Source organism: Nicotiana sylvestris, chromosome 8 (assembly GCF_000393655.2).
Source record: "Nicotiana sylvestris chromosome 8, ASM39365v2, whole genome shotgun sequence".
In the NCBI taxonomy this organism is placed as follows: domain Eukaryota; kingdom Viridiplantae; phylum Streptophyta; class Magnoliopsida; order Solanales; family Solanaceae; genus Nicotiana; species Nicotiana sylvestris.
The window spans coordinates 39,490,993-39,563,081 of NC_091064.1; the positions used below are offsets into that span (position 1 = coordinate 39,490,993).

General features: G+C 40.2%; 1 protein-coding gene across 1 annotated transcript; it reads left to right on the forward strand.

Annotated features, from left to right (window-relative positions):
- Nucleotides 1–35,841: 35,841 nt before the first annotated feature.
- Nucleotides 35,842–37,233, forward strand: LOC138874930 (uncharacterized). The gene is made up of 2 exons (XM_070153730.1): nt 35,842–36,361; nt 36,455–37,233. Exons 1-2 carry the CDS (start codon nt 35,842–35,844, stop codon nt 37,231–37,233), a joined length of 1,299 nt encoding a protein of 432 aa, XP_070009831.1.
- The last annotated feature ends 34,856 nt before the right edge of the window (nt 37,234–72,089 follow it).

Sequence of the window (72,089 nt, forward strand, 5' to 3'; positions counted from 1 at the left end):
TTAGATTCATAAGGCATCCCTAGGAGAGGAAGTTTTAAGTACCTTGGGTTATTTATACAAGGAAATGGCGAGATCTACGAATATGTCACACATCGTATTGGGGCGGAATGGATGAAATGGAGACTTTCCTCTAGTGTTTTGTGTGATAATAAGGTGCCAGCAAGGTTAATAAGTTCTACAGAGTGGTGATCGGACTGACTATGTTTTAGGGGGATGAGTGTTGGCCAGTCAAGAGCTCCCATGTCCAGAAGATTAAGGTAGAAGAAATGAGGATGTTGAGATGGGTGTACAGGCACACAAGGTTAATAGTATTAGAAATGAAGTTATTCGAGACAAGGTGGGTCTGGACCCAATTGAGGACAAGATGCAGGAAGCGAGGCTTATATGGTTTGGACATGTGAGGAGGTAGAGCACAGACGCTCCAGTCAATAGGTGTGAGAGGTTGACATTGGAAGGCCTAAGGAGAGGTATAGGTAGACCGAAGAAGAATTGGGTAGAGGTGATTAAGCAAGACATGGCACAGTTTCAGTTGATCGAGGATATGAACCTTGATAGGAAGGTATGGAGGTCGAGGATTAGGGTAGTAAGGTAGTTATTTTTGTCACGACCCAAGTTCGCCCTCCATGAACTGTCGTGATGGTACCTAGTCTCTACTACTAGGTAAGCCTAACAATTTGCGGAAAAAGGAAACGAAAGATAAAAACTAGCCAAAAATTGCGGAATAACCATAAATAAAACATTTGAGATGCCGCTCAGCATATACAATACAAACTCTCAAACTAAAAACAACTCCCAAAACCCGGAATCTCATGAAATCACAAGCAATGGATACTACATAGTACTCTAACTCTAGAATGTCTAAATCAAGAGAAATACAGAAGGCTATAACTACAAGATATAATGGAGAGGGACTCCTCGGTCTGCTGACGCGGCAGATATACCTCGAAGTCTATGAAGATCACCTCGCCTCACTGATGGTATGGCTGACCGAAGAACTTGGATCCGCATATGAAAAACATGCACAGGAAGGGCATGAGTACACCACTGCAGTACTTAGTAAGTGCCAAGCCTAACCTCGGTCGAGTAGTGACGAGGAAAGTCAGGGCCCTACTGATTGTAGATGAAAAACAAGGTAAAACAGTATAGAATACGATGATATAATTAAAGTGCTAACAATCTATAACCAATAAAAACATAGAAAGAATCTAACTAAGTACACAGAAATAGCAACAGGGGATCTCCCGGGATACCGTCCCGTAGTCCCAAACGTAAATATGCAAGGGAAACTCCCGGAATACCAAATTCGTAGTCCCAAAGTAAATATCCAGTAATGGGAATTTATCAGGTGTTGTCCCGTAGTCCCAATCATAAATGTGCAGGGGGATCTAGGGGCATACCGTCCCGTAGTCCCAAAGTAAACACACAGCAGCAACACGAAGAATATTCAATTCAATCCAATTTCATACCAAGGTAAAACAGGTATTTATAACCTAGCATGCTGCACAGAATTCAAATAAAGAAGTTTGAACAAGTAAAGCAATTAAGTCACTTAGACATGCTTCCCCAAACTAACAGTAGGCTTACATTGCAAGTAATGTACAACAAGGAAGAAAAACAGGGTTATAGTTACTTAATGAAAACATGATTTTTCAACAATTAGCACATGTACGCACTCGTCACCTCACGTACAAGGCATTTCCCCACACAAGGTTAGGCAAGCCACTTATCTCGAACTAGCTCAATCAACTCAAAATCACGTTCTTGCCACGAGTACCCGATCCAAATGGACCAAATCTATTCAAATCAATTGCATAATGTAAATATAACTTCAAGTAACTAATTCCACTAATTAATTCGAAGCTAACACGCGAAATTAAGAAAATTGCCCAAAAAGTCCCCCGGGTCCACGTCTCGGAATCGGGTAAAAGTTGCGGATTATGAACCCCCATTCACTCACGAGTTCACTCGTACCAGAATTACTCCAATTTGATACCAGAATCTTGATCAAAACCCTAAAATTAGGCCTAAGAACTTTTCCAAATTCCCCCCCCAATTTCTCACTCCAAATTCGAAATTAGATGATGACTTCATATTTAGATTAATGGGCTTATAAGCAAAAGGGAGTTACGAATCATTACCCTCAAATTCCCTCTGAAAATCCTTCCAAAATTCGTCTCCTACCGAGCTCCCAATTCAATTTTGTGATATGAACTCAAAACACTCGATTTTGAACTTTATGTTCTGCCCAGACGTGACCTTAATCGCGATCGCGGAAGCTCCCACACGATCGCGAAGAGCAACTTTGCTGGCTCACAGATTTACCCTACGCGAACGCGATAATCCCTACGCGAATGCGATGCTTGCACTACTCAGCTCTACGCGACCGCGAAGAAAAACTCCCACTCCACAGCTGCCTCACTTCTTCCTCTTCACGGACGCGGCGTAGCTCACGTTTTCGCGGATCAACTTCCACCAATACTATGCGTTCGTATTCCATTTCCCGTGATCGCGTAGAACAAAATTCGCTCTGCCTCATTTAAGCCTTCGTGATCGCGAGCCTCCTCACGCGATCGCGATGAAGGAAAGCCTGTAACAGAAAACCAGAAAAATTTGATCCTTCTCCAAGTCCAAAAATGGTTCGTTGAGCATTCGAAACACGCCCGAGGCCGCCGAGACCTCAACCAAACACTCCAACCAATCCTAAAATATCATACGAACTTAGTCCAACCCCCAAATCACATCAAACAATGCTAAAACCACGAATCACCCTCCAATCCAAACCTAAAGAACTTGAAATTTCAAGAATCCTACAACCGATGCCGAAACCAACCAAACCAAGTCCGATTGACCCCAAATTTTGTACACGAGTCATATTCAACACTACGGAACTATTTAAACTTCCGGAATTGGATTCCGACCCTAATATCAAAATATTACTATTGATCATGAATTTTCAAAAATTCAAATTTCGGCATTTGAAGCCTAAAAAAGCTACGGACCTCCAAAAAACAATCTGAACACGCCCCTAAGCCTGAAATCACCCAACAGAGCTAATAGAATTGACAAAATTCCACTCCAATGCCGTCTTCACACTGCTCCAACTACAGTCCAAATTCTAAAGCTTAAACTCTCTTTTAGGGACTAAGTGATCAAAACACTCTAAAACTTAAAACAAATTATCCCGACAAATCAAAATAGCAGAAACAAACAGGGGGAAAGCAGTTAATAGGGGATCAGGGTGTAAATTCTTAAAATGACCGGCCGGGTCGTTACATCCTCCACCTCTTAAAACATTCGTTCATCCTCGAACGAGCATAGAGATATACCTGAAGTGGTGAAAAGATGAGGGTGCACATATCCTGCTCGGTCTCCCAGGTCGCCTCCTCGACCGACTGACCCTGCCACTGAACCTTCACTAATTCAATGTTCTTTGACCTCAGCTTCCGAACCTGCCTGTCCAATATTGCCACTGGATCCTCAACATAAGATAGATCCTTGTCCAACTAGACTGAACTGAAATCCAATACGTGTGACGGATTGCAGTGATACTTCCGAAGCATCGAAACATGAAATACCGGATGAACCCCTGCCAAGTTGGGAGGCAAGGCAAGCTCATAAGTAACCTCCCCAACACATCGCAATATCTCAAAAGGACCACTAAACCTCGGACTCAACTTCCCTTTCTTCCCAAATCTCATAAAGCCTTTCATAGGCTAAACCCGAAGCAGGACCTGCTCTCCAACCCTATAGGAAACATCACGAACCTTCCGATCTGCGTAACTCTTCTGTCTGGACTGGGCTGTACGGAGTCTATCCTGAATAACCTTGACCTTCTCCAAAGCATCCTGAACCAAGTCTGTGCCCAATAATCTAGCCTCACCCGGCTCAAACCTACCCACCCGGGATCTACACCACCTACCATACAAGGCCTCATACGGTGCCATCTGAATGCTGGACTGATAGTTGTTGTTGTAGGCAAACTCCGCCAGTGGCAAGAACCGATCCCAAGAACCTCCAAACTCCATAACACACGCACGGAGCATATCCTCAAGAATCTGAATAGTGCGCTCGGTCTGTCCGTCCGTTTGGGGGTGAAATGTTGTGCTCAACTCCACCCAAGTACCTAACTCATGTTGTACGACCCTCCAGAACCGTGATGTGAACTGAGTACCTCTGTCTGAAATGATGGAAACTAGAATACCATGTAGGCGAACAATATCCCGGATATAAATCTCCACCAACCGCTCCGAAGAATAAGTAGTACACACAGGAGTGAAGTACGCAGACTTGGTCAGCTAATCCACAATCACCCAAATGGCATCGAACTTCCTCGAAGTTCGTGGGAGTCCAACTACGAAGTCCATGGTGATCCGCTCCCACTTCCACTCAGGAATCTCTATTTGCTGAAGCAACCCACCCGATCTCTGGTGCTCATACTTTACCTACTGACAATTGAGACACCGAGCTACAAACCAACTATATCCTTCTTTATCCGTCTGCACCACTAGTGATGCCTCAAATCCTGGTACATTTTTGCGGCACCTGGATGAATGGAATACCGCGAACTATGGGCCTCCTCTAGAATCAACTCCCGAAGCCCATCAACATTAGGTATGCATACCCGACCCTACATCCTCAATACCCCGTCATCACCAATAGTCACATCTCTGGCATCACCATGCAGAACCTTATCCTTGAGGATGAGCAAATGAGGATCATCATACTAACGCTCCCTGATACGATCAAATAAGGAAGACCAAGAGACCACGCAAGCTAGAACCCGACTGGGCTCCGAAAGATCCAATCTCACAAACTGGCTGGCTAAGGCCTGAACATCCATTGCCATGGGTCTCTCCGCTGCTGGTAAATAAGCCAAACTCCCCAAACTCTCTGCCCGGCGACTCAAAGCATTGGACACCACATTGGCCTTGCCCCAGGGATACAAGATAGTGATATCATAGTCCTTCAGCAGCTCTAACTACCTCCTATGGCACAAATTAAGATCTTTTTGCTTGAATAGGTGCTGCAAACTTTGGTGATCAGTATATATCTCACAAGGAACACCGTACAAATAATGACACCAGATCTTTAATACGTGGACAATAGCAGCTAACTCGAGATCATGGACATGATAATTCTTCTCATGAACCTTCAACTTTCTGGACGCGTAGGCAATCACCCTATCGTCCTGCATCAATACCGCTCCAAGGAAAATCCTCGAGGCATCACAATAGATAGTATAAGACCCTGAACCTGTAGGTAATATCAAAACTAAGGATATAGTCAAAGTTGTTTTGAGCTTCTGGAAGTTCGCCTCACACTCTTCCGTCCACTGGAACGGAGCACCCTTCTGGGTCAGCCTGGTCATAGGTGCTGCAATAGATGAAAATCCCTCAATAAATCGATGGTAATAACCCGCCAAGCCAAGAAAATTGCAGATCTCTATAGCTGAGGATGGTCTAGTACAACTCCTCACTGCTTCCACTTTCTTCGGATCCACCTGTATACCCTCACTCAATACCATGTGGCCCAAGAATGCCACGAAATCCAACCAAAACTCACATTTTGAGAACTTTGCATATAACTTCTTTTCTCTCAAAGTCTGAAGCACTGTCCTCAGGTGTTGCTTATTATATTCCCGACTCTGGGAGTATACCAAAATATCATCAATAAAGACAATGACGAACGAGTCAAGATATGGCCGGAACACACTGTGCATTAAATGCATGAAGGCTGTTGGGGCATTGGTCAGCCTAAATGACATAACAAGGAACTCGTAATGACCATACCGAGCCCTAAAAGCAGTCTTCGGGATGTCTGTCTCCCGAATCTTCAACTGATGGTAACCTAAACGTAAGTCAATCTTAGAAAACACTTTTGCACCCTGTAGCTGGTCAAAAAATTATCAATACGAGGCAAAGGATACCGGTTCTTCACTGTAACTTTGTTCAACTAGCAATAATCAATGCACATACACATAGAACCATCCTTTTTCTTAACAAACAAGATAGGAGCACCCCAAGGTGATACACTAGGCCGAATAAAATCCTTATCAAGAAATTCCTGTAACTGATCCTTTAACTCCTTCAACTCAGGAGGGGCCATATGATACAGAGGAATAAAAATGGTCTGAGTGCCCGACAACAAATCAATGCCAAAATCAATATCTTTATCGGGTGGCATACCCGGAAGATCAGCTGGAAACACATCAGGGAAGTCCCGTACTACTAGGACTGAATCAACTGTAGGGGTATCAACACTAATATCTCTCACATAGGCCAGATATGCGTCACATCCCTTCTCAACCATTCGCTGAGCTTTGAGGAAAGAAATAACTTTACTGGGAGTGTGATCTAAAGTACCCCTCCACTCTACTTGTGGTACACTTGGCATAGCCAGCATCACGGTTTTGGCGTGACAATCAAGAATAGCATAATGGGGCGACAACCAGTCCATGCCCAAGATAACATTGAAATCTACGATGTTGAGCAACAATTAATCGGCTCTGGTCTCAAAACCACTAAGAGCAACCAAACACGACCGATAAATGTGGTCCACAACAAGGGAATCCCCCACAGGAGTAGAAATATAAACAGGGAAACTCAAAGAATGCCGATATATGCCCAAATGCGGGGAAAAATAAGAAGTACATAAGAATAAGTGGAGCCTGGATCGAATAGAACCGATGTATCTCTATGAAAAACCAGGACAATACATGTGATGACAGAATCAAAGGCGACAGCCTCAATACGGGAAAGAAGGGCATAATATCTAGCTTGTCCTCCCCATCTAGGGTGACCTCTACCTCCCCAACCTCCACCTTTAGCTGGCTGAGTAGGTGGGGTGGCAACTGGTGTTAGAACCATAGCCTGGGAACTTTGTAGGGCCCGTTGTGGCTGAGGAGTCTATGGAGGTGCACCCCTCCTAAGATCCCTCACCATATGGCATGTGTCACCATACTCAAAACAAGTTTTGGGAGGATGTGGTAGCTATGACTAGCTCGGGCCAGGTCTGCTGGACTAACCACTGAAAGCACCCCGTGCAGGAGGTGAACTAGACACTAGAGGTGCATAATAAATCTCTTAAGGTCTAGGAGGAGCTGGAATACCGATGGCTGCTAGAAGAGTTGGATGAACGGGGAGACTCATATAACCCCTACCATGACGAACTGCAACTAGAGCACGGGCACCAGAATAATGGCCTGACTCTCGAGACCTCTTGGCCTCCCTCTCCTCTTTATCCCGAGCAAGCATACCCTCCACTCTCCTAGCAATTCTCACCACCTGCTGAGAAGAAATATCCATCTCCAACTCACGAGCCATGCTAGACCTGATGCTGGGAATGAGCCCCTCAATAAATCGGCGAACCCTCTCACGAACTGTAGCAACCAAGGCTGGTGCATGCCTAGATAAGTTAGTGAAACAGATAGCATACTCCGAAACAATCATAGTGCCCTAGCATAAATGCTCAAACTCTGTGCTCCATGCGTCCCTGAGGCTCTAAGGGACAAACTCTCTCAGGAACATATCTGAAAACTAAGTCCAGGTAAGGGATGCTGCCTCAGCTGGACTGTCCAACTCAAAAGTATGCCACCACTGGTAGGCGGCTCCTCGAAGTTGGAAGGCAGTGAAAGAAACCCCACTCGATCCTGAGATACCCATAGTGCAAAGCATACGATGACACTCCTCCAGAAATCCTAGGGCATCATCTGATGCTAAACCACTGAATACAGAAGGCTTATATTCTTGAACCTCTTACGCCTCTGTTGCTCATCCTCTGAAGTCGCTGCCCTGTCCTCGGGCTGATATGGGACTGCATGCGGTACCGGTATAACATTTGGGATCTGATCAACCTAGACTCGCTGCTCAGCAGTGCGGGCGGCGGGAGTTTGTGCTCCTCCCCCGGCCTAGGATGTGGCTGGAGCAAGGGGAATCAGCCCTGCCTGAGCTAGAGTGGTGTACATGCTCACGAACTGTGCAAAAGTCTCCTGAAGAGCTGGAATAGTAGTAGCACTAGGCATATTAGGTGCTTGGACTCTGGCTGGAGCTGTTGGTGGCTCCTCTGCAGCAGCTCGCACGGGTGCTCTGGCTGCACCACGGGCGCATCCTCGGCCTCTACCCCGGCCCCAACCTCTGATGGCATTAGCAAGGGGCGTGGGTGCCTGGTCATCTCCGGTAGCACATGTCCTCATCATCTGTGAGAGAATAGAAGACAAAAGTTTAGAATTGTGATATCAAAAATCTCACACGACAAGGAAATCAAATGAAGCGAAATTTTCCTAACAGTTACATAGCCTCTCGTAGATAAGTACAGACGTCTTGTACTGATAAGTACAGACGTCTCCATCCTAACAGCTCTGATACCAACTTGTCACGACCTAAGTTCGCCCTCCGTGAACTATCGTGACGGCACCTAGTCTCTACGACTAAGTAAGCTTAACAATTTGCAAAAAAAGGAAATGAAAGATAAAAACTAGCCAAAAACTACGGAATAACCATAAATAAAATATTTAAGATGTCGTTCGGCATATACAATACAAACTCCCAAACTAAAATAACTCCCGAAACCCTGAATCTCATGAAATCACAAGCTATGGATACTACATAGTGCTCTAACTTCAGAATTTCTAAATCAAGAGAAATACAGAAGACTGTAACTACAAGAGAGAATGGAGAGGGACTCTTCGGTCTGTGGACGCAGCAAATATACCTCGAAGTCTCTGAAGATTATCTCGTCTCACTGATGGTATGGCTGAGCCAAAGAACATGGATCTGCACATGAAAAACATGCGCAGGATGGGCATGAGTACACCACAGCGGTACTCAGTAAGTGCCAAGCCTAACCTCGATCGAGTAGTGACGAGGAAAGTCAGGGACCTACTGATTATATATGAAAAATAAGGTAAAACAGTATAGAATACGATAATATAATTAAAGTGCTAACAGTTTATAATGAATAAAAACACCAAAAGAATCTAACTCAGTACACAAAAATAGCAACAGGGGGATCTCCCGGAATACCGTCCCCCAGTCCCAAACGTAAATGTGCAAGGGAAACTCCCGGAATACCAAATCTATAGTTCCAAAGTAAATATCCAGTACGGGGAATATACCGGGTGTTGTCCCGTAGTCCCAATCATAAATGTGCAGGGGGATCTACCAAAACACCGACCCGTAGTCCCAAATTAAACAAGCAGGGGGATCTCCCGAGATATCGTCCCGTAGTCCCAAAGTAAATACACAGCAGCAACACGAAGAATATTCAATTCAATCCAATTTCATACCAAGGTAAAATAGGTATTTCTATCCTAGCATGCTGCACAAAATTAAAATAAATCATTTTGAACAAGTAAAGCAATTAAGTCACTTAGACATGCTTCCCTAAACTAACAGTAGGCTTAAATTGCAAGTAATGTATAACAAGGAAGAAAAACATAGTTATAGTTACTTAATGAAAACAGGATTTTTCAACAATTAGTACATGTACGCACTCGTCACCTCACATACAAGGCATTTCATATATCAACAATACCAAATCCTAAGGGGACTTCCCCCACACAAGGTTAGGAAAGCCACTTACCTCGAACCAGCTCAGTCAACTCGAAATCCCTCTGAAAATCCTTCCAAAATTTGTCTCCTACCGAGCATCCAATTCAATTTTGTGATATGAACTCAAAACCTTCGATTTTGAACTTTATGTTCTGCCCAGTCTCCACCTTAATCGCGATCGCGGAAGCTCCCACGCAATCGCGAAGAGCAACTTCGCTAGCTCCCAGATTTACCCTACGCGAACGCGATAATCCCTGCGCGAACGTGTTGTTTGCACTTCTCAGCTCTACACGATCGCGGTTGACCTCACACGATCGTGAAGTGGAACTCCCACTTCACAGCTGCCTCACTTTTTCCTCTTCGCAGATGCGGCGTAGCCCACGCATTCGTGATTTAACTTCCACCAATGCTACGCATTCGCATTTCTTTTCCCGCGATCGCGTAGAACAAAATTCCCTCTGCCTAATTTAAGCCTTCGCGATCGCGAGCCTCCTCATGCGATCGCGATGAAGAAAAGTCTGCAACAGAAAACTAGAAAAATCTGATCCTTCTCCAAGTCCAAAAGTGGTCCGTTGAGCATCCGAAATACACCCGAGGCCCCCGGGACCTCAGCAAACACACCAACCAATCCTAAAACATTATACGAACTTAGTCCAATCCCCAAATCACATCAAACAATGCTAAAACCATGAATCACCCTCCAACCCAAACCTAAAGAACTTGAAATTTCAAGAATCCTATAACTAATGCCGAAACCAACCAACCAAGTCCGATTGACCCCATATTTTGTACACAAGTCACATTCAACACTACGGAGCTATTCCAACTTCCGAAATCAGATTTCGACCCCGCTATCAAAATCTTACTATTGATCCGAAAACTTAAAAAATTCAACTTTCGGCATTTCAAGCCTAAATAAGCTACGAACCTCCAAAACACAATCCGAACATGCCCAAAATCACCCATCGGAGCTAACGAAATTGATGGAATTCCATTTCGAGGTCGTCTTCATACTACTCCAACTACAGTCCAAATTCTAAAGCTTAAACTCTCTTTTAGGGACTAAGTGTCCCAAAACACTCCGAAACTCAAAACAAATCATCCTGGCAAATCAAAATAGCAGAAACAAATACGGAAAAAGCAGTTAATAGGGGATCGGGGCGTAATTCTTAAAACGACCGGCCTGGTCATTATAATTTTAGTATTCTCTTTTGTCATACCGGTATTATTAGTACGTATTTTAGTATTCTGTTGGCATTAGATTTCTATGACTACATGTCATTTCGTTCATTTCGGCCACTTGAATATCTTGTTATTATTTGTGATGCTTTTACATGGCTTCTCGCTACTGCGCTTCTTGTTTTTCTCTTTATTAACATGGTATTTATTCTTCTCCAAGCCGAGGGTCTATTGGAAATAACCTCTCTATTTTCATAAGGTAGGGGTAAGGTTGCGTACGCCCTCCCCTCCCCAGACTCCACTATGTGGGATTATACTAGGTTTTGTTGTTGTTGTTGTTGTTGTTGTTGTTGTAACTATTTTTAAAACTAACAAAACATTAAGTTTTTTTCTTGGGTCTTGGGTTCATGGAAATGGCTACAACTTACCAAATAATTAGTATCCGACGTCCAAACTTTTATACCTATTCTACTACTCATATCGAAACTAAATGAGTTTCAACATCTTGAGTAGCAATCCACTAGGTATTCCAGCGATCTTCAATAGCAAGCCACAAGGTATTAGATATCTTTCCTCCCATAATTTAGATTTCTCTTATTGGATGCTAATCTTCTATAAACTCTATTCTTCTATCCCAATTTGATTAATATCTTTCCGCTCGTATGATTTTTATTTCTCTTATCTTTGTTTAGTTCTTTTTATGCTGCTATAGAATAGTGAGATGAATCTCTATTCCGGACATCTTTCATGTTCCTTTGATCATCACTTCTAAAATAGTAAAAATGTCTATAGAGTTTTGCCAAAGTCCTATGCAAGACACATTTATTGTATTCTAACTTTGACTAATGACTCTTGCATGATATTATTTTTTTAAAAAAAATTAAACGAACCGTACCGATATTGAAGAGAAAGCGAGATGATTAGGTCGGTTTCAAAAAGTCTAATTTTGGTTATACAAAATAAAATAATCAAAAAGTTAATATGGTACAAATTTTATAAAATAACCGATCGAACCGAATCACTGACACCCCTACTTTTTAGGATGTATTTAAGGAACCATATGACCAAGAGCTTGATGTCATGATCACTTTGCAAGTTCGTCAAACCACGTAATGGTTGCTAAATTATAGAAATTTATTTCACCTATTTGCTAATTAAGCCTAGTTTTTGGGTTGAAACTCTGTCAGATGAAATCAAATTCTATCGTTGTCAAAGCACCTTGAAAAGAGAGAAGGTTAAAATTAAAATCTCAAACAAGTTTCATCAATAGAGTTCAAGCGGTACTTCATGGGACTTTCAAAATTGACCAATTTATTGAAAATAAAATGTCAAAGGCATAACCGTGAATCAAAGACTGAACTTACCATATTTTCACATGTAAATGTTCACTATTTCAAACGAATCAGAAGAAATAATATTTTTTTCATTGTTGTTAGAGAGAAGTTTAAAAAAACAGAAAGAAAAACAAGAATCAAATAGGACGGTAGCCATATTAACGTAATTATGGGTCCTATAAAGTGTATTATTTTTGTCAATTTAAGGTACTTGAATAATGACTAATTCAAAAGTGTTTTTAATAGAAGGGATTTTTACCTTCCTATATTATATATGAAACTTTATTACCCTCTCTAATCAAGTTTTAACTTAATTAAATGGCCATATACAATTTATCAATTATATACAAATTAGTTTTAAATAACTATCCCTTTAAATTATGAATTGAACAAGGAATCAATTATTTCTCATTCATGTTCTCTCTTTCTCATGCTCTCTCTCTCTCTCTCTCTCTCTCTCCGTCTCTCTCTGTCTCTCTATCTCTCATTATTTGTTCTTTCCCTAATTTTTCTTCCTCTGATATTCTCTACTTTTTATCCTTTCATGTTGTATATATTTTTAATGGAATTCATCAATGGATTGCAATCGTTTTACCATAGAGTTTTAACTTAGCAATTTTCTTTCATGTTGCACAATTAGTGTTCAAATTGAAATTGTCAATCAATAAATTTTGAAGGTGTTTGACTCTCCACCTGTAACGACCCGGCCGTTCGTTTCATGAATTTCAGCCTCGTTTCCCCCATTTCTGCTTCTAATTGTCTTGTTCAGCTGTATTATACGTTATCGGGTCGATTAGTTTGGGTTCGGAGAGGTTTTGGTAAGGTTTGAGACACTTAGTCTCTTTTGAGTAAGCTCAGGTTGAAAAAGTCAACCGGATGTTGACTTATATGAAAAAGGGCTCGGATGTGAATTACAATGGTTCGGATAGCTTCGGGAGGTGATTTGGGACTTATGAGCATGATCGGAATGGGTTTTGGAGGTCCGGAGTAGATTTAGGCTTGAATTGGCAAAATTGGAATTTTGGGGTTTTCGGTTGATGGGTGAGATTTTGATACAATAGTCGGAATGGGATTCTGGAAGTCGTAGTAGGTTCGTTGTGTCAAATGCGACGTGTGTGCAAGATTTCAGATCATTCGGATGAGGTTTGATAGACTTTTTGATCAAAAGCAAAATTCGAAAGATTTTTGGAACCTTAGGCTTGAATCCGATGATATTTGGTTGATTCGATGTTGTTTGAGGTGTTTTGAGGATTGGTATAAGTTTTGATAGTGGTATATGGCTTGTTCGTGCTTTTGGTTGAGGTCCCGGGGGCCTCGGGGTGATTTCGGATGGTTGACGGGAAGTTTGGAGTTGGGAATTTGCAGCTGAAGCTGCTGAGTTTTCTGTCATAACCGCACATACGGCTGGGGGATCGCAGGTGCGAGCCCGCAGAAGCGGAAGTGAAGTCGCAGATGCGGCCAAGAGAGGGAAAGGCTGAAACCGCAGAAGCAGAACTTTTGGCGCACCTGCGATAGCGCAAGTGCGAGAATATGATCGCAGGTGCGGTGGCTAGGCGGATAAGTGAAATCCGCAAATGCGTACCTGGGACTGCAGGTGCAATAATTGGACCGCAGATACGGTTTTGCTGGGTCAGAACATATATATTTCACCCTTCGCAAATTTGAGTCATTTTACATAACATTCCAAATGGGGAGATTCTTTGGAGAGCTAATTGAAGAGAGAATTCAAGAGGGTTTCTTAGAGGTAAGGCCCTTGGTCCCTAAACTCGTTTTTATGATGATTTTTAAAGTTGTAAGCTTGAAATCTATAGGAAAATCAGTAGCAAATTGGGGGTTAGGGCATGAAAAATTAGAGACCAAAAATTAGGGATTTGAGGGGTCATTTCTGGGCGGATTTTGGTACTTTTGATATGAATGAACTTGTGGGGGAATAAGGATTCCATTGATGTAAATTTTGTTCGATTATGAGATATGGGCCTGGTGGTCGGGTTTGGTTAATTTCGGATTTGTGTTGTAATTTGATTATTTTTGAGTGGGCTTTGTTCCCTTAGCATATTTTGATGGTTATATACTGATTTTGGTTAGATTCGGGGTATTTGGAGGCCGAATCGAGAGGAAAAGGCATCGCGGGCTAGAGTTTGGCTTGGATTGAGGTAAGTAATGCTTCCAAACTTGGTTCTGAAGGTTCAAAACCTCGAACTGTGCATTCTATGACTACTATTGAGGTGACGCAATGCCAAGTGACGGGTGTGTGAGCGTGCACCGTGAGAAATGCAGCCTGGATCATTCCATGGCACCGCTTAGTGACTTTTTTATGCTGATATCTGTGTTGTAATTATGTGATTAAGGTAATGAACTACAAATTATGCTAATTATCATGTTAAGGCTTCACGCCAATACTGTTGAGACCCGAGAGGTTGTTTCTTGTTGTCATGTCACTAGCATCATTTATAATATATACTCAATCTTGTTCATGCATATTATATCATGCCGCAGTCTCGATTATTGCTATTTGACATATCATATCATTGTTCGGGCTTGCATCATGACATATTCGCCTATGTGTGTGAGACTGGAGAGTATTGACTGAGTGAGGCCGAGAGCTGATATTGATTGATAGTATGGGATCACGCTGCATGCCGTAGGGTGATATTGATCATGCCTTCTCTGGCATTGATATAGCGCTTGGGATAATGAGAGAAGCCCATCTGGAGTCTTTACACCCCCAGTGAGTACGGATGATGATATTGAGGGATGGATCCTCCCTGGACATAGATCTTGTCCAAAGTATTGGTATGGAGATGGATCTTCTCCATGAGGTTGGATTGGCCTGTTCCTCGGTACCGGAGACTGATAGTCTGTGATGTATAGATATATATTCTGGGATGGATCTTCCCTAGTCCTTGTGAGTCATATACGGTACCGAGTAGTTGTGAGTTGTAATTATTATTACTAGGAGATGGATCTTCTCTGTAGGCTGGATTGGCCTTCCTCAGTACTGAGTGACTGCTGTCAAAGACGTATATATACATACGGGATGGATCTTCCCTAGGTCATACGATCCATATATAGTACTGTGTGGATGATCATCGAGGTATTGGGCACATGAGGTACTTGGCATAGTGCATTTCATTCAGTATGTGTATTGGCATGTAGATGTGGCAGAGCTTATACTCCTTTATCATGTTTATACTTGCTCTATTTCCCTGTTATGAGCTGTTTAATTAACTGAAAGCATGCCTACGTTTCCGTACGATATTCCTATTTATCTTATGAAGAGGTTGAGTTCGTCACTACCTCTCAGTCCATAGTTTGGGCTTGTTACTTACTGAGTTGGTGTACTCATGACACCTCATGTACCTCATGTATAGATTCAGGCACTTCGGATCCAGTGGCGAATATTTAATCGAGGATTCTGACTTAGAAGATTATTGAAGTACCTGTACGGCGTTCGCAGGGCTTGGCTCTCCTTCTCATTTCCAGTTGTACTTTTCTGTTGGCTCTTGGACAATTTGATAGATTATGCATTTACCTTAGCCACTCATGATCTCAGTGACACCGTGGTTTTAGGACGAATGCATTGTAATATGAATCTTTCTCTTATGTCTTAAACGATTTATTTTAAAAATGATGTATGTTTTTCACAAATGATTTTTAATATCTACATTGTTGTATTGGATCGCATTGGTTTGAGGCTGACCTAGTTCCATGATAAGCGCCATTACGACAGGTTGGGTTTTGGGTCGTGAAATGTTGGTATTAGAGTCTAGGTTAGATAGGTCTCACGAGTTATGAGCAGGTTTAGTAGAGTCTCGCGGATCGGTATAGTGGCGTCTGTACTTATCTTCGGGAGGCTACAGAACCTTTAGGAAAACATCACATTCTTGAATTCTTATTGTGCGCCCTTGATTCAGCTTGGAATGTAACTCTTTGAATTCCTTCCACGCGTTCGTATGCGCGCGTGAGCGCTCGGTATCGGTTGTACGTCGACGACTTATGATTCCCTGATCAAGGGGCGAGATTTTATCTCTGTGTGTTGATGTTGGGCTAGTCTGGAGGACTTGAGGTCGGGCCTTGCCTGTAGCTTGAGCCCTGAGTTGTTGATTGCGTGAGCTCGTATTTTCTGGAGTTATACGTTCAATAGTGTCCCTATTAAGGGAATTGATGACTGGATAGTTACGTGATAAGTGTGAGGTGACTGCGAGATATGTTCATATAAATTGAATGGGAGACGAGAAGGGTCTTCTTGGGGGTAGCAACAACTATCTGGTGCTTGATTTCCATCGTGATTTGATGTATAGCCCCGAGTTGTGGGAGTGTTGAAGGATCCTATCATGTTGCCTAGTTTGGAAGTGAAGTATATTTCACATTGTGATATGAGTTCAGACTCAGGAAGATTAAGTGACTATGTAATGTTTATGACGGTGGAAGGGCATAAGAAGATGTTAGTTTGAGGCGAAGCAGGTGGGGTATCTCATGCTGAGTGTTCTGAAGTTTGTGTGATCCTTATGTTGTTTGTTGGAAGATATCTTTTACCAGTGAAATAAATGTGTTGCAATTTGAGTTTGGGTCGCTTAAGAGAGTGGGCTTGACTGTTATGAGGGTGAATGCGAGATTTGCAGAAGATTCGAAGTACTAGATGGTCTGTGTTGCACGAGCTTATGAAGGATTGAGTCTAATCTCACTATGGTATTATGGCAGTAATAGAGTATATGCATTATGAGTTATTGCGTGTTTTGATCCATGGCTTTGAGCCAAGTGGGGGAATCTGGTATTAATTAGTTTATTGCATGATTATGTGCTATGTTGGTTCCAGTTTGAGGCGTGCTGGTGAATCAGTTATGTCTTACGGAGGATGAGATCGAGGATGGCTCGAGTAAAGGAAATTTCAATAAAGGTTATGTTATGCTTTAGGGGTGTATGAGAATCACAGAATGACTTGAGTTGTACTGGTTAAGGATGTACGGTGCATAGAACATGAAGTTGCTTGGTTGAATTAAGGTGAGGTTACATTCTGCGGTGTCGGAGTGCTAATGGAGCATGGGTCGTCCGGTCCGTATGATTGATCTAATTGCAGTTTGAGTAGAGTGGATGACTCTCGAGAATGGTTCTAATGGGTTCCAGGTTTTACATGTAATAATTGAAGATTTTCAGGTTGTATATTTGGATAGAAATTGAGGTTTGCATTAGAGGGTGTCGAGACTCGTGGTATTTCTATATCATTATGGATTCTAAACATCAATATCATGAAGGTGAGGGAAACGACTTTAGATTCGCAGGAAGTCTCTTCATAGTGAGCATTTTGAAAGTGGTACTTTTGGGAACATTTAAGAGAGTACTCAGCGGCTTATGAGCCTTAGATGGTGCGATTTCATATTGGAATCTCGTGTGGTGAGTCTGGGTTGAGTATTGCGGTATTATGACAATGGGAAATATCAATTTGAAGGAAATTTAGAGTAAGTTGGATGAATTGGACAGCTTGGTAGTAGGCCGGAGCGGCATGATAAGGGATATGATTAGTTCTTTAGATGCTTATGAGGTAATGAGTTTCTACAAGTGTTTCGTGGCAATGCTCTTGGGTTTTGGTGACTCGCGTAGCTTGGTTGAGTTAGAAGGATTCAGTCCTGACAGTTTGGTTTTGTGCAAATGGAATTTAGAAAGTTCGCGATGGTTTCTACCACGGTTAGGGATGTATAATTTCTACTGGCGTGAGGAGCATGTGATGTATAGTGTTCTAGATATGATCAAATGGAAAGTTCTTGACTAGTGATGTGCGTAGTTGCTTGTGGCTTCAGAAGGGGTTATGAAGTTCTTATATTTATCATAGGATGTCATGGTATATGCGGTATGTTGTGTGGGGTTGAAAATTGCATGTGAAAGGTCACAATTTAGTCATGAAAGGAAGGTCATAAATTCTTAGGTAGCACGGGCAGCTTCAAATGATTAGGTAAATGAGATCACTGATTGGTGTGGCTTGATGAGGGTATATATTTTAGAAAGGGTGATGTGTTTGAGTTGAGGGTGCTTCATTAGTATTGTGGCACTCTCTTGTTAGATCGACTACTAATATTCGAGTTTTCTTGGTGGCACAAAAGAATTATAGGAGTACCTCTCGTGGGATGATTGGGTATTAAAGGTGTGTTGTATATTCGGACAGTGGAGTTGGGATCGGATATGGTGATTCGTGTTCTATATAGATTTGGAGATTGGGATTTCTCATAAATATGTTAGGTCATTGTTGTGGACCGCGTATATCGGTCTTGTGTGGTAACCATTGGAGGTTTGGAGACTTGAGTGGATCCTTGTTGCTTAGTATGCTACATTTTGGTGTGATATTGGGTATGGATTGGTTATCTCCGTGTCGTGTTATTCTGGGTTGTTGCGCTAGGACGGCGATGTTGGCTATGCCGGGAGTGCCACGGATTGAGTGGCGAGGTTCGACGTATTATGTTTCCAGTAGGGTGGTTTCATTTTTGAAGACCCAACGGATGGCTGGGAAGGGTTGTCTTTCTTATTTGGCCTTCGTGATGGATGTTAGTGCAGAGACTCCTACCATTGATTCACTTACCCCTATGAGTTACCTTTCCGTGTTGCGAGGCATTAGGATTTGTTGGTTATAGGCACATGTGGTGCAATTTTATTGGGGTCTCTCAGTGGAATTCGAGCGGGAAGAGTACTGGGTATTGCTCGGTGGATAGCGTATCGGTTGTGTCCTTTCGGGTTTGTATAATGTTATGTCAATTGCTTTGCCGTGGTTATGATGATTTTCTTTGGTTCTAGACATCAAATTGTGCGTGGTTGTCAATTTTGAGCATAGTGACTTGAGGTGTTTCATGGGGACCAGTGTTTGGATGGGGTCGCGTATTGCAGCGAAGTTATGTGGAGGTATGACCCTTCGGGTTAGATCCTTGTGTTCTGTTTCTACGATGTGTGACGGGTTCTCATCATTGTGTATGGTGGTACTGGTGAGCTTGTGGTACAACTCTCTCCTTTGAGTCATTTTTTTTCATGATTTGAGTACGTTTAGATTATTGCTTATTGGTGCGCGGATTACACGAGCTATGGCTTTAAATTTGATATGGTCCTTTCCAAAGGAGAAGTGGCTTCACGAATGCTTGACCTGAGGAATGGTTATGACTTTCTACGTGTTTCATTTGTCATTGGCAGTATACGAAAGTGTGAGAATGAGGTTTTATTTGATAAGAGTTTTATTATCAATATTCACTATTCTGAGCAACTGCTGTGATCAGAAGTTATCGCTACGGGTGTTTGAGTTATGTGGTATATCATGTAATTACATCTTGGGTACGGATATGGCGGATACAGCTTGTTCGGACTTATTCAGAGTATAGATGTGAGGTTTTGACCTTATAGATGATTTCGGAAGTGGGAATTTGGTTCTAAGGTTATGGGCTAGGTTGGATTGTGAAATTTCAGTTACATTATGTTATCTGACCTATATGAGATAGGGTGACGTGGGATCACCCCCGGGTATGTCCATGGTAAGGTTATACAACGATTTGATGATTTTCGGAATAACTCTGGGCACGTTCGAGGATGAACGTATGTTTAAGTGGGGGAGGATGCAACGACCCGACTGGTCGTTTTATGAATTTCCGCCCCGTTTCCCTCATTTCTGCTTCTTATTATCTTGTTCAGCTGTATTATATATTATCGGGTTGATTAGTTCGGGTTCGGAGAGGTTTTGGTAAGCTTTGAGATACTTAGTCTCTTTTGAGTAAGCTTAGGTTGGAAAATTCAACCGGATATTGACTTATGTGAAAAAGGGCTCAGATGTGAATTACGATGATTTGGATAGCTTTGGAAGGTGATTTGGAACTTAGAAGCGTGATCGGAATGGGTTTTGGAGGTCCGAAGTAGATTTAGGCTTGAATTGACAAAATTGGAATTTTGGCGTTTTCTGTTGATGGGTGAGATTTTGATATAGGGGTCGGAATGGAATTTCGGAAGTCGTAGTAGGTTCGTTGTGTCAAATGCGACGTATGTACAAAATTTTAGGTCATTCGGACGAGGTTTGATAGACTTTTTGATCAAAAGCAAAATTCGAAAGATTTTTGGAACATTAGGCTTGAATCCGATGATATTTTGTTGATTCGATGTTGTTTGAAGTATTTTGAGGATTGGTATAAGTTTGGATAGTGGTATATGACTTGTTCGTGCTTTTGGTTGAGGTACTGGGGACCTCGGGGTGATTTCGGAAGGTTGACAGGAAGTTTGGAGTTGGGAATTTGCAGCTGAAGCTGTTGAGTTTTCTGTCATAACCGCACCTGCGGTTTGGGGACCGCAGGTGCGAGCCCGCAGAAGCGGAAGTGAAGTCGCAGATGTTGCCAAGAGAGGGAAAGGCTGGAACCGCAGAAGCGGTACTTTTGGCACCTGCAATGGCGCATGTGCGAGAATATGATCACAGGTGCGGTGGCTAGGCGGATAGGTGAAATCCGCAAATGCGTACCTGGGACCACAGGTACGATAATTGGACCGCAGATGCGGTTTTGCTGGGTCAGAACATATATATTTCACCCTTCGCAAATTTGAGTTATTTTGCATAACATTCCAAATGGGAAGAAGCTTTGGAGAGCTAATTGAAGGGAGAATTCAAGAGGGTGTATTAGAGGTAAGGACTTTGGTCTCCAAACTCGTTTTTATGATGATTTTTAAGGTTGTAAGCTTGAAATTTATGGGAAAATCAGTAGCAAATTGGGGGTTAGGGCTTGGAAAATTAGAGACCAAAAATTAGGGATTTGAGGGGTCATTTGTAGGCGGATTTTGGTACTTTTGATATGAATAAACTCATGGGGGAATAAGGATTCCATTGATGTAAATTTTGTCGGATTTCGAGACGTGGGCCGCGAGTCAGGTTTGGTCAATTTCGGGATTTGTGTTGTAATTTGATTATTTTCGAGTGGGCTTTGTTCCCTTAGCATATTTTGATGGTTATATACTGATTTTGGTTAAATTCGGTGCATTTGGAGACCGAATTGAGAGGAAATGGCGTCGTGGGCTAGAGTTTGGCTTGGCTTGTGGTAAGTAACGCTTCCAAACATGGTTCCAAGGGTTCAAAACCCCGAACTGTGTGTTCTATTACTACTATTGAGGTGACACAATACCAAGTGATGGGCGTGCAGGCGTGCACCGTGAGAAATGCGGCCTGGATCATTCCATGGCACCACTTAGTGACTCTTTTATGTTGATATATGTGTTGTAATTATGTGATTAAAGTAATGAACTTCAAATCATGCTAATTATCATGTTAAGTCTTCACGCCAACACTGTTGAGACCCAATAGGTCGTTTCTTGCTGTCATGTCACTAGCATCATTTATAATCTATACTCAGTCATGTTCATGCATATTATATCATGCCTCAGTCTCGATTATTGCTATTTGACATATCGTATCATTGTTCGGGCTTGTATCATGACATCTTCGCCCTTGTGTGAGACTGGAGAGTATTGACTAAGTGAAGCCGAGAGCCTAACATTGATTGACAGTATGGGATTGGGCTGCATGCCGCAGCGAGATATTGATCATGCCTTCGCTTGCATTGATATAGCGCTTGGGTTAATGAGAGAACCCCCTCCGGAGTCTTTACACCCCCAGTGAGCGCGGATGATGATATTGAGGGATGGATCCTCCCTGGACATGGATCTTGTATGAAGTATTGGTATGGAGATGGATCTTCTCTATGAGGCTGGATTGGCCTGTTCATAGGAACCGAAGCCTGATAGTCTGTAATGTATGTATATATTCCGGGATGGATCTTCTTTGGGCCTTGTGAGCCATATACGGTACCGAGTGGTTGTGAGTTATTATTATTACCAAGAGATGGATCTTCTCCGTAGGCTGGATTGGCCTTCCTTAGTACTGAGTGACTGCTGTAAGAGAAATATATATACACGGGATGGATCTTCCCTAGGCCGTACGAGCCATATACAATACTGAGTGGACAGACATCGAGTTATTGGGCACACGAGGTACTTGACATAGTACATTTTATTCAGTATGTGCATTGGCATGTAGATGTAGCGGAGCTTATACTCCTTTATCATGTTTATACTTGCTATATTTCCCTGTTATGAGCTGTTTAATTAACTGAAAGCATGCCTACATTTCCGTACGATATTCCTGTTTATCTTATGAAGGGGTTGAGTTCGTCAATACCTCTCAGTCCATAGTTTGGGCTTGTTACTTACTGAGTTGGTGTACTCATGACACCTCTGGTACCTCGTGTACAGATTCAGGCACTTCGGATCCAGTGGTGTATGTTTAATCGAGGATTCTGACTTAGAAGATTATTGAAGTACCTGCACGGTGTTCGCAGGGCTTGGCCTCTTTCTCATTTCCAGTTGTACTTTTCTATTGGCTGTTGGACACTTTGATAGATTATGTATTTACCTTAGACGCTCATGATCTCAGTGACATCGTGGTTTTGGGACAAATGTATTGTAATATGAATCTTTCTCTTATGTCTTAAATGATTTGTTTTAAAAATGATGCACGTTTTTCGCAAATGTTTTTTAATATCTACATTGTGGTATTGGATCGCGTTGGTTTGAGGCTGACCTAGTTTCATGATAGGCGTCATCACGACAGGTTGGGTTTTGGGTCGTGACACCACCATTGGCAGCCATTGAAAAGCTTTGAAACTTTGAAGTCGAATGTGCGTTTCAAAAATCATTATTTGTTTGGATTGGGTGTTGTTGTAAATAATTGGGAATATTGTTTAGAGTTTATATCTCAATTTTGAGTGTGCTTGGTGAAGATTAGACTTGATTTTGGCTGAATTTCAGATTGAAAGAAGAAGAAGAAGGAGGAGGAGGAGGAGGAGAAGGAGGAGGAGGAGGAGGAGGAGGAGGAGGAGGAGAAGAAGAAGAAGAAGAAGAAGAAGAAGAAGAAGAAGAAGAAGAAGAAGATGATGATGATGATGATGATGATGATATGACATACAATGTAATTACAAAATTGTAGTAAAGTTGTATTATAATTGTATGTAAACTGTATTCTGTTATATATATATATATTTGAATATTGTATGAAATTTATATATATATATATATATTTGAATATTGTATGAAAGAAGATTAGACTTGATTTTGGCTGAATTTCAAATTGGAAGAAGAAGAAGAAGAAGAAGAAGAAGAAGAAAAAGAAGAAGAAGATGATGATGATGATATGACATACAATGTAATTACAAAATTGTAGTAAAGTTGTATTATAATTGTATGTAAACTGTATTCTGTTATATATATATATATTTGAATATTGTATGAAATTTAAAAAATAGTTGTTTTGAAGCTTTAAAATCAAATTTGGGTTTTCAAAAATAGTTATTTGTTTGGATTGGGTGTTGTTGTAAATAATTGAGAATATTATTTGGAGTTTATATCTCAATTTTAAGTGTGTTTGGTGAAGATTAGACTTGATTTTGGCTGAATTTCAGATTGAAGAAGAAGAAGAAGAAGAAGAAGAAGAAGAAGAAGAAGAATTGTATGTAAATTGTATTCTGTTGTAGTTATATATTTTTTTTATTTGAATATTGTATAAAAGTTAAATAATAGTTGTATAATGTATGAATTATTGTATGAAATTTGTATGTAAGTTAAAAATAATATCTTTTTACATAAAGTTGTTGATATGTATCAAAATTATTTTAAGAGAGAAAATTTTGAAAGAAGAAGAAGAAGAAGAAGAAGAATACATGACATGCAGTATAATTACAAGATTATAGTAAAGTTGTATTATAATTGTATGTAAATTGTATTCTATTGTAGTTATATATATTTCTTTACTTGAATATTGAATGAAAGTTAAAAAATAGTCGTACAATGTATGAATCATTGTATGAAATTTGTATTTAAGTTAAAAATACTATCTTTTTACATAAAGTTGTTGATGCGTATCAAAATTATTTTAAGAGAGGAAGTTTTGATTGGAATTTCAGAGAGAAAGAAGAACACGCCACTTACAAAATATATACAAATCATATACGAAAAATATACAAAAGGCATATTGTATAAAAATTGTATTTAAGTTGTATGATGTTGTAATTGTATCTAACTGTGTAGAAATAATGTGTGAAAGTTCTAGATAAGTTGTATACTGTATAATTTGTTGTATGAAATTTTGTTTTTACTATGTATGTTGTTATAGATGTTCAAATTTGCATTAAATTTGTATCAGATTTGTTTTTAATCTGTATGTTGATGTACCATACATTGTTCTTTTCTCAATTGATTTATTAAGGAAAGAAAGGTAGAGAATGAATTTTAAATTGACTCATGTACACTAATTCATATTTGTTTGAAGTGAAAAACTTGAATATCGATGGGAACTGAATGATTTAGTGGAGGAATTTCGAGTTTCACATTAAAAGCGCCATCAACGCACTTCGAAAAAATTGAGTTTTATGTGAGATTTGAATTTTATGTGAGAAATTAACTAGGTAGCATAGATTCTTGTTGGAAATACTAATACAAAGTTGAATCTTAAGTTTGGAGGCAATTGAATTTAATTTGACTCATGGAGCTACATCAGCATGCTCAGAAGCATGTATTAACAAGAAAGTATAACTTTGATACCCTATATAGGGGTACTACAAAAATATACCACCTACCCTGTTGAACAAATTAAATCTAATAATTTTAGATTATTGTCGACATCGACACTTACTAGTGGTCCAGTAAATCAAGTACAATAAAAGTAGACAAGTATGAAGCATGATAATTAAAAAAACAAATATAGGTACATATACGATCCTCATCTTAATAGTAAATGTGATGTCTTCGAATATTGGTCATTTCCTCAAATAGAGTATATAATATTGCCTCCACGAGATAGTCATTACATCTCAAGTCAGGAAACTCATAGATACACTGGCTTCTTGCCAAATACTATGTAAGAGTTTGCTGAGGCGAGTGGCCCGAACCCATAGGAGTATATAATGAAGTTGCCGAGGCGAGCGGCTCGATCCTATAAGAGTGTGATACATGATACTGCCGAGGCGAACAGCCCGATCCCATAAGAATATGATATGTGATACTGCCGAGGTGAATGACCAGATCCCCTAAGAGTGCGTAACAATATCTTGCCGAGGCGAATGGCCCGATTTCATAAGAGTGTGTTACAATATCCTGCCGAGATGAACGGCCCGATCCCATAAGAGTGTGTTACAATATCTTGGCGAGGAGAATGGTCCTATCCCATAAGAGTGTGTTACAATATCCTGCCAATGCAAACAAATCGATCCCATAAGAATAAGAGTCTTTAACGAGTCCTTGACCCCACTTACAAATATATGTGTGAGTATGAAATTAAGGAAACTTTGTGATGAATAGTGCAGAAGAAATTCATAAGGGAGGTACAATTTCTACAGCTAATCAAGTAGCTCGTCAAGTATCTAAGATAGCGAGTCCATTACTCTACGCGACTCTTGTCTCAGGTCATAATACAAATCAAATCAATTTAACAGGCAAGGATAACTCAAGTAGTACAAAAAAAGCATGGGGTTACTCAAAGTCCACCCGGACATAGTCAGGAATTCTATCATACACACGGATACTCATCACCTCATACATGTGTAGCTCCCATAACATGTAGCACATAACAAGTATAACACCTACGAGGTAATTTTCCCCTCACAAGGTTAGATAGAAGACTTACCTTACTCCAAAATTCCATAACCGACTCCAACGCCTCTCTAACACTTAAAGTCGATGCCCATTGATCCGAAACTAGTCAAACAATGTGCAAACCAATAAAAATATACTCTAATACCCATAATTTAATAACTTATAACAATTCCCAACTCCGTTCGAAAAGCCAACAAAGTTAATCCTCGGGCCCACGTTCCTGGATTACGAAATATTTTGAAGATAACATTACCCATAACAACACGAACTCAAATATATAGTTTATTCCTAATTCCATGCCCAATTTCGTGGTAAAAATAAAAAAATACTAAATTCTAGGTTTTCTTCCAAATCCCACAATTTCTACGAATTTTCATGCTAATATCTGTATTCAACTCATGTATATAGCTTACAACAAGTGGGAATAAATTACCTTATGATAGATGATGAAAATCTCCTCTTCAAGAGCTCCAAAAATCGCCCAACCAAATGAAAAATGAAAGAAAATGAGCCAAATCCCGTATTAAATCAAATCTGCCCAGGTCCACTCTTCTTCACGATCGTGGAAAAAGCCTCACGATTGCGAATTCCAACTCTTCCTAGATGCCTAGATACTCTATGCGTTCGCTATGCCCAGCTGACCCTGCCATTCGAGTTCACACTCCACCCCTCTCATTTGCGAAGGCCTTCTACCTCACAGCCACCCCTTCCAGCCTCCTTCGCGTTCGGGATTAAGCCTTCGCATTCGTGGATTAGGACCAGGTCTTTCTCCGCATTCGGGTGAGCCTCCTCGCATTCACAAAGGCAAAAATAGGGGTCCTTCATTAGCCTTCTTCGCGATCGCAGGACAAGCTTCACAATCGCAAAGCACACCAACAAGATCAAAACGTCTAAACTTGGTCCGAAACCACCCCGAATCACACCCGAGAACCCCGGGACCCCATCCAATCACACCATTTCACTCCTTGAACTCATGGAGTGCGAATGACACTCAACCGAGATAACCCAGACGAGCAAGCCTGGTAGATTTCTTTCTACCTAACCTCATCCATGAATAAAGAGAGAATATATCTCATTAAGTAAACACTGAGGGGATTTCATTAACAACCCCAATTTCCATTTCCATAATTAACTCCATTTTTAAGTCTTAATATACAAGTGATTCAAATACATCATGACAATTGACTTTCCCAACACCAATACACAACCCATACTATGTCTACGGAACCTGTAATAGTTATATAAGAATACTATGATAGTACCGCCAACAAGGCCCCGGCTATACCTAAAACGCAATAACTAAGGAACAAAAGATACGTGACCCCAAATGAAGTGGGCTCACCAAATTAACTAGGAAGAGAGTGTACCACAATCACTGATCAATGCCACCTATTGTGGAACTACCTGCATATATTAAAGATGCAAAACCCCCAACAAAAAGGACATTAGTACAGTCGAATGGTACTAGTATATATGACAAAGCACCCTCTCAAAAGAACGAGCAATAATGCAGGAAATGAGAACCATAATTCAGTTAAAGCCTCAAATAATTACCTAATATCAAATTATGAATAAGATAAATTTTCAAGTAAATTTCAATATTTAAGTTGGGAAATATTTTAGTACCGATATACCAGTGTTCACAAATTTGATTATAATTTATTATACAGTCACCACCATGTGTGCGCCATGGCATACAATCACGATCTGATCGGTTTGGCCATATCATTCGAGACATCGCCCTTTTCTATCAATAATCCCATTTCATACTTATTTCACACCTTTTCATTCCATTGGCACTAGTGGTCACAATCGTAATATCAACTTTTTATTTGGCATGCTGGCCTTATTTTGTATTCATATTTCACGGTCACATTTTTCACTTTCAACATCATCATGGATATCCAACAACATGGCATGTCTATTCAACATATCAAGTACACATATAAAAAAAATACAATTTTAAACACATTGAGATTTCTTATACAATTCGGCATATTAACCTTCATTTGAACTCGACTTTATGTCGTAACATTTTTAATACACATCCCATTCTTCCAACAAATTTTCAAATGATAACAAAACATGACAAGATCATTCAAAATACATATTGAACATATATGTCTTTAGACACAAAGTTTATTCGGATTAATCGATTCATAATGAGGAACTCAGAACGTACCATGACATTATAGGGTTTAATTCTAAGAGAAGAGTTCAGCTAACATATGTCACTTGAGCTTCCTTAAACTCTAAAATGTTCCGGATATCTTAGCAACTTTGATCTATTTTGGAAATATAACAAATTGAGCCAACAATTAGGAAGATGATTATGGTTCAAGCCCATTTGAGCATTTTATCAAACACTAGGTGTGCATTAAGGTTTCAAGATCCTCCTATGGTGGATTCTATCATCCCACAACCCATTATCTACCATTTTTGCTCAAAAATCTTCCAATACCCTTTGATAACACATGCATGCAAGATGAACAACTCCCACACCCAAGAATTGCCTTACTAATTACCCGTTTTTAGTTATATTTCAAAATTATGAACTACGGTATGAAACCTTACCTATTAGATGAAGACCTTGTGAAATATTCAAGCCTTGAGCAAGAATTGATGAACAAAATGGATAGGTCTTTTCTTTCTCTCTCTCTCTCTCTAAGATACCCTTACCTCTCTGTAAAAATATCACATAAACCCTTAAAAATGACCCCCAAAGCCTTTTTATAAAAATGAGATTGGGTAAAATTTTCAAAACTTAAACTTGTCGAACTCGGGTTTGCGGTCGTAGAACGTACTACATAATCCATATGCGGCCCGCCAATTGGGCCTCGAAAATGATGCCCAATAACTGGACTTATCTGAACTAGTATGCACAATTCTACGGTCCGCGGACCTGTTCTGCGGCCGTAGACTATATCGCAGAATCACCATCCAGATTTCCTCATGCCAAGTTGGTGACAGAAATGCGGTTCGCGAGGTGCATATGCGGTCACATAAAGGACTGTAGAAACAACCTTCAAAAATGTAAATATTTTTTGCTCAGCTATGCGATGGATATGCAACCCACAACTTGACCGCAGAATCGCCCTCTCTTGCAAATCTTTTCATCAACTCCTCGACGTACTGTAAACTCAAAAAGTCTGTACCAAAATCTTGGCTCCACAAAATCTCGGGGAATTTCCATCAACTCCCCGAAGGATTTCTACAATCCTCAAACATATTAGCCTACCTTGGTGCCACGAAATCTTGGGTTTTAGGTAAAAGAAATTACGGCATCTTATAGTCTCACCCACTTAGGACCATTCAACCTCGAATGAGGGTAAGAATCCGCCTTTAGCATCCAATATGACTCTACTTTTTACTTCACACACCAGTCATACCAAATTTTTACTAACTCCCAAAATTTGCAAAAATTTCTCCATTATCCCCTGTAATCGGGCCTATCAACCTGTTAGAGAATCTCAAAAACCAATCCTAACAACATATACATAAACCATCAACGCAACATAACATGAAAACAATAACAATCGTGGTCTCATAAGCAATATATTACTAGAAAGGAACACCCTTAACATAGACTGTATCAGTGTTACATATTTCATAGAGGGTAAGCTCTTAACATTTTCATTGAACACAATTTAATAAATACATTGCCATTCAACTAATGGAGTTACTTTTATTCATCTCTTCCTCGGCCTCCCACGTGGCTTCTTCAAACTGCTGGTTCCGCCATAGCACTTTCACGGAGGTAATCTCTTTATTTCTCAACTTTCGAACCTTCCTATCAATAATGGAAATTGGAATTTCTTCCTAAGTCAATTATTCATTAACCTCAATAGCTCAACCGAAATAATGAGTGCGAGGCCTCCAACTACCTCTTTTAACATAGACACATGAAACAGAAGCACTAGGTGCACTAATGAGATTTCAAGTGGTAGTTCAATTTTTTTGTAAGCCACCTGAACAACTTTCTGAATAATTTTGTACGGTCTGTTATACCTCAGACTCGATTTCCCTTTCTTACTAATTCACATTTTACCCTTCATGGTTGATACCTTCAAGAATACCCAATCATCTTTTTTGAACTCCAAATCCCTATGTCAAACATCCTATTAGGACTGTTGATGGCTCTAAGCAGTTTTCAACCGCTCTTTAATAGTCTTAACCTTCTCCACAGCCTAATGCACGGGGTCTGGTCCTACCAATTCTGCTTCTCCAATCCCTAACCACCCAATGGAAAATCTATATCTCCTACAATGGAGTTCCATGCAACCTCACTATTTTGTTGATATGCGACTGACCATAATTGTTGGCCCAGGAACAGGTAAAGTTTTGAAGAATGACAAATGAACTCAGTCATGGACCAGGTCCATCATATGAAGCACATTCATGATTAACCTATACATGTGAGATGCACGTGAAGGAGATAAGTCCCATTGATCAAGCAGCAGTATCTCCTGATCTGATCGAAAAGGTTGCATGCTAGATAAGGGGAGAAAGTCTCCTTATATGAAGAGAACACAATCCGGATAAAGAGAGTGTTAGAGTTTGATATCATCAAGGACTCAACTACGATAGAAGATCAGAAATTTAATCCCAATCAAACTCTGATTTCTAACCTATTAAATAATAGCAATTGTTCTCTTTTACAGGGTGGCACAAACGCAGAAGTTAAACTAAATTGAAAGCAAAAAAGCAAGGCGATTTTGCAAGCAATTTATGTAAGATTTGAGTGTGCACTCTTGAAGCTACTTGAACTAGATAGAAGAACCAGTTCCATTGTATTTTTTCTTATTCTAGTTCAATTGTAGTAGGTGGTTCAAAGTTGCACCTTTTCAGCTTTCATAGAAGCAATCGCATTAGGTACTTTGAGAGTTCAAGTTATCTGCTAACTTGAAGTTGTCGCAATAGTTGAGGCTGTGTGCTACAACGAGATTAGAGTTAATCCTTAGGTTTACAAAGAATTTTGTAAATGCTGTTTTGGTTCAGTGATTTTAGTGGAAGTTTTGGAAAATCCTACTGAGTAGTAGGTCGTGGTTTTTTCACTTTTTGAGCCAGGTGTTTTCCACGTAAAATCTCCGTGTTCTTCATTATGTACTTTTAATTCTGCAAACACTAGAAGTTAGAACACCTAGAAGAACCTAGTTCTTCTAGATCGAAAATTAGGTACTACACAAATCACCCCCTCTTGTATGGTATTGATGCTTAAAGCAACAATTGGTATCAGAATGGGTTATCCTTGAAGGGGCTAACACCTTAGCAAGAGATCAACATAAGTGCACCACTTGGGAACTGGGAAGGGTAATCCACTGCCAGGCCTTCACTTTTCAATAGTCAGTACTATTCTTGGTGGAAGAACAGGATGAGGGATCACATCATAGGAGAAGACTACGAACTCGTGGACATAGTCACTGATGGTCCTCTAGCAACTACAAAGAAGAATGCTGAAAGAGTGGATGTGTCAAAGACAAGGGCTAACTACACTGCTGAAGACTTCAAGAAGTGGGAGAAAAATGCCAAGGCCAACAAATGGCTTGTGTGTTGACTAGGTCCAGATGAGTATAGTAGAATTCAAAGTTGTACTACTGCTAAGGAAATCTGGGACACCTTGCAAGTGGCTCATGAGGGAACACCTCAAGTGAAGAGGTCCAGAGGAACACTGTTGTACTCCCAGTATGAGAACTTCACCATGAAGGTAGGAGAAACCATCCAAGAGATGTATACAAGGTTCACCGCACAAACAAATGAACTTAAATCTCTTGGAAGGATTATTTTTGAAGAAGACAAAGTTGAGAAGATTTTGACAAGGGTTTTGATAGTCTCTTGGGAAAGCAAAATCACTTCTATTCAGGAATCAAAGAACATTGCTACCCTCAAGCTGGATGAACTAATTGGTAACCTCACTGCCTATGAACTAAGAAGGCAAACCATGAAAATGGATGTACCGAAGAAGGAAATAAGTTTGGCTCTCAAAATTGATGATGGTTCAAATCTTGAGGATGATGAAATGGATATGATCACGAGAAATTTAAAAAAGTACCTGATGAGAGGAAAGGGTTCTTCAAAAAGTACAACCTTCAACAAACCAAGGATTCCTGAGAAACAGACCAATGAGGGCTGCTACAAGTGTGGTAAGACGGATCACATGATCAAGAACTTCCCTCAATGGGAAATTGAGTGGAAGAAGTAAAGGGCTGAACGAAGGAGCAGAAAGAAGGAACAAGTTCAACCAAAAAGGAACAAAGGATCAACAAAGGCTATGGTTGCTGCCTAGGGAGAAACATCAGATGAGGACTCAGAAGATGAAGTTGGAGGTGAACAAGCTCTTATGCCCATTGGAGAATTAGATGATGAACAAGATGTCCAAGTGAAGGGAAGCAGCCAAATATGGACAATGGCTGCTCAAAACATATGACTGGAAGCAAGAACCAATTCCTTACACTTGAGGACTTAAAGGGAGGCAATGTCTCCTTTGGAAATAGGAAGAAAGGTGAGATCATTGGGATTGGAAATGTAGGTAAGATATACTCTCACTCTATTGAGAATGTCTACTTGATAGATGACTTGAAATATAGCCTGATCAGTGTGTCACAATTGTGTGACAGAGGTAACTTGTAGCATTCACCTCCACAAAATGCTTTGGGATTAACCTTACCACTAATAAGATTGTTTTGTAGGGAAAGAGAGTTAACAATATTTACATTGTAGATTTGTCCACTCTCTCAGAAAATGAACTAACTTGTCTAAGTGTGCTGGATAATGATCCCCTCCTATGGCACAAAAGACTTGGTCATGCCAATATGAATCAACTAAAGAAATTAGTCTCCAAGGACTTGGTGATAGGGTTACCTAACATCAAGTTCAAGGAATACAAGGTTTGTGAGGCCTGTGCAAGGGGGAAGAAGGTAAGATCATCCTTCAAAAGTAAGAAAATGGTAAGCACAACCAAGTTGTTGGAACTGGTCCATATGGATCTCTGTGGTCCAATGAGAACCATGGGCAGATGTGGAAAGAAATATGTAATGGTGCTTGTTGATGATTATTCTAGATTTACCTGGGTTCTATATCTAACTTCTAAAGATGAAGCATTTGACATGTTTACTGCATTTGTTAGAAAAACTTAGAAACAATTAGGAAATCAACTTGCATCCATTAGGTTTGATTATGGAACTGAATTTGAAAATGCTATGTTTGCTGAATTCTGTGATGAAAATGGTATAGATCATAATTTCCTTGCCCCTAGGACTCGTCAACAAAATGGAGTAGTCGAAAGAAAGAATAGGACTTTTGAAGACATGGCTAGGACTATGCTTCTTTCTAGTAAGTTGCCCCATAGCTTTTGGGCAGAGGCTGTAAACACTGCATGTTACATTATCAATAGATGCATGACTGGACCTCTTATAGAGAAGACTGCCTATGAGTTACTTAAAGGGAGAAAACCAAATATATCCCATCTTAGGGAATTTGGATGTAAGTGCTTTGTGCACAATAGTGGAAAGGACTCCCTAGGTAAGTTTGATCCCAACAGTGATGAGGGAGTATTCTTGGGAAATTCTTCACATAGAAAAGCATATAAAGTGTTCAATAAAAGAACTTTCTGTGTAGAAGAAAGTGTACATATAGTATTTGATGAAAGTAACATTCTTTCTGAGACATTAACATGAAGATAAAGCCATTGGGTTGGTAAAGGACTTGACTGAAGCCTCAACACAAGTCAAAGTGGCACCAAAAGAAAGAACAAGTGATGGAACCGGTTCTTCCATCCAGTGCAACCTGACAGGGGGAACTAACAAGGAGGAATTGAAATAAATCCCCTAAAAAAACATGGTCATGACCCTGTTCCTCAACAACAGATTATAGGAGAAACATCTAGCAGAAACTACTTGGTTGTGAAACCTCACAAGTATCAAAGTTCTCATCCAATTGATAACATTATAACTAATCCAACATCTGGAGTCAAAACTATATCACAATTAAAGAATTTGTGTGCTTTTGATGCCTTTTTATCTCTTATTGAGCCTAGAAATGTTGTTGAGACTTTGCAGGATGCAGATTGGTTGAATGAAATTCAAGATGAACTCAATCAGTTCGAGAGAAGTTAAGTTTCCAAGACCCAAGGACAGATCAGTTATTGGCACAAAATGGGTCTTCAGAAACAAATTTGATGAAGATGGAACTGTTACAAGAAACAAGGCATGACTAGTGGTCCAAGGTTATAGCCAAGAGGAAGGCATTAATTATGATGAGACTTTTTCTCCAGTCCAAGACTAGATGCAATAAGACTTCTCATAGCTTTTGTAGTACACATGGAATTCACTCTTCATCAGATGGATGTCAAAAGTGCCTTCCTAAATGGTTACCTAAAAGAAAAAGTGTTTGTAAAACAACCTCCAAGGTTTGAGAGCAAAGAATGTCCTGATCATGTGTACAAGTTAGACAAAGCTCTCTATGGACTCAAGCAGGACCTAAGAGCATGGTATGAATGACTGTTCAAATTCCTACTAGAGCATGGTTACAAAAGAGGTAAAATTGACAGTACCTTATTCTTAAGGGAAAAAGGTAAGGATCTCCTTGTGGTACAAATATATGTTGATGACATAATCTTTGGGGCCACCACTGATAAGCTAAGTAAGGACTTTGCAAAATTAACCGGGAGTGAGTTTGAAATGAGTATGATGTATAAGCTTAACTTCTTCTTAGGCTTGCAGATCAAACAAAGTCCTAATGGAACCATGATCCATCAACAGAAGTATGCAAAAGAGCTTATCAAAAAGTTTAAAATGGAAGAATCAAAAGAAATAGACACACCCATTGCAACTGCCACTAAATTAGACATTGATAAACCTGGTTCATCAGTTGATCAAAAGTTATACAGGGGTATGATTGGTTCACTCCTCTATCTTACTACCAGCAGACCTGACATTGTTTTTAGTGTAGGGCTTTGTGCCCGTTTTTAGGAAAATCCAAAGGAGTCTCACTTGAATGTTGTCAAGAGGATACTAACATATCTGAAAGGAACCACTGATCTGTGTCTTTGGTACCCCAAAGGTAGTAATTTCAATCTAGTAGGATATACTGATGCTGATTATGCAGGTTTCCTAGTTGATAGGAAAAGCACCTCAGGTATGGCATACTTCCTTGGTTCATGTCTTGTGGGCTACTAAAAAGCAAAATTCAGTGGCCTTATCCACTACTGAAGCTGAGTATGTTGCTGCTGCCTCTTGTTGTGCTCAATTTTGGCATTGTAGTTAGTTGCATTCTTATATTCTATGATAACACTAGTCCTATAAGTATGACAAAGAACTATGTTCATCATAAGAGGACTAAGCACATAGAGGTTAGGCACCACTTCTTAAGAGATAACTTTGAGAAATGTTTGATCTCCATAGAATTCTGTGCTAATGATAAGCAAATTGCTGACATCTTTACTAAAGCACTAAGTAGAGAAAACTTTGAGAGGAACAGGTTAGAATTAGGGATGATTAAGTCACCTAATAGGTCCAACTTAGATTGCACAATGAATATATATATATATATATATCTATTTGGCTAGGAAAACTAACTGTGTTTAAATATCTAGATTAGTTTTTACTCAGCTTCATACTTTAATTAGTATACTCCTGTGCCATGTGTTTATATGATTCACTAATCTCTTGCAAAATTTTTCTCTATTATGGCATTTGAGGCATGTTCAAGAGAGTTCAAAATGAAGAACCTGGTTCATCAGTATGATTTCATATGAAAGTTTAGGTATGTTTTCTATACTCTGCACAATTAGAAAGACTAATAATTCAATCATGAGCAGAAGTCCTATACTTCTCAAATTCCTAGAAAATTATATCTGTTAAGCATTGAACTAGTTTCGTCCATCTAGAACTCTACACTGTAAATTTTGCCTAATGTCTAGGGAAGCCAAATCTATCATTAAAAGTCTGGAATTTCAGTTTGATTAGACTTCTAATTGACCTATGAAAAAGCTGTCGTTACCTATTTATTATCTAATTCTCTTTTAAATACACATCACTTCTCCATCCTTCATCATAATTCCAAAACCGTCAAAAATACTTCTTCACTTCCAATTGCCCTCCTCTCCAAAATTCCCAAATTCTTTCAAGAAATCAACAACCATGTCTAACCCACAAGATCATCCTGGAACCCCTCCACCACCTTCTCCCTCAAATTCATCCTCATCTACTCCACCTAGTGAATCTCCAAAACCTAGGTTTCGAAAGCAGAAAATGCTTGCACGAAAAGCCGTAGCATCTGAGGCTCTGAGCAAGGTTTTAAACAAAAGGTTGAAAGCTAGCCAAGTGAAAGAAAGCCCAGCTCAAAATTCTGATTCTAGCTCTGAGACTGAATCGTTTCAATCCGCGACTAAGGGAGATGGACATGGGTCTTTTGACTTTGAGAAGACTCAAGAATTCCCTACTGAGGTAAGTTCATCTATTATTGAAAACATAGAAACTAGGTTTGTTCTGGTTGGACCCAGTAGGGATGTTAAGCTAGCTGAGACGAGTAGGAGTGGAGGTAAAAAGAAGTCTGCAAAAGAAAAAGAGAGAGAGGGTGCATATGGTGAAGAAAGGGGAAATGAGAAGGGAGTAGTTCTTTCTATATGTGGGGTTGCACAAGAGAGGTTAGAAGAGAGTGGCATGTAGTCAGGGGGAAGTGGGTCTGGGGAGCCTGCTAAGGGGTTGGTTCATCTGAGCAAAAAGAGAGATGAACTGGTTTCATCTACTGAAGAGATCCTAGCTGGTCTACTGAGAAAGATTGGGGCAAGTTATGACCCAAAGAAATGCAAAGCTACAACACCAAAAGCCCCAAATGTTCCCAAGCCATCCAAGAAAACAAAAGCCTCATCCCAAACACCTAGTGGCTCTTCAGCGCCTAGGGGTAGAGCTACAAGAAGCATGGTAAAACAAAGTGAAGCAGATCTACAAAAGTCTTTAGAAGAAAGCAAGAAAAAGAAAATAGACAAAGGAAAAGGAAAGATTGCAGAATCCTCAGTGGCTATTGAGGAAGAGGAGATGGAACTGATCCATCAGGAAATGGGTACATCAGTGAATGTTCCAACACCCAAGCCTAAGAAACCCAAGACTTCCTCCACGAAGTCTTCCTCTGTGCCTGTAGCTTCTGAACCCTCACTAGCCAAGAGGACAATATATGCAGTGAAAGCTAAACAAGCAAAAGTTTCAGATGATGAAGAGTGGAGTGGAGAAGAAGAAGAAGAGGAATCTGAGAAGGAACAGGACAAGTTTGTCATCTTTGGCAGGAGAAAAATTCTGAAAGGTAGATTGTTGAAGGACCTGGTGGAACCAGAGATGATGAGGTTGGTTGACTCTTTAACTGCTCAAGGTTGGAAGGACATGGTCCTTCAGATGGACGGGAGACTAGCCAGAAATGAACTAATTGAGTTCATGGCTAATGTTGTTGATAAGGATGGGGTTGTCACTAGCTTGGTGAAGGGAGTATTGATACCCAATTTTTCCTATGTATCTTTATATAAAATACTTTCAAAATAGCATGTACATGCACATATAAGCATGCCCCAAGAGTTTTGGTATTTTTTCTAAATCTTTAAGATTTTTGAAATCAATTTATTATCTATTTTAGCAGTGCAAAATCCATAATTATTCTCAAAATCATCAGTTTTGGTGAATAATTTATTTTATTCCCATATTTATACCAAAGTATAGTTAAGATAATTTTTGTACATTTTTACAAATTTATTTGGTATGTTAAAAGATAAATTGCATATAATTGCAATTGTAGCCTACTTTAAGATTAATAGCATTTTATAATTGTAAAATTGGTTCCAATATTTTTAAATTAATATTTATATATTGTTTGTTGGCTCAGTACTTTTAATTTGCTTTCAAGATCATTTTACCACTATTATAAGAATAAAAAGGGAAAAATTGGTTATTTAACATTTGGCCCATTGTATTTCAATCATAGCCAAATTGATCACTCTAATTGACCCAATTCTGAAACCCAATTGGATCGGCCCAATTCCGATTTAACCCAACCCCTTTACCCATTTATCCGACCCGCCCGGTTTGTTTTTAATCCCAGCCGTTGATCTTTTAGATCAACGACTCCCCTCATCCCCTTCCTTTTTTAATTCAAACGACCCCTTTACCCTACCTCATTCTCACCAACCGCCGCCTATGCAACCCTCCACTATCTCAAACCCTAGCCTCCTCCTGCCTTGTTCCACCGTGTTTTCACCGGAATCCATGGCTTCCCAGGCCATGGACAACCTATATTCACCTCCTCCGGCTCTTGCATGCCTGATGCTCGAAGGTTCGAGGCCAGACCTCGAAGTGTTTCACTCAGACCTTCACCGATTCGAAGATTCCAGCCATCTCCGACTTTGCACCGGTGGCTCTTGGTTTTCTGAGCCTGTTTCTGACCTCATCCGACTTAGATCGGACATCTTTCCAAGCCTTTCTCATTCCAGGGTTCCTCTGAAACCCTAGCTATTCGAGGTTTTCTCTGATTGTTCTTTTAAATCTATGCTATATCTGTGCTTTACTGTAGTTTTAAAATATTTTCCCCAATTTTTCTGTCAAAAATTACTTCTTTCCGATCTAGGGTTTCTGAAAGCTTAAAATGTTTTTCTGGCTATTCCTTTTCTTTTCTTTGTATGTATACGTCTATACTATGTTCGTATGTTTTCTTTTCTACCATGCCTATATTGTCCTTCTACTTTTCTTTTATACATGTTACTCCTGTGCTCACATTATTATCCTTGTTATGTTTTCATTCTACTATATGTGTTTACTGTTAAGTTCTTTGATTTTTGTTTGCTTTACTGAACTTTGCTCGTGTTCTTGCTAAATCTGTTTCATCTACTGCTTCTTAAGTTTGTATCACTTTTTCTTCTGAACTTGTTTAAGTTCTGAGTTTTTCTCAAAACGTGTTCTCCATGCTTTTGACTGTGTATCATGTCTGTTTGTTTCTCATAAGTCTTTGGAAAAGACTCCTGAGCCTCTATTGAATGGTTTGCCTTCTCATCTATATTGTCTGACTCAACTCGAAACCCTAAGGTTTGGGGATTTCTTGGCATTTTGATCTTTTCTGTGTGAGTTAGGTTTCACTTCGGGACCCTGGACTCTCAGACTCATTGTGAGTCTGCGAACTAGACTTATACCTCTTCTTGCTTATGATTCTAAACCTTTCTTTGTTAAACTCTCTTCTAAATAATTTGACAAACCCCTTTGGTATTCATATATTTGTGTGCTTTATATATAAGGACTTTGCCTTCAAATGTTTTTGATTGATTCTGAAATCCTCTAATGTGGTATGTTTGATTGTTACTGATTTTTCATTAATTGAACCTCCTTTACCTTTTCCTGACTTGGCTCATTCGAATTGAATTGTAATTTTGATTTCCCTGGCTGTTTGATTGATTCCCTTTCCTTATTTTTTCGAAGCCGTGTACTATTGAATTCTTTTCTTTAATAACTTCTCTGTATTTACCCCTTTTGTGCTACTTTGAAAAGGTTTTAACCAAAACTGCTTTACTTAATTGGCTTTTACCCATTGAAATCAGAATCCCTTAACTTAAGGGAGATTGATTTCAATGCTATTTCCTTACCTTTTCTCACTTGTTTTCTGCACTATAAAAGGGGCACGACCCTTCTACACTTTGAGGATACTTAACTTACAATTCAATACTTTTACAACACACTTCGAATTGCATACTCTTACATACTACTACTACTTTCAAAACCTGCATTCCATCTTGCTCTCTTCTCTACTACTGTTCTCTGCTCCTGCTTATTATTAGCTGGGTGAAAGTCAAGGCTAATACACTACTACTACTACTTTGTCTTTGCATCTTGCTCTTGCTCTTTTACTGGTATGTCTTGATTCATTTCCTAGCAATCATCCTAATGTGTTTACTTAGAACCTTTACATCTATGCCTATTACCTACAAAGTTTGACATGATCATATGCTGCTGCTTTCTTTACTTTCTTGTGAATGCTTGATCCCTATACCTTTACCCTTTATGTGGTTGTAAATGGGGATTCAGGGCATGTCAACATGAGTTGTTGTCCATGAACGGAATTTTAACCCCAAGTAAAGGGTGTCAGTAGGTTTTATTGATGATCATGTCCTTTGCCCACTTTTCCTTTGTCTACTGTTTCTTTTATGAATCCCATACCTTTACCCCCTATGTATGCTGAGTTAAGGCTCATAATATGGTAGCCTCTTAAATGGCTGCCCAGGCCTAAGCCTGGCTTTCAATAAGCCCTAACTCCTCAACTTGAAATGACAAGTTGGTCAGTGGTGTGCCAGTACTTCAAGTTGTTGGGCATGACCACCAGCTCATCACTCCCCCTCCCCTACACTTGCACCTACTCTTAGATTTTAAGTTCTGCCCCCTCCTATGAGCCTTGCTTTGGGACCTTGAGTTCCCTCTGAACTTGGAAATTTGAGGGCTGGCCCTTCCACACTGCACTATGTCCTTGATTCTGAAATATATTTGGGGTTAAGCATTGCCCCGAGCCCCTTTGAGACTCTTGGGAATTTTGACACATCCCAAATAAGAGAAAGGCTTTGGAACTTGATCTTTGGAGTTGGTTTACTTCATGCTTCAGACAGAAGTACGAATCAGGCTCTCCTTGGTTGGGACTTTTAGTTTTCTAATGTAACTTTTATTTTATTTTTCTTGTATCAATTTTGGTTTGTAATAATCTTGTAATAAACATTTGGGATCAGCTAGTGGAAAAGGTGGGGAACTATGTATGCAAGGGGTAGATATCATGCCTACAGGGGTTATCATTTATAAAATTCTGCATCTCATCTAGAGATCATGCCTATAGGAATTACTATGTGTTAAAGTTCTGCATTTTATAAATCATCGAAACTATGCATTCTCACATAGATACGATGTCCATAATATTTTCTGCATTCTCATATAGACACCATGCCTATAGGACTTTCTGTATTCTGCATATGCATCTATCATTAGGCAAACATGTATATAGGTTTAAATAAGAATCAGCATTTTAGACACCAGGCATATAGGATTTCTGCACTTCTATAAACGTTTAAAAATCAGTAACGCCTAGATATCATGTCTATACGATTCTTGCAACTATTTAAGATCAATGACACTTAGAAACCATGCCTATAGGATCAGTTAATTGAATCAGCCTCGTTTCGAATCTAAAACCCGTCTTAAAATCTATGGATCCCTTTTTTCTAAAATCAGTAAAGCTTTTCCTTAAAATCAGTATACTTTGCATTATTAGATATCATGCCTATAGGTTTCACCTAGGCAAGATTTAGGGTAAAAGCCATAAGTGCATCCGTCTTTGACAATTTCAACCAGCAGGCAGGTCTGATTCGAATTTTTTATCTGAAGTATGTAATAAATCAGTCTGCCCCACGCATTTTTTAAGTTTAATTCAAACCTAATCAGTACATGTAAGACATGCTAAACTCTATGCTTTTCTGACTTGAGGAGGTTTATTTGAGCCTTCAACTGTTATGTGTTTTACCATATCTGCTTTATGTGTTTTGTTTGTCGCCCTAGAATTTTATCCTTTTAAAACCATAAAATCCCCAACTCCCTCCCCTTCAGGATTAGTAGTCTCAATGTCTCCGAGATTGATAGGATTGGGACGGGTAATAGCACGCAATAAGTAACGATACCATTCCGCGATTTAATACCTTAACGGGGCGGGAAGGGTAGAATATGGATATGATGACCGGTGCACTAATATCACGTGTGACCCCTCTTCTGAGGAATGATTGATGGATATTGCATTGAAGTGATCCATATTAATCACAAATTTAGGACCCCCTTTTCTTTATTCGCTTCCTTTAGAGTTGTTTAAACTTTTCAAATCCTTGCTCTCTTTCTACTTACTTTCATAAGTTTCAACCTAATTGCAATATTGTATGCAAGTCCTTATTTGAGCCTTGATTGTTTACTTGTAAAGTCACAATTGTAGCATGGCCGGGAACTACACTTGTGGATCCTGAGGGGTGCCTAACACCTTCACCTCGGGATAATTTCTAGCCCTTACCCTAATCTTTGGTCTCTTCATCTCAAACTCTTCCAAAAAGTGTCCTAATGCACTATAATCATTAGGTGGCGACTCTTCAACTTCTAAACCCAATTCTCGAAAGGGAATAGAGTTGTCCTCCTAATGTCGTATACCCGATTTCTGACCCCACGGTTAGAGAAAAAGGGGGCGTTGACAGCATGACGACTCTGCTGGGGATTTTCTTTAGGCTTTTACCATTGCACATTGCTTGTGACTTTATTATCTCATTAATTGATTTACTTACTATCTTTTATTCATTCACTACGAAACTGACTTGGCTCTTTATGTCTTTTCTTTCCTTTAGCTTCTTTCCTTTACTACTTTATTTCAATGTTGTTGTAATTACTGCAAATATTGTAATCATTCATCTTATGAACGTGAAGATACATGTCAATTTGTTTCATTCTTGTAAACTGCATCTTCAACATCATATTTCACTCGCGCCAAACAAACACCATAACAACACTTATAATGAGTGGTTGCTCTCTTCCAATATTATCACCCTTTAAATTCGGCAAAGGCTTATTTGCGGTAAAACCAGTCGATCAGCGGTGCAATCGACAGTTCCGTGCCTTTCCCTCTTGAGTTGTCCGCTCAAGGGTACCGGTCTAATACCCCAATAGAAGCCTTACTCTGTCTAACTGTGCATGCATCATGGTCAAACCTAGCCGAGTCAGTTATGTTGTCCACATAATGACTCATTAAGATAACCTTGTCCAAAGTCCATCGGGTTTGCCTGAAAACCAAACGGACACCTACATGTTCTGTGCATTTATTTGGAGAACTAAATGCTTTTTATGCTAATTATTGGTTTAAATAGTCGAGTCTGGCAGGGTAACGGTCTAACACTCTGTTTTGCATAAAATGAGGCAGAAGTCCCCAGATTTGGCATGGTAACCAACATTCATCCAAGGCTGCTGAATTGGTGGGAATATATCCACTCCAGTGATCAGACACTCGTACGCAAATACTTAAGGAATCTACCTTCTCTTCTAGAAATCCAGCCTGACAACAAAATCATAGAGGCTGCAACTCTGTTCTGGGATAGTGAATCCGCTTCGGGAACCTTGAGATGACTCCTTTGCTCGAAGAAATAGGAGGCTTAGCTGGTATTCCTTGGGAGACTTAGGGTTTGCTTATGCCAGAGAATCGCACGGGTAGGGGTTTACTTAAGATGATGTGACTGAAGAAGAACCCAGACTTGACCTGTTTGAAAGACTCCTACATCCCATTCGACTATCTGTACGAGAGGTACGGCCATAGCAAGTCATACCGCACCTACTCAGATGAATTTGCCCTTACCTCACTGGGGAATATTCACAGAAGGGTCTTCGTATTCATGTTTTGTTTCCTGGGGATGATAGTGTTCCCTATGAAAAAGGCTAGGATCCACACTAGACTGGCCATGGTAACCAAGACTTTGATGGAAGGAATTAGCGGACAACCTTTCAGTATAGTGCCCATGATTGTTGTTGAGATATACCAGGCTCTGGACAACTGCCAGCGAAAGGCCAGTCATTTTGAGGGATGCAATTTGTTACTTCAGCTCTGGCTCATGGAGCACCTCCAGAAAGGAGAATACCGACAAGAGATCTTACGCAGAGACTGGGATGATCACATTGCCTTCCACCAGCCAAGGCGTATGAATTATATGCCTAACATGTTAGCTCAGCCAAAGGATGCTGGAAGATGGGTGGAGCTATTTCAGAATCTAAAAGAAGACCAGGTACAGTGGATGGTCGAATGGTTCCCTACGGAAGAATTCATTGTTCGATCCCGAGACGCACCATTTCTCATACTCATTGGTCTAAGAGGAACTTATCCCTACGTTCCCCTCCGAGCCATGAGGCAGGCTAGATGAAAGCAAATCATACCAAGGGTCGACAAAATGAGTCACTTTAGGGCCGATTTCCAGGACGATGATAGCCCTCACAAATGCCAAGCTCAACACATGTGGCATTGCAAGCTCGTTATGGGGAAAGAATCTATTGAACCAGACAGGTATCACGCTGGTTTCGTGCCGCACTATTCGGGTTGGTTGGAAGATAATCACAATGGTATGGGTCAGCCCGGGTTCATTCACGGACACAGAATCATCAACGAGAAAACTGAAGCACGGGTTAAGTACAATCAACTGCGCAAGAGAATTCGTGAGTGTGAAAGTGAGCATCGAGAAATACAAGAAGCCCATCAAAAGTTGATCGAGGAATGGAAGGATATGGCTGTCAGCGCCAACAAACGACTAGGGTATTTGGAGCGGGGTCTAGTGGAGCTAGAAGGAAAGTTCCTCAAGAGGATTGAAGATTGTCGGAACGCTGAAGGGAATGCAAACGGACATTTGGCTCAAGCTTATCTGCTGCTAGGACTGCGCGAGCTGGTGAAGCTGTTCGAGGGGGATAAAGATGCCAAATCTGGGGAAGGTCCTTCTAGGACCAAGTAGTTAGGAGTCTTTTATTTTACTTTTAATGATGTAATAAGGCTAATGGCCACTAACATTTTATTTTCTTAGCATCGTTGTGAATTCGTCTTATTTTTATCAATAAGATGAGGCATTTAGCATTATAAGTTCTCCAAATTAATTTGTCGCTAGGCCTACCTCGGGCACAACGAGGCACCCAAATTAGGACGCGATTTATATTCTTGTACAATGTGTTTAAATATTGCAACATTTTCTTCTCATAACCCACACTAACTTGTTACTTTTTGTTTTCTTTAATTTTATTCCCCTCCCCAAAGGTTAGTTTGCACATTCTGGCACCATCATCATACAGTACGAGATCCAAGGGCCCTCCACCTCCTCCTCCTCCTCCAAGTCCTATCCGGAACAAAAGCAAAGGTAGAATGGGAGATTCAAGCGCCAGAAAGGAAATTGAAAGAATTGAGATTCCTCAGGGTACCCCGGTTGCTAAGGAAACTGCTGCCCAACTTGAGCAGAAACTGTTGAAGTTCCAAGAAGAACTGGATCAAGTTCGGAACTTGGAAAATTTATCATTCACTCTCACCGCTCCTGATGTCAACACTCCAAATGCTTAAAATCCTGCACCTCCACAAAACACCCCATAACCACAGATGCAACCCACTCATGCTCAACACTGCAACACATGCCACACCCCAGTACCCATTCCTGAACCACTAAACACCCCAAACGACCACCCCCACAACACTCCCATCTACGTAGATACCATACCCACTACAGTCAACCAATCAAGTGCACCTGATTCTAATGATAAGGACTATCTTATCAGAAACTTGGCAGTAGAACTCAAGAAATTGACCAGCCGAGTCCAGGGCATGGAAGGAAACAAAGGCATAGAGGGGCTGAATTATGAGGACCTCTGCATTCAGCCAGATGTTGAACTTTCGGAGGGATACAAACCTCCCAAGTTCGAAATGATCGATGGCAAGGGAGATCCCAAAGTCCATTTGAGGACATATTGTGATAAGTTGGTTGGAGTCGGAAAGAATGAGAAAATCCGTATGAAACTCTTCATGAGAAGCCTGAATGGGGATGCTTTATCCTGGGACATCAGTCAAGACCCCAAGAAATGGATAAACTGGGTAGGTATGGCATCAGATTTCATGGATATGTTCCGATTCAATACAGAGAATGCACCGGATGTATTCTACATCCAGAATCTGAAGAAGAAGCCTACCGAGACATTCTGCGAGTATGCTACTCGTTGGAGATCAGAGGCTGCTAAAGTCAGGCCGGCCTTAGAAGAGGAACAGATGAACAGATTCTTCATCCGGGCTCAGGACCCACAATATTATGAGAGGTTGATTCTGATCGAGGGCCAAAAATTCTCCGATATCATCAAACTGGGAGAAAGAATTGAGGAAGGCATTAAGAATGGTATGGTTACTAATCTTGAAGCATTGCAGGCCACCAACAAGGCTTTACAGTCTAGTGGCACGTCCAAGAAGAAGGACGTCAATGTCCTGATGGTCGCACAGGGAGCCAAATCACCACTAAAATACCACACTTACCCGTCACCTCCACTTACATATCAGCCTATCCTGAATTACCAAGCACCCACACCCTCTTACCAAAATCCACCACCCGTTTACCAATCATCTCCACCTCCCGCATATCAACCCACTTCACCCAGATGCTCTCAACCTGCACCTGTTTACCAAGCTTATAATGCCCAACCCCCTCACTACCAATCACCTCCCACTCGCCAAAATTTCCCTAGACCCAGACCAAATTTTAACCGCAGACCTCCCAGAAAATATACAACCATCGTTGAGCCAATTGACCAGCTGTATGAGAAACTTAAAGCTGCTGGTTACGTCTCCCCTATCACTGCCATAACTCCATAAAATCCTTCCCAGTGGGTCAACCCTAATAAGAACTATGTGTACCACTTCGACATGAAGAGGCATACCATTGATGAGTGCCTCTCGTTGAAGGACAAGATTCAAACTCTGATCGACAATAAGGTTTTCATAGCAAATAAGCCTGCTCCTAATGTCCGCAATAACCCTCTACCTGATCACAGAGGTGGGGACATTCACATGATCGAGATCGAAGATGACAGGGACTCCAAGGGATCGATAGGATTGATTACTGAGGATGATGAGCCAAAGAAACCGACATTCACACTTAACCCGATTGTTGTACAGAACCATCCCTTCAGGGGCGATGAAATAAACATGTCTATACCCCTCGAATTTGAAGCACCTTTTTTCTGCGAAGGTGGCCCGGCCAATTGAGGTTGAGTTTGGGGTTCCAAAGGCACATGTACCCTTTGAAGTTTCTGTGTTAACACTGAGGGTACCCATTCCTGTAGCAATGTCAGACGTAACACCGTTCCACTCAAATGCCATACCATGGGATTATACAGTTGAAGCAAGGAGGAAAAGAAAGACCAAGACGGGAGAAGCAATTGCTGCGCAGGGTATGACCAGAACAGGCAGGGTTTACACTCCAGAGCACCTAGCTGAGTCCAGTAAGCAAGCCTTGGGACGGACTACTGAAACTGGTCCCGATGATTTTTGGAGGAAAATACAAGCTAAGGAGTATTCGGTCATTGAGCAGTTGAACAAAACACCAGCACAGATCTCTATCTTAGCTCTTCTACAAAGCTCTGACACACACAAAAATGCCTTGATGAAAATATTGAGCGAAGCTTATGTGCCCAGCAACATAATTGGGGGTGAAATGGCAAATATGGTAGGACAAATACTGGAATGCCACAAAATCACCTTCCACGAAGATGAACTGCCGCCGAAAGGACTGAGTCACAACATGGCCCTACATATCACCGTGCAATGCGAGGATTACTTCATCACTAGAGTCTTCATCGATGGAGGCTCCAGCCTCAACATATGTCCATTGATAACTCTCAGAACATTCGGAAAGAGCCTGCATGAGATCAAAGATGGGGCCATCAATGTCAAAGCCTTTGATGGGTCCCAAAGGTCTACTATCGGAGAGATCAGCCTATGCTTGCAAATGGGGCCAACCTGGTTCGACGTTGACTTTCAAGTGATAGATGTCCCAGCATCCTACAATTTGCTGTTGGGACAACCATGGATACATGCCGCTGGAGCTATAGCATCGACCCTGCATCAGGCAGTGAAGTTTGAATGGAATCACCAAGAGGTGATAATTCATGGCGATGGTAGCAACCCCATATATAGTCGCCAGACCATCCCGATGATTGGAGGCACAAGGAGAATAGGCGGAGAAACATACCACCATATTGAAAGAGTCAACGCTGTAGACATGGATAAATGGTGGGATAACAAGATTGAAAGTATCCTGAATTGGTGTGGATATGAAGAAACATGGCACTACATTTGGTTTGGGGTATGAGTACACTTGGGAGGAGTTCAATCACTGGTCTCCACCATGGCGCGGTCCCTACTACCCACTGTAGCACCCGATACCTCACCTGGAGCAGACTTTCCAGCCGACAGATACTATATATGGGTCGGAGGAAGATGAAGCATTGGCAGCTGTTAAGAATTTGTTCCTAGAGTATGATGATATGGATTGCAGTGTTATTTTCGCGGAGGAAGGGGAGGAAGGACCTTATATAAAAGTTGTGAACCGAGGAGAGAGCCTCAGTAATTGGTCAATCAGAACCACCAGGTCCCGGAAGGCTTCGGGGTAGCAAGGCTAAACTAAAGCACCATGCATCACATTTTACTTTTTACCGACTGATTTTATTTCCGCATTGTCTTTAATTCTGAAAAGAGCTCTGATATTCAAAACAATTACGAATTTAATCGAAGCATTTCAGTTTATTATATATCTCGCTCTTATTATTTTTCTATCATTCCCTTTATTTTTACACAGCATTACTATTACTTGCCTTGATGATGAACCAACGATTGTGACTTACAACGAGACAATGCAACAAATGGATACGGACTCAGAAGAGGATGATATACCAGAAGAGGTCGTCAGAGGAGTTGAGAATTTTGAAAATAGGCCTAAGTCTAACTTGGACGAAACTGAGGTCGTTAATCTGGGAGATACAGAGAATGTCAAAGAAACGCGTATCAGTGTTCACCTGTCACCATCAAAAAAGAAAGAGTACACGGAGTTCCTAAAGGAATATGAAGACATATTCTCCTGGTCATATGATGATATGACTGGTCTCAGCACATCCATTGTAGCTCACAAACTGCCAACAGATCCAACATGCCCGCCGGTAAAGCAAAAGCTCAGGAAATTCAAACCCGACATGAGTGTGAAAATCAAAGAAGAGGTTACCAAGCTAGTCAAAGCCAAGTTTCTCAGGGTAGTAGAGTATCCGACATGATTAGCCAACATCGTGCCAGTGCCAAAAAAGGATGGGAAGGTTAGAGTGTGTGTTGACTACCGGGATCTTAATAGGGCCAGCCCAAAGACGACTTCCCCTTGCCTAATATACACATTCTTATCGACAACTGCGCCAAGCATGAGTTACAGTCTTTTGTTGATTTTTTGCTGGGTATCATTAGATATGGATGGATGAGGAAGATTCAGAGAAAACGGCTTTCATCACGCCATGGGGAATGTACTGTTACAAAATGATGTCATTCGGTTTGAATAATGATGGTGCCACCTACATGAGAGCCATGACTACCATCTTTCATGACATGATACACAAGGAGATCAAGGTATATGTGGATGATGTCATCATCAAATCCAAGAAAGCCAAGGATCACATGGCAGATCTTTGAAAGTTCTTTAACAGACTGAGGAGGTAAAATCTGAAACTGAATCCTGCCAAGTGTGCATTCGGGTTCCTGCTGGAAAATTATTGGGTTTCATCATGAGTCGTCAAGGAATAGAATTGGATCCATCAAAGGTCAAAGCTATCCAAGAATTGCCACCGCCAAAGAACAAGAAGGACGTGATGAGTTTCCTGGGAAGACTCAACTATATCAGCCGGTTCATAGCTCAATCCACGGTCATTTGTGAACCTATCTTCAAAATGTTGAAGAAGGACGCTGCTACCAAAAGGACTGATGATTGTCATAAAGCTTTTGACCGAATCAAGGAATACCTATCAACGACGCCTGTCTTGGTTCCGCCTGAGCCAGGAAGACCCCTATTGCTTTACCTTGCGGTATTGGATAGAGCATTCGGTTGTGTTCTAGGACAACATGATGAAACAGGGAGGAAGGAGCAAGCCATCTACTATCTCAGTAAAAAGTTCACACCGTACGAGGCCCGATATTCTCTTTTAGAACGCGCTTGTTGTGCTCTGACTTGGGTCGCGCAGAAGTTGAGGCATTACTTCTGTGCTTACACTACTTATCTCATATCCAGAATGGACCCTCTAAAGTATATCTTTCAGAAGCCCATGCCAACTGGCAAGCTCGCCAAGTGGCAGATCCTGCTAAGTGAATTCGACATTGTTTACGTGACCCAAAAAGCAATCAAAGGGCAAGATTTGGCGGACCATCTCACCGAGAATCCCGTGGACGGAGAATACGAGCCCCTAAAAACATATTTTCCCAATGAAGAGGTATCTTTCATAGGAGAAGATATTGCAGAATCCTATGATGGTTGGAGGTTGTTTTTTGACGGAACTACAAATTTCAAAGGAGTTGGCATAGGAGCAGTCTTAGTATCAGAAACCGGTCAGCACTACCCGGTATCCGCCAAGCTAATGTTCCCTTGCACTAATAATATGGCCGAATATGAAGCCTGCATCGTGGGGCTCAAAATGGCCATTGATATGAACGATTATGAGTTGCTAGTGATCGGGAATTCAGACTTGCTCATACATCAGGTTCGAGGAGAGTGGGCAACCAAGAACTCTAAGATACTTCCCTACTTGCATCATATACAAGATTTGAGGAAATGGTTCACAAAGATAGAATTTCAGCACGTCCCTAGAGTCCAAAATGAGTTTGCGGATGCATTAGCTACTTTATCGTCCATGATCCAGCATCTAGATACAAATTTCATTGATCCCATCCCAGTAAAGATTCATGATCAGCCAGCTTATTGTGCCCACGTTGAGGAGGAAGCGGATGGAAAACCATGGTTCCATGACATTGGGGAGCACTTGATAACAGGGGCATATCCGGGACTTGCCAACGCTACTTAGAAGCATACACTTCGTAGGCTATCTAGAAACCTTTTTCACAGTGGAGGAATCCTGTATAGAAGGACTCCCGATTTGGGTTTACTAAGGTGTGTCAAAGCAAAAGAAGCGTCCAGGCTATTGGGCGAAGTGCATGCAGGGATCTGCGGGCCGCACATGAATGGTTTTGTCTTAGCAAAGAAGAAACTCCGAGTAGGGTACTATGGAAATCAACTGTATCCAGTATGTTCGCAAATGCCATCGCTGTCAGATACATGCAGACATGATAAAGGCGCCTCCAAATGAGCTCACTGCGACAAGCTCACCATGGCCATTCGCCGCTTGGGGAATGGATGTTATCGAACCTATCGAGCCTGCCGCATCAAATGGGCACAGGTTCATCCTAGTGGCAATCGATTATTTTACCAAATGGGTCGAAGCAACATCATACAAGGCGGTCACTAAGAAGGTTGTGGCGGGTTTTGTCCGCGACCGCATTGTTTGTCGGTTCGAGGTTCCGGAATCAATCATCACCGATAATGGTTCCAATCTCAACAGCGACTTGATGAAAGTAATGTGTGAAACTTTCAAGATCAAACACAAGAACTTTACAGCCTACAGGCCTCAGATGAATGGAGCTGTGGAAGCAGCCAACAAGAATATCAAGAAGATATTAAGGAAGATGGTCGAAAGGCACAAACAATGGCGTGAGAAGTTATCATTCGCCTTATTGGGATACCGCACTACAGTACGCACATCGACCAGAGAAACTCCCTACATGCTGGTTTATGGTACAGAGGCGGTCATCCCCACCGAGGTAGAAATCCTCTCTTTAAGGATCATACAAGAAGTAGAATTGGATAATGCAGAATGGGTAAAAGGTCGCTACGAGCAGTTAGCTCTTATAGATGGAAAAAGGATGAATTCGGTTTGCCACGGTCAGTTGTATCAGAACAGAATATCCAGAGCCTTCAACAAAAAGGTTAAGCCAAGGAAGTTTACACCGGGGCAGCTGGTGTTGAAGAAAATATTCCCACATCAAGATGAAGCCAAGGGGAAGTTCTCTCCCAATTGGCAGGATCCTTACATGGTACACCGGGTTCTAACTGGAGGAGCCCTTATTCTTGCAGAATGGATGGGGAAGTCTGGCCGAAGCCAATCAATTCAGATGCAGTGAAACGATATTATGTGTAACCACTTACGATTCCCTGAACGATGTAATTTGAACTACACCTGACCTGATTCCCGTTTAAGAGGCGATACGTAGGCAGCCCTGTGGGTTCGGTCGTAATTTAATAAAAATTCCATTTCCCCCCGCTATTGAAACCGGGGCAGAATTTTGTGGAGGGCCCTCAAAATTCTGAAGTTATTTTTAGTTCATGCATCGCCAAAAGCGTCGGCCCAGCAAACTGGGGCAGAATTTTGAGGAGGACCCTCAAAATTCCAAAGATGTTTTTTAGTCATTCAGCACAGCCGTCAGAAATGTCCGCTCAACAAACTGGGGCAGAATTTTGAGGAGGACGCTCAAAATTCCGGAGAAAAGAGGTCGCAATGTCCTGAACCACGTCACAGTCGTTGGATCATCTAAAGAAAACTATTTTTCGATTATATACTTATGTTATATTTACTAAATCATGCATAACTATTATCCGGATTGCTGTTCTTTAGTGACGCTACCCGAATGACACACAACATCAAGAGCCTAGGGAAGACGAACTAACCTTTCCCCTCACATAACTCACGATTTTCTTTGGATGCAGGCACTCGACTCGCAATATCGTCAGGTATATTTATGTACGCATACTTTCCCAAGAATGCAACTTCTCAGAATCATCACTTCCCGCAATTGCTATCCATACACAATCTCCCCAGCAGTCATATTGTCGTAATCGACTATCAGCTAAGAGATCTTACTATTGATCATCCTTTTACATTCCCGCACTGCCTAAGGCTACCTTTTTGCCTTCCGAGGTTAAGCTCTACCTCTATATGCATTTTATACATAAGGCTACCATTCTGCCTTCCGAGGTTAAGCTCTACCTCCATCATCATCTGCATAAGGCTACTTATCTGCCTTGCGAGACTAAGCTTTGTCTCCATCTGCATTTCCTGCATTGCATAAGGCTACCTTTTTGCCTTCCGAGGTTAAGCCCAGCCTCCATCTGCATTTCTTTGCATTGCATAAGGCTACCTTTCTACTTTCCGAGGTTAAGCTCTACCTCCATATGCATTTTTGCATAAGGCCACCTTTTTGCCTTCCGATGTTAAGCTCTACCTCCATCATCATCGCATAAGGCTACCTTTCTGCCTTCCGAGGTTAAGCTCTACCTCCATCTGCATTTTTGCATAAGGCTACCTTTCTGCCTTCTGAGGTTAAGCTCTACCTTCATCATCATCGCATAAGGCTACCCTTTCTGCCTTTGGAGACTAAGCTCTGTCTCCATCTGCATTTTGCATAAGGCTACCTTTCTGCCTTCCGAGGTTAAGCTCTACCTCCATCTGCATTTCTCTGCATTGCATAAGGCTACCTTTCTGCCTTCCGAGGTTAAGCTCTACCTCCATATGCATCGCAGAAGTCTACCTTTCTGCCTTTTGAGACTAAGCATAGTCTCCATCCTGCATTTTTCTGCATTTTTCATAAGGCTACCTTTTTGCCTTTCGATACTAAGCTCTGTCTTCATCCTGCATCGGCTGAAAGATCGCCACTTTATCTTTCTCGCATGGCTTAAATATCGCCACCTTTTATTTAAGTCTTGCATCGACTGAAATATCGCCGAATCCTACATTTCATGGGCTGAAAGATTGCCACCTTCTGCATTTCATGGGCTGAAAGATCTCCAAATTGTCCAATGGCATCATTGTTTGGAGGAACCATTTGCATAGCCCGAGAACGCCATGCCATGGCCTGAGAACCCCATTTTATATTTTGCATATCATTATTCAAAGGCATCATAGTTCAGAGGCATCATTCTTATAGCCCGAGAAAGTCATTTCATAGCCTGCGAATCCTTTATCATACGCTTCATGGCCCAGGACATCATGGTCCGAGGACATCATCCTACCCGTCCGGAGACAACATTCATGGTCCAACGGGAACTTGCATCATGTTTAAGTTTATGCACGATATATGTTTGTATTGCTCACATGCAGGTACACCGACTATAAACAACCGTCACAGCAGGAGCGATCCCGCTCCGGTTCTCGCAGTCTATTAGATTTCAACCACCTTTCGCAACATAAACATCGCGTCTGTTCCTTTCAAAAATCTCCATCAGCATATTCCGTCAATGGATCCTGAACTATATATGGCCTGACTCCTGTGAGACCAGGGATATGTAGGCAGTGCAGGAACCAGAGCTCGATCAAAACCCCTTTCAAATCGCCACTTCCGGTCAAAATTGGCCATCTTCTCTTTACCCGACAACTCTTTCATCCTTCCCGGGTAAAGAGGGGCAGCTATTGATACCCAATTTTTTCCTATGTATCTTTATGCAAAATACTTTCAAAATAGCATGTACATGTACATATAAGCATGCCCCAAGAGTTTTGGTATTTTTTCTAAATCTTTAACATTTTTGAAATTAATTTATTGTCTATTTTAGCAGTGCAAAATCCATAATTATTCCCAAAATTATCGGTTTTGGTGAATAATTTATTTTATTTCCATATTTATACCAAAATATTGTTAAGATAATTTTTGTACATTTTTACAAATTTATTTGGTATGTTAAAAGCTAAATTGCATATAATTGCAATTACCCATTGTATTTCAATCATAGCCAAATTGATCACTCTAATTGACCCAATTCTAAAACCCAATTGAACCGACCCAATTCCGATTTAACCCAACCCCTTTACCCATTTATTCGACCCGCCCTATTTTCTCTTAATCCCAGCCGTTGATCTTTTAGATCAACGGCTCCCCTCATCCCCTTCCTTTTTTAATTCAAACAACCCATTTAGCCTACCTCATTCTCACCAACCGTCGCCTCTGCAACCCTCCACTATCTCAAACCCTAGCCTCCCCCTGCCTTGTTCCACCGTGTTTTCACCGGAATCCATGGCTTCTCAGGCCATGGACAACCTATATTCACCTCCTCCGGCTCTTGCATGCCTGATGCTCGAACGTCCGAGGCCAGACCTCGAAGGTCTTCACTCAGACCTTCACCGATTCGAAGATTCCGGCTATCTCCGACTTTGCTCTGGTGGCTCTTGGTTTTCTGAGCCTGTTTCTGACCTCATCCGACTTAGATCGGACATCGTTCCAAGCCTTTCTCATTCCAGGGTTCCTCTGAAACCCTAGCTATTTGAGGTTTTCTCTGATTGTTCTTTTAAATCTATGCTATATCTGTGCTTTATTGGAGTTTTAAAACGCTTTCCCCAATTTTTCTTTCAAAAATTACTTCTTTCCGATCTAGGGTTTCTGAAAGCTTAAAATGTTTTTCTGGCTCTTCCTTTTCTTTTCTTTGTATGTATGCATCTATACTACGTTCGTATGTTTTCTTTTCTACCATGCTTGTATTGTCCTTCTACTTTTCTTTTATACATGTTACTCATATGCTCACATGATTATCCTTGTTATGTTTTCATTCTACTATATGTGTATACTGTTAAGTTCTTCGATTTTTGTTTGCTTTACTGAACTCTGTTCGTGTTCTTGCTAAATGTGTTTCATCTACTGCTTCTTATGTTTGTATCTGAACTTGTTTATGTTCTGAGTTTTTCTCAAAACGTGTTCTCCATGCTTTTGACTGTGTATCATGTCTGTTTGTTTCTCATAAGTCTTTGGAAAAGACTCCTGAGCCTCTATGGAATGGTTTGCCTTCTCATCTCTATTGTCTGACTCAACTCGAAACCCTAAGGTTCGGGGATTTCTTGGCATTTTGATATTTTGTGTGCGAGTTAGGTTCCACTTTGGGACCCTGGACTCTCAGACTCATTGTGAGTCTGCGAACTAGAATTATACCTCTTCTTGCTTATGATTCTGAACCTTTCTTTGTTAAACTATCTTCTAAATAATGTGACAAACCCCTCTAGTATTCACATATTTGTGTGCTTTATATATAAGGACTCTGCCTTCAAAGGTTTTTGATTTATTCTGAAATCCTCTAATGGGGTTTGTTTGATTGTTACTGATTTTTCTTTAATTGAACCTCCTTTACCTTTTCCTGACTTGGTTCATTCAAATTGAATTGTAATTTTGATTTCCCTGGCTGTTTGATTGATTCCCTTTCCTTATTTTTTCCAAGCCGTGCACTATTGAATTTTTTCCTTTAATAACTTCTTTGTATTTGCCCCTTTTGTGCTACTTTGAAAAGGTTTTAATCAAAACTGCTTTCCTTAATTGGCTTTTACCCATTGAAATCAAAATCCCTTAACTAAGAAAGATTGATTTCAATGTTATTTCCTTAACTTTTCTCACTTGTTTTCTGCACTATAAAAGGTGCACGGCCCTTCTGCACTTTGAGGATCCTTAACTTACAATTCAATACTTTTACAACACACTTCGAATTGCATACTCTTACACACTACTACTACTTTCAAAACCTGCATTCCCTTTTGCTCTCTTCTGTACTGTTGTTCTCTGCTCCTACTTATTATTAGCTGGGTGAAAGTCAATGCTAATATACTACTACTACTTTGTCTTTCCATCCCGCTCTTGCTCTTTTACTGGTATCTCTTGATTCATTTCCTAGCAATCATCCTAATGTGTTTACTTAGAACCTTTACATCTATGCCTATTACTTGCAAAGTTTGACATGTTCATATGCTACTATTTGCTTTACTTTCTTGCGAATGCTTGATCCCTATACCTTTACCCTCTATGTGTTTGTAAATGGGGATTCAGGGCATGGCAACATGAGTTGTTGTCCATGAACGGAATTTTAACCCCAAGTAAAGGGTGTCAGTAGGTTTTATTGCTGATCATGTCCTTTGCCCACTTTTCCTTTGTCTACTGTTTCTGTTATGAATCCCCGACCTTACCCCCTATGTATGTTGAGTTAAGGCTCATAATCTGGTAGCCTCTTAAATGGCTGCCCAGGCCTGAGCCTGGCTTTCAATAAGCCCTAACTCCTCAACTTGAAATGACAAGTTGGTCAGGGGTGTGCCAGTACTTCAAGTTGTTGGGCATGACCAGCAGCTCATCACTCCCCCTCCCCTGCACTTGCACCTACTCTTAGATTTTAAGTTCTGCCCCCCTCTTGTGAGCCGTGCTTTGGGACCTCGAGTTCCCTCTGAACCTGGACCTTTGAGGGTTGGCCCTTCCACACTGCACTATGTTCTTGATTCTGAAATATATTTGGGGTTAAGCATTGCCCCGAGCCTCTTTGAGACTCTTGGGAATTTTGACACATCCCAAATAAGAGAAAGTCTTTGGAACTTGATCTTTGGAGTTGGTTTACTTCATGCTTCAGACAAAAGTACGAATCTGGCTCTCCTTGGTTGGGACTTTTAGTTTTCTGATGTAACTTTTATTTTATTTTTCTTTTATCAATTCTGGTTTGTAATAATCTTTTAATAAACATTTGGGGTCGGCTAGTGGAAAAGGGTGGGGAACTATGCATGCAAGGGGTAGATATCATGCCTACAGGGGTTATCATTTATAAACTTCTGCATCTCATCTAGAGATCATGCCTATAGGAATTACTATGTTTTAAAGTTCTGCATTTTATAAATCATTGAAACTCTACATTCTCACATAGATACCATGACCATAAATTTTTTTTCATTCTCATATAGACACCATGCCTATAGGACTTTCTGTATTCTGCATATGCATCTATCATTAGGAAAACATGTATATACGTTTAAACAAGAATCAACATTTTAGACACCAGGCCTATAGGATTTCTGCACTTCAATAAACGTTTAAAAATCAGTAACGCCTAGATATCATGTCTATAGGGTTCTTGCAACTGTTTAAGATCAATGACACTTAAAAACCATGCATATAGAATCAGTTAATTGAATCAGCCTCGTTTCGAATCTAAACCCCGTCTTAAAATCTACGGATCCCTTTTTCTAAAATCAGTAAATCTTTTCCTTAAAATCAGTATACTTTGCATTATTAGATATCATGCTTATAGGTTTCACCTAGGCAAGTTTTAGGGTAAAAGCCGTAAGTGCATCAGTCTTTGACAATTCCAACCAGCAGGCATGTCTGATTCGGATTTCTTATCTGAAGTATGTAATAAATCAATCTGCCTCACGCATTTTTTAAGTTTAATTCAGACCTAATCAGTACATGTAAGACATGCTAAACTCTATGCTTTTCTGACTTGAGGAGGTTTATTTGAGCCTTTCAACTGTTATGTGTTTTACCATATCTGCTTTATCTGTTTTTTTGTCGCCCTAGAATTTTATCCTTTTAAAACCATAAAAGCCCCAACTCCCTCCACTTCAGGATTAGTAGTCTCAATGCCTACGAGATTGATAGGATTGGGACGGGTAATAGCATGCAATAAGTAACGATACTATTCTGCGCTATAATACCTTAACGGGGCGGGAAGGGTAGAATATGGATATGATGACTGGTGCGCTAATATCACGTGCGACCACTCTACTGAGGAGTGATTGTTTTATATTGCATTGAAGTGATCCATATTAATCACAAACCTAGGACCCCCTTTTCTTTATTCGCTTCCTTTAGAGTTGTTTAAACTTTTCAAATCCTTGATCTCTTTCTACTTACTTTCATAAGTTTCAACCTAATTGTAATGTTGTATGCAAGTCCTTATTTGAGCCTTGATTGTTTACTTGTAAAGTCACAATTGTAGCATGGCCGAGAACCACACTTGTGGATCCTGAGGGGTGCCTAACACCTTCCCCGAGGGATAATTTCTAGCCCTTACCCTAAATCTCTGGTGTCTTCATCTCAAACTCTTCCAAAAAGTGTCCTAATGCACTATAATCATTAGGTGGCGACTCTTCAACTTCTAAACCCAATTCTCGAAAGGGAATAGAGTTGTCCTCCCAATGTCGTATACCCAATTTCTAACCCCACGGTTAGAGAAAAAGGGGGCGTCGATAGGGAGTCCCAATGCAATTTGAAGCTATGAAACTGGGAGAAATTCTGGAGATACCCTCTAAAGGGTTTGATGACTACACTAGGCAAAGGTGGCCATGCATGTGCCCCCTACCTACTGCTCTTGAGATCACCAAGAGGTTCTGTGATTCAGAGGATGTGAATGAAGCCAAGGCTGTGCTGAAAAGTGAGATGAGGCCTGAGCATAAGGTTGTGTTTGAGTTTGTCAACAAGTGCCTACTGCCCAGACAAGAGAGAAGACATACTGCAAACTACATCGACCTGGTTCTTATGGAGTGCCTTGAGAGAGGAAAGCAAATCAACTGGCCTGCACTCATTGTCAAATTACTAGACAGGGTCATCAATGGCTCCAAGGCTCATGCTACTCCATATGGCTTCATACTAACCACAGTTCTGGACAGGCTGAACGTGCCTTTGAAGAAATGTGAAATGTCCTCAAGCAAAGAACACTTTGGCATCAAAACTCTTGTTGCTTGTGACTATCCAGTAAATGACATCCTAGTTGAACCTGGTTCATCTCTGAAGACACCAATCAACAGCAAGGTTAGGACTTTGGTTCAAGAATGTGCTGCTAAGGATGCTGAAATTTCTAAGCTCCAGGCTCATGTGGTTGAAGTGGAAGTTGAAAGGGATGGTCTCAGAATTGAGCTTGCAAAAGAAAAGGAGAAGAGTGATGGAATTCTTTATAATATGTTGAGTCTTCTCCAAACTCAACCCCCATTTCCTCCAAGCCTTAGGACTCCTAGTTTCTGTCTCGTGAACTAGTTCTAGTACCCTCTAATGACCCAGATTAGGGATTTTTCTGTTTTGCTCATGGTTTGAATGTTTTTATTTCTTTTTGTGGTTTGTTTGTAGATACATATCTCTATCAATGACATTTGTTGTTCTCTCTTGTTCAATGAATATTCTGACCTTGATATTTTAAATATATTTGTTTGATTACTGATGATTGCACCATGATTACACTTGCAGTTGCCCCAGTGGCCATGAGTACTTATTAAAATCTGGAATTCACACTATGTATGCAACTTTTCGATGATGCCAAAAGGGGAAAGAGATATTGTGCTGAAATAAGTGATATTTATAACCTAATTAACCTGGTCCTTGATGATAGGTAAATTTTCTAAGTTTAGTGTTGATGGTTAAGCTGAGTTCTTACAGGTTCTTTGATCAGTAAAAAGCACAGGGTTTGTCATCATCAGAAAAGGGGAATTTATTGGCCCAGGAACAGATAAAGTTTAGAATAATGACAAATGAACTCAGTCATGGACCAGGTCCATCATGTGAAGCATAGTCATGATCAACCTATACATGTGAGATGCACGTGAAGGAGATAAGTCCCACTGATCAAGCAACAATATCTCCTGATCTGATCAAAAAGGTTGCATACTGGATAAGGGGAGAAAGTCTCCTTATATAAAGAGAACACAATCCGGATAAAGAAAGTGTTAGAGTTTGATATCATTAAGGACTCAACTACGATAGAAGATCAGAAATTGAATCCCAATCAAACTTTGATTTCTAACCTATTAAATAACAGTCATTATTCTCTTTTATAGGGTGGCACAAACGCAGAAGTTAAACTAAATTGAAAGCAAAAGAGCAAGGCAATTTTGCAAGCAATTTATGTAAGATTTAAGTGTGCACTCTTGAAGCTACTTGAATGAGATAGAAGAACCAGTTCCATTGTGTTTTTTCTTATTTTAGTTCAATTGTAGTAGGTGGTTCAAAGTTGCACCTTTCCAGCTTTCATAGAATCAATTGTATTAGGTACTTTGATAGTTCAAGTTATAGGCTAACTTGAAGTTGTCGCAACAGTTGAGGCTGTGTGTTACAACGGGATTAGAGTTAATCCTTAGGTTTACAAAGAGTTTTGTAAATGTTGTTTTGGCTTAGTGATTTTAGTGGAAGTTTGGGAAAATCCTACTGAGTAGTAGGTCGTGGTTTTTTCACCTTTTGAGCCAGTTATTTTCCACGTAAAATCTCTATGTTCTTTATTTTATATACTTTTAATTCCGCAAACAGTAGCAGTTAGAACACCTAAAAGAACCTGGTTCTTCAAGATCGAAAATTGGGTACCACACAAATCACCCCTCTCTTATGTGGTATTGATGCTTAAAACAACAATAATGTTCTACTGTGTTAGTGGCCTTAACAAGTAAGAAGTGAGTTGTTTTCACGAGTCGATCCCTAATTACTCAAAATTCCGCAAGTCAAAATTTTAAAGGAGTGCGAGTTAGTACTACCAGAAAGTCCATATTAATTATTTTCCCTTTCCACCTTACAATATTCTATGTCCTATTCCAACCCACCACGCCTTGGGTGTTCGGCCTTCAGTCGTTGATAATTTGGAAATCTTGCCACAAATTCTGCCACATTCCTCTCCAAATCATTTCACTAGTAGACCTCCTTGAAATCGTGATACATCCTTGTAGAGGTCGTGTGCACGAAATACTTAGAAGTGTGAGTCTTGGTCATACTTGTTTCCCGTAGACCATCTATATTTGGAACACATAGTTGCCCTTGATACCTTCGTGTACCATCACCCATGCCAAAAGAAGTAGTTGTGGTCTTATGTTTAGGAACCCCTATTTCAACTGCACCAATAACGGGTCATCGTATTGCTTTTCTTCTACTTTCACCATAAGAGATAGTTCAACCTATTTTGCACAATTCCCCTCCTTCACTAGAGTCCGCAAGACAAACTCATGAACTAGCTAACCAATGAACCTCCTCTGCTAACGACCTTTGATATGCCTCCAAGTGGGACAAACTACCCATAGATTTCTAGCTAACAGCATTCGCCACAACATTAGCCTTCCCTAAATGATGTAGAAGATCAATAACGTAGTCCTTGAATGACTCAAGGCACCTTCTCTACCTCAGATTCAACTCCCTCTATTTGAAAATATATTGAGGGCTCTTAAGGTCTATGAATATATCCACATGGACCACATACAAATAATGATGCAAAAACATCAATGCAAACACCACAGCCATAAGTTTTAAGTCATGTGTTGGATAGTTCTTTTCATGATTCTTGAGTTGCCTAGAGGCATAAACCATCACCTTACCATGTTGAATCATTAGTGGAGCATCTTTATCACATTTCTTTTACATAAGACCTCTTAGAAATTGAGTCCTATAATAATTTCCCTAATATGGTTACAATCTTCTTGTGAATAATTGCAACTTGCTCTTCTAAATTCTCAACAAAAGACATTACTAGAGGAGTATAGGACCTTCCATTTGAAATGAGTAACGTCTGCTAGCTTGCGCACACACCCTGATAACATCTACCTGCACGACATTTAATCAAATGTAAGGTAACATTGTGCTCAGACCTTTCGTAGCCAAACTGTTTCCTCCTTATGTGCCTTATTGAATTTAAGAAGCCACTATACTTCCCTTGTTAACATTCTCACGATCCCTCTTTACTATTAAACACTTCCCAAAACTCACATCAACACCCTTTATATATATTCAATTCAGGAAGTGTCACTAGACCGAACTTGGCATTCTCTGAAACATGAGATCCTCCTAAATTCATCAACAACGCCTTTTGGTTTTCCTCTTAAGTGTAAGACTTAGTCCTCCTAATTCCATCCTCGATGAGTAACTCACCTTATTCCTAATATTGCAGCTACTAATAGTATTTCCTGGTATTATGGCTTAAGAGCTTCCATGTTAAACATGTCTAGTTCTTAACAAGTGTTCATCCTCTCTCAATATGTTTCGAACCATTTCCTTTTCCCTTTGGGTAAATTGTGTTGTTTTTCCCTTTTTGACGCCCTTTTGGTCTAGCCAATACACTAGTACCATCGTTTCTTTGTGACCGAGACATTCATTTCCATTCCATTTTGCCCTTAATGCATAGTTGATAGCCTTAGTGTTCCATACACTCGTCTTCCTACCATGAGCTCATAGTATCATTGTGCCTAGTTTGTTGAGTTTATCACACCACCAGTACCCTCACTTTCTATTGTAATATGTATTCATGAACTCCTTTTAAATCTTCTAGTTGATGTTCAGTGTCACCAAGTCGGTTACATTACGGTTAGTCCTTTATACCTTCTATTAACTCTTGTGGTCTAGGCGAGTCCACCATTCTAATACAAACTATTTTGCGATAACCGTGACCATCTCAATTTATAGATTTTCTTCCCATTTCTTCTTGCCTAACTCTTCCTAGTTAGTGAATATCTATGCATGCTTCCATATGTTACGTGGTCTTTTCCCTTAGTTGGGCATTCATCCTACTCACCTCTTGACACTTGTGGGATATCAGTGGGAAAGTGTGTTCATCAGTGCATCATTTAACACTTCCTTGCTTGTAATATTCTTAAGATGCTTTCCATTATGTCCAAATTCACCATTGGGTTATTATAGCATTACATTTATTTCTCCTACTCATTCTGTCTTTCTTAAAGCCTTTGAAGTTTAGTTAAATCGTAAATCCATGATTAACCCATTCTAAAATCTCACCACCTTTCACATTTTATTTATAGTACTTCTTTGGGTTCCATTGTCCCTGACCCTCTAACAAGTATAAGACCCTTTACAAACGTTACTCTTAGTTTCTAGGATCGTTGACCATGTCATTTATATTGCCTTGTATAAAGAATTTACGTTCTGTAACCTTACACATTCTTGGGATACTAGTGGTCTATCATTAGCATATCCTTTCAGAGAATCCCGTTATCCATTATCACTTTTCTAGACTACACATGTCTTCAACAAAATATTCAAACATCATAGCTACATGGTCCTATTCTTGTTTCATTATATTTAAGTAGCCTCACTATGGCCCTTCTTCCCCCACTTGGGGTGGATGTCCCAGATTTGGACACAAGTCTTGAATTTAGCAACTTGACGGACATATGTCTCATGTCTCTAGCCATCGTATATATGTTCGACTATTAGGGAGATTTAAGTCACCATGGTAGTAACCTCATAAGTGCTCTAATCTTATTTAGCCACACATGCTTCAGATTCTAATTCCTCATTTCAATATCCATTAGGAGTGTAACACAACTTCGTACATTTCTGGATTCTTATAAACTCATAGTACAAGGGTCTTCTAATGTGGGTTCAATTGAGTCTCCTGTCATGACTTCTTGTCTCCTGTGAGAGACTTACACTCTTATCATTAATCTCCTGGTCATGCCTTCCATATATCACATGCTTATATAACAAATTTTCTTTTACACCTTAGGATCATAAACATGCTTCTCACGCTACCCACATATGCTATTTAAGCCTACGTCTCCTTTATCAAGTCAATGTCTCTTTAGAGGTGGGTAATCACTTTTAACACTTTTCTCATATAAAGTATGCTCATGGTACTATGTACTATCTTATATGTCCATACAATTCACTCGACATGATACATGTTCCATCTCCTTAATATTCAGACGTTTGCCCATTTGTCGTGTAATATGACAACATTACTTTGAATAGACGAAACAACATTTAAACATACCCGGAACCTCAACGCACGAGTTAGAGGACACCTCATAGTCACGCTTTATCGCACGATATGGAGTGTTTAAGAAGGGTAACATTCCAAAATGTCCATGTAGCCTCCAACTTATAGATATAGTCACCAACTTATAGATATGGTCAACAACACATTGATAAGATAGACTCTACTAGACACGGCTCCAAGATATCCTAGGACAATTTCAAACCTCAACCGAGATAACCCGGACGCGCAAGCCTTTTAGATTTCCTTCTACCCAACCTCATCCATGAATAAAGAAAGAATATATCTAATTACATAAACACTGAGGGGATTTAACTAACAACCCTAATTTCCATTTCTATTATTAACTCCTTTTTTATATCTCAAAATACATACACTTTCATAATGGACGTGGAACAAGTGATTCAAATACATCATGACATTTTGAATTTCCCAACACTAATACAAAACCCATACTATGGCTATAGAGCCTCTAACAAATACAAAAGAATACTTTGAAAGTGCCGGCAACAAGGCCCCCGCTATACCTCAAACGCAATAAGTGAGGAACAAAAGATACATGACACTGAATGAAGTGGGGCTCCCCAAGTCAGCAGAAAAGAGAGTGTACCACTATCACAGATCAATTCCGCCTAATGTAGAACAACCTGCATCCATTAAAGATGCAACGCCCCCGGCAAAAGGAACAGTACTATCGAATAATACTAGTATATATGACTAAACACCCTATCAAAAGAACGAGAAGTAATGCAAGTATGGACAATCAGATAAATTAGGAATAAGATAAGTTTTCAAGTAAATTTCTATATTTTAAGTTGGGAAAATTTTTAGTACCGATATACCATTGTTCATAATTTCAATTACAATTTCCAACACAGTCACCACCATGTGTGTGGCATCGCGTCTAATCATGACCCGATCGGCTAGGCCATCTCATACGAGACATCAACCACAATCATAATTTCAATTACGATTTCCAACAAATTCAACACCATGTGTGAGGCATGGTGTCCGATCATGACCCTATCGGCTAGACCATCTCATACGTGACATCACCCTTTTCTATCAATCATCCCATTTCATACTTCTTTCAAACCTTTTTATTCTATTGGTAGTAGTGATCACAATTGTAATATCCCCTTTTTATTTGGCATGTTGTCCGTATTTCATATTTCATATTTCACGGTCACCTTTTTCACTTTCAACATCATCATAGATTTCCAACAACAAGGCATTTCTATTCAAGATATCTAGTATACAAATGAGCAAATAAGAGTCTTTAACACATTGAGATTTCTTTTGAAATTTGGCATATTAGCCTTCATTTGAACTCGACTTGATGTCATAACATTTTTAATACACAACCCATTCTTTGATCACATTCTCAAATGATAACATAACATGACAAGAGCATTCGGAATACATATCGAACATATATTTCTTTGCACAAAAGGTTTATTCAGAATAAGGATTCATAATGAGTACCTCGAAACGTACAATGACATTATGGGGTTCAATTCTAAGGGAAGACTTTAGCCAACATACCTCTCTTGAGCTTCCTTAAACTCTAAAATGTTTCGGAAATCTTAGCAACTTCGATCTATTTTAGAAATATAACAAATTGAGACAAAAATTAGGGAGATGATTATGGTTCCAGCTCATTTAAGCATTTTATCAAACACTAGGTGTGCATTAATAATTCAAGGTCCTCCTATGGTGGATTCCATCATCCCACAACCCATTATCTACTATTTATAGCTCAAAAATCTTCCTACACCCTTTGATAACACATGCATGCAAGATGAACAACTTTCACACCCAAGAATTGCCTTACTAATTACCCATTTTTAGGTAAATTTCGAAATTAAGAACTAGGTTGGGACCTTACCTCTTAGGTGAAGACCTTGTGAAATCTTCAAGGCTTGAGAAAGAATTGATGAACAAAATGGCTAGGTCTTATAAAAATCGAATCGGGTAAAATTTCAAAAATTTAAACTTGCCGAAACTGGGTCTCGGTCCGTAGTCTGAACCAGACTGTACTGCATAATTAATATGGACCCTGCAAAATGGGCCGTGAAAATGATGCCCAAGAACTGGACTTGTCTGAACCAGTACGTGATAGTTCTACGGTCCGCAGTCTTGTTTAGCGACTGCACATTGGACCGCAGAATCATCTTTCAGATTTCCTCATGCCAAGTTTGCATCTGAAATGCAGTCAGTGAAATGAATATGCAATCGCATAAATGACCTTAAAAAATTCAACAATTTTTCTGCTAAGCTATGCGTTGGATACGCGGCGCAAAACCTGTTCTACGGTCGCAAACTTGACCGCATAATTGCGTTATCTTGCCAAAAATATCCATCAACTCCCCGACATACTGTACAACCTAAAAAGTGCATACCGAAATTGCGGCCCACGAAATCTCTGCGAATTTCCATCAACTCCCCGAAAAATTTCTACAATCCTCAAACATATTAGCCTACCTCGGCGCCACAAAATTTCAAGGTTTAGGTAAAAAATTTACGGGGCCTTGCAGTCTCACCCGCTTAGCATCATTCGTCCTCGAATGAGGGTAAAACATTTCCAATAGCATCCAACGTGACCCAACTTATTACTTCACACACCGTTCATACCAAATTTATACTAACTCCTATAATTTGCAAAAAATTCGCCAGAATTTCCTCTGTATCTAGGCTTATCCACCAGTCAGAGAATCCAAGAAACCAATCCAAACAACATATATATATATATATATACACACACACACACACACACACCATCACTGCAACATAACATGAAAACAACACCAATCATGGTCTCATATGCAATATATTGCCAAAACAAAACATCCTCAAGCATATTAGCCTACCTCGGCGCCACGAAATCTCGGGTTTTAGGTAAAACAAATTATGGGGCCTTACATACCAACAAGTCCCAATACCTTATACAAACTTATCCAAAGGTTCAAAACGCCACAAATATCATCCAAATCATGAATCGACAATCAAACTCTTTCTTTCAACTTTCAAACATTCAAACTTTGAAGAACGCGTTTGAATCATATCAAAATATTCCAGAATTTGTCAAACTTTATATACAAGTCATGAATCGCCATAAAGACCTATTCCCAGGCTTGGAATCCTAGAGAGACATCGATAATACCAAAGTCTACTCAAAATAAAATTTAAAGAACTAGAAAACCTTCAATGAACCAACTTTTAAAACACTCCTGAATCACCAGAAGCCCAATCCGAACACATGCCCAAGTCCAAAATCATCATACAAACCTATTAGAACCTTTAAACCTTGATTCCAAGTTCTTTTACTCAAAGGCCAATACTTGGTCAACTCTTTCAATTTAAAGCTTCAAAATTGAAAATTTCCTTCCTAATCAAATTTGACTTCCCGAAATTCAATTCTAACTATGCGTACAAGTCATAATACATGTAGTGAAGCTACTCAAGGCCTCAAACCACCAACCAACACACTAGAGCACAAAATGACCGGTCAGGTCGTTATAAATTTGGTGCGGTCTCTCAGCCCATCTCTATTCTTTCGTATCGTATGGCACCAACATAGTTTAAGGAAATCAAAGAACAACTTCAGAAGCTACTTGAAAAGATATTTATTAGTCCTAGTGTGTCGCCTTTGGGTCCACCGGTTCTATTTGTGAAGAATAAAAGATGGTACTATGCGGATGTGCATTGATAACATGTAGTTGAACAAAGTTACAATTAAGAGAAAGTATCCACTACCGCACATTGATGACTTATTTTACTGGATTCAAGGTTCTAGAGTGTTATCTAAGATTACTTTTAGGTCTGGGTTTCACTAGTTGCTGATTCAAGATTCTAATATTCTGAAATGGCATTCACGACCAGTTATGGTCACTACGAGTTTCTTGTGATGTTTTTGGGTTAACCAATGACCCAGAAGCATTTATGCATCTGAGTAATAGTGTATTCTAGCCATATCTTGATTTTTTTATCATAGTATTCATTAATAACATGCTGGTGTACTCACGTATCTAGGAGGAGCACGAGCTACGTTTGAGGATTGTACTCCATACGTTTTAGGAGATGAAGCTTTATGATAAATTCTCCAAGTGTGAGTTTTGAATTGGTTTTGCGTTGTTTTTAGGGAATGTGGTATCTAGTGAGGGGATCAAGGTTGATCCGAAGAAGATTGAGGGAGTTTAGAGTTGGCCTAGTGTCACGACCCAAATCGATGGGCCGTGACGGGCACCCGGTATCTTACTCAACCGAGTACCAACACAACGTATCTTTCATATTACATCATCATATACACATGACATACGGGCCTAATAGGCCAACATTATCATTTACAAACTCAAAACAAAGGACGACAAGGCCGTACAATCTTTTATATACATGACATATGTCTACAAGCCTCTAAGAGTACATAAATGTCATAAAGGTCGGGACAGAGTCCCGCCTTACCAAACAATACACGTTTAAATCATACTAACCAAACGAGCAACTCCGAAGTAAATGGAGAGCACCAACATCTTTCGCTGAGCTGATAGCCTACTTGGAGGGCTCTCGACCTGTCTATCGGGACCTGCGGGCATGAAATGCAGCATCCCCAAGCAAAAGGTACGTCGGTACGAATAATGTACCGAGTATGTAAGGCACATAAATAAATACATAAGAGCCATGAAAGACATATAGAGTACATGACTTAACATGTAAGTCTGAATAACTTTGTAAATCATAAATTACTTTTAGTGTCGTGCATATGCTTATGAATGTCATGTCGTGCATAGGTACATATTTCATAACATCATCAGCCTCTGAGGGCATCCCATCATATCATATCGGCCACTGTGGGCAAAATCATCATCGTATACCAGCTGATCAGGTGGTGGTGCGTATATAACACCATAACCTTTCCCATATCCCATATACATATATACGCGTATATAACGCCGTTTGAATCATACTTACATATATATGCATATATAACGCCGTTTGAATCATATTTCAGCCACTGTGGGCAATATCATCATCATATACCAGCTGATCAGATGGTGGTGCGTATATAACGCCGTAACCTTTTCCCATTCCATATACATATATTTACATATATACGCGTATATAACACCATCTGGTCATGGGTCAATGCACATGAATGCAATGCATGAAAAGTACGTCAAGAAAATCATTCGGATGGTCATAAGACCACTTTGCCTATTGAGCAATATCATAAAGTAATATTTTTTCAACTTTCGTATTTTTCTGAGACCCATGAACAGATGATAAAATATTATGACACATGCAAATTAAAGAACATAGATATTTCTATTACTTCTATGAGTAGAGTCACTTATGAAATTTGTGCATTTGCACGTTTAGTTCATATCGTATGGATCATGCCAAAAGAAAGAAGGGATAGCCTTAACATACATGGAGTAGGCAAAATTCATATAATATTCTTGTCTCAGTTCGGGAAAAAAATTTGGAGGCCATCCTAGCGGCATTGCTATTACTTCTGTTGCTCGTTCTGATGCAATCGCCCATGATGTTGATCATTCCAATGAAATTGTTACCTCCAAGAGCAATTCGACCATTTTTTTAATGACTTCTCAAGCAAACCATTTTTCCAAAAGCTACTATTTAGATAAGAAAAGAAAGAGCTTTCTAGTTGTTTCTTCTTGTATGTATACATGCATAAATACAGAAGATATGAACCTCTCACCACTTCAAGTTAGTGTACACCATTAATCAGCAATTCCCATTGTCAAAAACGTATTTCACAAAGTATGATACAAGATTAAAAACACTAACTCTTCAAAGGATAATTAACTTTTGCCACGTGGTATCCTACATAACCACCTAAGAAAATAAGATCCTTAGTCATTTCTTAAATTGTGGCTTTTTGCCACGTGTAATTCCTATCCATTTATTGGTTAACTAGGTAATGTCTTGTTACCCGGTAATTAATCAATTACCCGTATAATTTAAAAATTACCACAAATTACTTAAAATTCTATTTATTTTTAAAATACTTCATATATACTTTATATATTGTACTACCGTGGTCATATGGTATCTTGCATGGTACTAGTTCATAATTATCGGGTATTATCGCTCGACCCATATTTTATTCCAAATTAATCACTTCCAACGAAACTCATTTTCTTTAATCTGTGTACCCTTTTATCCTTCATAACACTTATTTATCGCCTGTTATAAATAGCATAAGTACGTTAACGTCAAGATGATCTCATCCCCGAGTCTACGTCGGTTATCAGAAAACGAAATTTTAACGTACAATACTTCAGGGTGCAACATCGTCATAACTTAATACTGCAAAGCGTAACATCACCGTAATGTAATACTGCGGGACGTGACATCTCACTTCTGGGCTTTCATTAATTTATTTATAGAGTATTTTCATGTACAAAAATATGGGGTGTAACACCTAGAGTATCTTCAGCTATTGAGATTTGGAGTTTTCTTCCCTTGACTAGATATTATAGCCGTTTTGTGGAGGGTTTGTCTCCTATTATTGCACCTTTGAATAGATTGATCCAGAAGGGTTCCCCATTCAGACGGTCTGATGAGTTTGAGGAGAGCTTTCAAAAGCATAAAACTACCTTGACCACAACTCCAATTCTAGTTTTTCCATGAACATCGGGTTCATATACAGTTTATTATGATACTTCTCAGATTGGTATTGGGTCTATCTTGATGTAGGAGGATAGGGTTATTGCTTATGCTTCATCCAGTTGAATCCTCACAAGAAGAACTACACCGTTTATGATTTAGAGTTTGCAACCATTGTTCATGCGTTGAAGATTTGGAGGCATTATCTCTATGGCATGTCTAGCAAGGCATTTACAGATCATCAAAGTCTACAACACTGTATAAGCAGAAGGATCTAAATTTGAGGCAACACAGATTGTTGAAGCTGTTAAAGGATTATGATATCACTATTTTGTATCATTCCGGAAGGCCAACATGGTGGCCGATGCCTTGAGTAGAAAGGTAGTGAGTATGAGCGGCCTTGCATATATTCTAGTTAGTGAGATATTGCAAGCATCTTATGTCAGGCCTTGGCCAATCAGTTGGTGAGGTTAGATGTTTCGGAGCCTTGTCGGGTTATAACTTACATGGTTTCTCGATATTTTTTGTATGAGCGCATTAGAGAGCGTCAGTATGATGACCCCCATTTGCTTTCCCTCAAGGAGACAAAGCAGCATGGTGATGCAAAATATGTTTCTATTGGAGACAATGGGGTGTTGTTGATACATGGTCGAATATGTATGCCCAATGTGGATGAGTTACATTAGTTGATTCTTGAGGTGGCCTAGAGTTTGCTGTATTCCATTAATCTCGGTGCCGCCAAAATGTATCAGGATTTGCGGCAACACTATTGGTGGAGGAGAATTAAGAAAGATATAGTGTAGTATGCGGCTTGGTGCTTGAAATGTCACCAGGTGAAGTAGGAGCATCAGAGGCTTGGCAGTTTGCTTCAGTGATTTGAGATTCCGAAGTGGAAATGGGAGTGTGTTACCGTGGACTTCCTTGCAGTTAATTGGGTGATTGTGAACTTGTTGACTAAGGTCGCACATTTCATTCCAGTTGTTACAACCTATTCTTCAGAGCAACTCGCTGAGATCTATATCTGTGAGTTTCTTCATCTTCACGGTGTGCCGCGTCCATCATTTTTTATCGGGGCACGTAGTTCACATCTCACTATTGGAGAGTAGTGTAGTGTGAGTTGGGCATACAGGTTGGGTACAACATTCCACCCTTAGTCAAATGATCAGTCCGAGTGAACCACTCAGATCTCAGAGGATATTCTACACACTTATGTTTTTGATTTTGGGGGTTATTGGGATTAGTTTATACCACTTGCAGAGTTTACCTACAACAACAACTACAAATTGATTATTCGTATAGCTCCTTATAAAGCCTTTTATAGGAGGCAGTGCCGATCTCCAATTGGTTCATTTGAGTCGGGGAAGGATAGGTTGTTGGGTACTTATTTGGTTCGGGATGCCTTCAAGAAAGTCAAGTTGATTCAGGATCGGCTTCATACAACACAATCTAGACAGAAGATTTACACTGATTAGAAGGTTCGTAATGTTGCATATATGATGGGAGAGAAAGTATTCATCAGAGTTTCGCCCATGAAGGGTGTGATGAGTGCCGGGAAGAAAAGCAAGCGAGCTCTCGGCAATTGGCCCGTTTGAGGTTCTTGATACGGTTGGATAG

Coding starts and splice junctions, on each gene's coding strand:
- LOC138874930 (XM_070153730.1), top strand. CDS start 35,842: ATGTCTAACCCACAAGATCATCCTGGAACCCCTCCACCACCTTCTCCC. Junction 36,362..36,454: donor AGAGAGGTTAGAAGAGAGTG/GCATGTAGTCAG, acceptor CATCTACTGAAG/AGATCCTAGCTGGTCTACTG.